Genomic DNA, 72,089 nt, shown 5'->3' on the forward strand with positions numbered 1-72,089 from the left:
GTCGATGGTGGCCGGGTCATTATAAATTACTTTTTTGAAAATGGGAACTATAATAGCTGAGGTCCAGGAAATCGGAATCGATTTTGAGTCCGCGCATCTTATGAAGACTTCTGTCATGAATTTAGACCATTCTTCGGGGTTGTCCTTCAGGTCTATTTTCGTAATGCCAATCTGAGCCTGGCGCTCTTGAGTTTTTCAGCTTTTTTAGAAGATTGACAATTTCAGTTTGGTTATCGAATTTGATCCATTTAGTTGGGTCTATTTGTGATCTTTGTTGGTTTTTACTTAAGGACTCTGTCAGATCTGGCACAGTAGGATTTGCACTCAACAATGTTCTTGGACAGGTCCATTTAGGATCTTCCGGGGCTTGGAAGCGGTTGGTAAAGTAGCTAATGCAAGTTGCTTCCCCAATTCCATTTAAAATCGCGCCTTTGGTTGATGAAGCTGTAGGTCCCAAAAGGGACCAAAATTCTTTGGAATTGTTGCTGCAGATTGCTTTAAGAATAGCTTCTGCATCTTGTTGATAAAGTTGCCAACGGTGTGCTTTTGCCCATGAGCGATGGGATTTTATGGCGTCTACGATGACTGATTTTTCCTGATGTGGATTCATTTTAGTCGCTGTTCTTTTGAGTCTCCTGAGCTCTCGTCGCTTAAGAACCACAGCCTTGTCATACGTGTGTTTTTACTGGGAGGTCGCCAAAAGTTTCCCTTTACCTGGCTTCTGGTACACCATCAGCAGAGGGACATAGTCTACTGGTTTAGTGCCCTCGGGGATGTCTTCCATCATGTATCTGCAGGTCATCTCGTAGATGCTTTTTTCAGTCTGTTTTAGCCTGTTTACTTGGCTATTTACTTCCAACGTATGTTTAGTTTGTTGATCAGCCCGGATGGTGTTCCTCCACGTTTTCAGCAAGATTGTGGTCACTGGCTTTGGTTTGAATAACTTCAAAAGACGTTGTCATCTGTAGAAGTTGGGTAGAAACAAAAATAAAGTCAATTGTGGAGTTCAGTTTGCCGTTATTCCATGTTGTGAGACGATCTTCGGTTTTATTAATGCTGTCTCTTGAATGCATCAGATTGAGCCATAATGTTCCTCTGTGCTCAGTTTGCGAAGGTTTAGATTTAGGATGTAGGGAAGTGCATGTGGCATTTAAGTCACTGCATACTAGGATGTGGTAAATTTGATGAACTGCTAGTATCGAGTCAATTGCATTCTCGATTGTGTCAAGGAACTGTGAGGACGTAGCTGCTGCTGGTTTCCAGTACACGTTAAGCACAGCAATTTTGGTGTACTGCTTGAGATTAGAGCCGGCTGGTTTATGTGTCCAAGTCAGTGGCACAGCAAGTAGAGAGTGATTTGACATTAGTGTTTCCTTTACCAAGAAGCCCTGACTGCTTTTACAGGCGGTTAACAATCCAGAGGATAGGTGGCCCGTGGATACTTTTTTGGCCGGGGCCAGCATCGTTTCCCATCCATCCAAGACTGGGGTCTTTGTTAACCAGTTTTCCTGGAAGCACAAGATGTCATAGTGAACTAGGTTGACGTCTCCTTGACCGTTAGATGGAGAAAGCCCCTTGTGTTACAGCAACCTAGCCATAGGTCAGCGGTGAGAGAATTGAGCCGTGAGTCCTCCTGCCCAGGTAGTTCCACGGACTTGGATTGCTATTTGGATCACTGGAGAGTTAACGCTTTCGGGAGCCTGGACCAGGAGCTATGTTTGTTCAGTCTGGATTTGTTTTCTGTGTGCATTTTAGGCATTTTATAGCAGGTGTGTTAATGGGGGAAGTGGTTGTATAAATGGCAGAAGGAATTAAGAGAATACCAGTTTGCACATTACAATGGGTGATATAATTAAGAGAACATGTTGAAAGCATACAGTATTTTAAGTGCCACTTGATGGCAGGAGATGAGACAAATGACAGTATGCTTATGGAGTAGGTAATGCAGGGTAAGTAGCAGGTAACCTGTTCACAGGCATTTATAAAAGAGTTGCAAATGTATTATGCAAAATATATGCATACCTGTAGTGTGTGTTAATGGATGCAGATGTGGATACATCTGGAAGCAGATATGTTGGAGGGTTTTACAGTACTTTTTTCTGGAGGTGCTTTGCAATCACAGCAGACCTGTAGCCAGAGTATTCAACAGTAGATCTAACATGCTGAGGTAGATGTAGAGGTCTTGGCTGTGATTGGTGGATGGTTGTGTTACTGCTTATGTGTAGCCAATAAGGGGTCCGCGGACATGCTTCTCAGCATGCCTGCCATGGAAATGGGACTGGGGGATTAGCCAATCAGGTGTTGAGGGTGTCCTTCATAGGAAGACAGGGTAGGTTTTTTCATGGCTGTGTGTAATGACGATGGCTGTGTTTGGAGATATGGAGAGAGTGAGTGTGTGGATGGTGGGAGATTGTTTTATGACTAATCTGCAGAGTTATGCAGAGATATGTGACATTTCTGCCAACCTTGGATTGGAGGGAGTGGAGGCTTTGTTGTATGGTGTGCCAGGGAGAAATCTGAAAGGTGTATTTACACTTTGTAAACATATGGCTGTTTTCAACAGTCCAGATGTCCTGGTGATTAATTTTGGAGGAATGTATTTGGGCTATGTGAGTGCAATAACTACAGGGTGTTCTGAAGCATTTCCTGACAGATCTAATGCACCTCTTTCCATTTGCAAAGGTGATCTTTTCCCAAATACCATCTAGGGTTGCATGGATGGGTTGTAGTGTCTTTAATCCTCATCAAGACATAGCAAGGTATCTTGTTAACCAAGGGATATCTTGTTTTATGTGTGCTGTTGGGATGTCATCATTCCCAAATGAGAACATTTTGGAGGATTGTGCAAGTATTTTTTTTTTTGTGATGGCATTACTTTGACAGATTGTGGAAATAAACTATTTCTTAGTAATATTCAAAATGCAATCAGAAAGTTGTTGTAAAGTCATATAGACTGCACTTAGTTGGCGTAGCAGAAAAAATCTGAAAGCCCCCTAAAAAAAAAGAAAAAAAGTCTCTTTTCAGAGCCACCACCAAAGAAGAAATGTGCTAGCCTGGTTGCAATTGTACTCCCGACCCTCACGAGTTGCACAATATGTCCATGGACACTGCGGTAGTCCAGTGAGCGCACGTGCCACATCAGGGGCTTTTGAGACTGGCAGGCATGGAAATGGGCCAGGAGATTTGGCAATATGCTTTCCTGGGGGTGGTGTGCAAGGAGAGACTGTGGCAGAAGGTTTGTTTGCTGAGAGGAGTGCTGATGGCTATAGATATGGCTATGTCTTTCAGGAGGCTATGTCTTTCAGGAGGCAGAGTGTCTGGATTTTGGGAGACTCTTGGATACATTGGTTGCAGGTGTATGCAAAGCATTGTGGAGTGGCTGCACATTTTGGATTCCATTATGTGGATGTGCACTGGTATGGAGTACGTGGAACAAAGTGGCTGGATTTGGTTCCTCTTTGCAGCACTTCGGTGAAACATCATCAGCCAGACGTTATCATAATTCATTGTGGACGGAATGGTTTAGGACATGTTACCGGCATCTCACTGCAGTTTGCGATGAAGGAGGAACTTGGGAAAGTCATGGACAAACTCCCGAGTATTTGTTTTTGCATTGCACAGAGACAGAGGTGGCTTTGCTCTCTTCTTCATTTGTTCCACAAATGGAGAAAGCGAGGCGCAATGTTAACAAGGCTGTTTGCTCATTTTTGAGAGATGTTGGCATGTCGTGTTTCCACAATGAAAATATTACATTTCGTAGCACAAACATTTTTTGCAGAGATGGAGTCCATCTTACTGATGCTGGTAATCAGCTTTTTCTAAGAAATATTCAAAATGCTTTGCAGCCCTTCTGCAGCCCTTTTTGCAAGTACAGGAAGCATTTTTCCAGTAGGTGTTGGCTTCATCCACCCTTCTAAAAACAAGTAAACGCCACAAAAAGGCTCTTTTCAGAGCCACCTCTTTGCCCCGGAAAAGTGTGCACTGTTTTTGAAAGTGCCACCCCCTGAAAAGAGCATCTTATTTTTGTTTTTTGTTGTTTTGTATTTTTCTTGTTTTTTTTATACATGACACATAAGGAAAGGAAGGGAAGGGAGAGTAGGGAAGGATCACCAACCACAGGGATATGAAAGGGAAAGTGGAGAGAGGAAGATGTTAGGTGGGCCTCACTTGGGTAGGGGGCACTCTTTCTCATGCTCCCAGACCAAAGCCTCAAAAACACTCTGAAATTGTTCCCCCCTGCAGAGTACTGCATCGCAGTACATGCACAATACAGTGACTACAGAGACTCTTGAAAGGTAAGGATCTGCTGCATTGTGTATGGCCTGTGAGGCTGGTTCAGTGATGCACTGCCCTACAGCAGTGTCTCTTGTGGGGGCAGGAGCAGATACAGAGGATGTTGCAGAGGAACTCAACCTACTACTTTGTTCAAAGGGGATGACCCTCCGAACTGCCGCCTTATGGTTAGACCTTAGGTGTCACCACATTGAGGTGGTCCGATAGCTGTACAGACCTGGCTTGTCTGCATGTGCGTTGGGTACCCTTCCAACAGTGGTAAAGTGCCTCCACACCCAAAACTCACGCTGGCTGGCAGTAATAAGGACTTCCACTGCCTCATCCTCGTCTTCCTCTTCACCCCTCTCTACATCTCCACAACTGTTCCCCTCTCCAGGCACTTGGGAAGGTGGTGGTGGTGCAGGGGTTGGGGATGGTGCTGAAGCAGAAGCAGCAGCAGGAATAGCCATAGTTGCCATCTGATCGGGAAAGTTTTCCAAAGGTGGTTCAGTCCAGCAGGAAAAGCAATGTAAGCCAACAGCAATGTTCATCCTGGTATCCAAGACAGAATGAGGAGCAACTCTGGGGTGTGGTTTTTTATAGGGGTGCTAGGGAGTGCTCCGCGGACAGCTGCACACTCCGGAGACACTTCAAACACCAAACAGAGTTCAAAAAGCTCCAAAAAGTGTCCAGATCGCCAGGGGCATGGTCTGGGACCTATGCAAGGGTGATGTTTCATATTAAAACATCTTTGATTGCTCTTCTACGGGCAGGGTTGGGCTCCCGGGACTAATTGAAAGTGCAACACATGTGCAGCGGGCAGTTCCAGACAGGCATGATGTTCGTAGTCCCAGAAGCTGCATGCACACAGGTGTCTGACGAAGAGGGCTAGGGTCCCCAAACCAATTAATGGTGTGTCACAACTTTGCAGACATGCAGACAGGCTCAGTGACTATGGACATCTCCATTTTGATTGAGGACAGCCCAGACAGGTTAAGTGTCCATACGACACTCCATTTTGATTAATTGCAGACGTTCCGGACAGTCGCACTGTCCACAGACTCCTAACAGGTCTTTTAAATTATAAAACACAGACACATACAGGAACAGTATACATATAACTTTATTTACACACATAAATACACAAATTACGAAAGACAGGGGGAAGCAGAAATGGAGACATATCCAGGGGATTTGGGGGTTTCTAGAGGTTGGGTATTAGGGAAGGAAGGGATTGAGGTCTCATCGTAACGTTTTTGGTGATGGGAAATTTGTGGGGATGATTGGCTGAGACAGGGAGAAGGGGTACGGGTGCAGGTGGGGCAGTGATATTTAATTTTCTCTATATGTCTTTCTACAAAGTCTTTCAAATCAGCAAAAGTGTTCATTAATTGATCAATTTTTTCTTTCAAATGCACTAGATGATTTTTTCTGTGTCATTTTGTTCTTCCATATGCTCTTGGAGTTGTACATGATGTATTGTTTCTGTTGCATATCCGTTATTTTCTGTATGTACTGTTAAAGAAAAAAAATTGTCAGATACATGTGAAACAATGGGCCTCATTAAGAGGCTAGCGCTCCCGTAATGAAGGGTGCCGGTACGGGACTAGCACCATTCATTCGGGGATGCACAATTACGAGGTTCCCTCGTGGGACCCGGAACAGACGTCTGGTAAACCAGATGGCCTTTCCGGGTCCTGCGAGGGGACCAAGCAGCTAATAAAGGGCCTCAAATGGGATTGGGGATCGGTTTCTTCAAGGAGGAATTACCGGGTCCTCCAATGTCGGAATGACCCGGTTATTCCTCATTGAAGGAACCCGGTATTGGAGCCCGGTATGGAGTCAGCCATACCCTTATTAAGGGCATGGCTGCCTCCATACTCATAATGAGGCCCAATGTGTATTAATTGGCTTACTTTGGAAACTGCAATGTGTACCAATAGTATCACTGTCTTCACTCATTTCATCCCAAAGAAACTTTCATTCAAGCCACTCCAGAGTGCTAGCCATTTCTGTGTAAAAAAAGAGAAATTATTGTTTAATGTACCATAGTGAACAAAGTACTTTGCTATTGGAATGAATGTAGTGCACTTACCAGTTTGTTGTTCAGTTGTGCTGTTAGTGCTTTGCAAAGTTTACTTTTGACAGTTGGTTTGCAGTTGCTGTATAAAGCAGCAGTGAGGAAATTATGTTGGAGGCATAGGTTATTTTAGTTTTTGGTGTATTTCTTTAGTTTGTATATCCTATGAAATTTTACTATTGGTTTCTGAAGTGTAGAGTTTGTAGACCTAGTATATTTTGGTTTGTAATTCAGTTAGCTTTTGGGCAGTGTGGATGGTACCCGAGGTCTGCAGACAATCCCGTAGCCCGTGGTCACTGAACCGATCAGCGTGGGGCCAGAGGGTTCAGTATGTTGTATGGTACATTTATACAAACTAAGGGTATCCTGGTAAAAACCCATGAAATTCAGTGAACAAACTTTGTTAAAGGGACGTTATGGTTCAGTTGCCGTAATAAAAGCTTATCAAATTGAGTGCAAAAACTTTTGTGAAGGGATGTTATAGTTACTTTGGACTAATACCAATCTATCTGTATTATGGTTACAAGTAAAACCGAAAACCCCCAGAAATGTGTCGGTTATGGGGGCTCGAATGGGAATGGGGAATGGTAATTGGCATGGGGACTTACCGGGTCCTCCAAGGTCTGAATGACCCGGTAAGTCCCCATACTGCCTACCCAGACCCTGAAGGCGGTAGGGGGTAGCCATGGCGCTGTGGGATGTGTTTACCCATGCATACAAGCCCTACCATAAAACTGTGCAGTACTGGCATGGAAAACATCATGAAGGCCAGAACTCCTCAGAGAGTGCACAGGGAAAACATGAAGAATAGGCTGCCACCCATTTTTGCCTATGTTGTGAGCACAGGAGGGCACTGCCTAAAACCACCATTGGGCTACACACACAGTAGCCTGAAACCATTGGGAATGGCAATGGTGATTGCAAAAAAAGCAACTCAGAACTGTGGGGAATTCATTTTCTTAATCCCAAAAATGGTTGCATTACCAGTACTCACCGCTATCAGAAAGCCGGCGTTTTAAAACCACCAGACTTTTGTATAAAACTGAACAAATTAAACAAAACCAGACCAAGGAAAGACTTGCTAAGAGGTGGATACAATGTAAAACTATATTCTGAAATGATTTGAAGGAAGTAATTATTTAATGTATATGTGAAAATTGTAAGTGATTTAAACTGGGAACAAAAAGTGACATTTACCTGAAACCTGGCTTAATGAAACTGGATTCTGCCTGAGAACTACCCCCAACAGGAGTTGAAACCTGCTCAGCCACTCTTCCCCTTGCCAAAAGGAGTTGTCACCTCTCTGATTAGATTAGGGGTGGAGCAGTTGGGGACTACAGGGAGTTGAACAAAGGCCTGTCCTGGACTCAGGCAAATGTTATATTGGGGGCGTCGTTAAATAGCTTCCTCTTGGGAGAAACTGGGGAGCAGCTGTGCCTCTGTGAACAAGCTGGCTTGGGGGGAAGTAGATAAACCAGTTATTCCACCCTGTGATGGGGGAAGCCACACCCCTTTTTGACCAGGGCATAATTTTAAAAAGATAGATAACTCATAGTGCGGACTTGTCAGAATTATATAAGTAATATCATTATTTTTGTGATTTTTCTGTGAACATTTTGAGAGGCGTTAGGACCCTGTGGTGTATTCTGGGGGGTTGCTAGCTAGCGGGTCTCACTCCAAATGTATGCATGTTAAATTCTGACACTTTATCATCTGTAGCCCATATCCCTGGTAGACATTTGTGTAAAATCTGGAAAGGTTTAGAGGTCGTTATCTGGATGAAAAGGGGAGAATTCTGTCATCAGTGGACACAACATCGTACAAAGACAGGGATCGGATGGTTTGGTGCTACAGGAAATATGTTAACTGGACCTATAATATTAGAAAAATATGTATTTGGGTCAGAAATAGATTTGTGTGCAATCTGACAAGGGGAGGGCCCTCTGGCCATAAAATCTACCTCATCACTCTGACTCACAACTCAGTTCCCCCAATCATGGGAGATGGGAGAATTGGGTCAATGACAAGTAGAGAGGGGCAGGCTTAGCTAGGCCCAGGCACACACCCATTTTCAAAACACATAAAAAGAGACTGCTGGGACAGGTAGAGACATTCAACCTGACCGACGACTCCACAACCAGAGATCCAGACTTCAAATCCATCAATCTCCAGTACCTGTAGCAGAAATTAACTCCAGAATTTGTAGCAGAGAGGCCTGAATCCACCAGCTGAATCCTCTTCAGCAGGCCTCAAAACCAACCAAACTATTCAACAGCCGGGCGAGCTGTTTGAATTTTGCCGAGTCTTTTTGCAAGAACCTGCAGCAGTGCCCAGAAAGCAGTGTTACATCCAGAATCCAGAGAGGCTAGACCAGCAGAGCAGAGCTGACCCAGATCGCTGTGAGCAGAACCGGTGCCTGATTGACCCGCCGAGCAGACAGAACCGCAGCCGGACATGTTGACCAGATCCGTGACGAGGCCTAGTTCAAATTTATATTGTGAGTACCTAGCAGAACTGTGCAGAACCAATCTCTTAGTTAAAATAATCTAATCCAAACTATTTTAACCTAAGTAGAACTGCCTCCTAGAAATCATGTCATCTGTCATTTTTAAAGCTGCACAACTGTCACCTGTCAATTCTGCAGCTGCAAGCTGTCACCTGTCATTTTGAGTTACTTTAAATCCGAAAAACTACCGTTATTTAATCGTCCGTATCTCTGGAACCGTTTGGGCTAGGAACGAGATTTAGAATCTAGGCTTTCCAAATAACCTAGAACCGACTTCCTACTCCCTATACTTTTCCCATAATCGCGAGACACGCACTCGCGAAATTTACCGTGATTTGCGATTTGGCCCGATTTCTTCATCTGTAGAAATCACCAGCTTTTTGCTTCTCTTTGCTAAAATTCGTTTGCAATCTGCTAATCATTCATAGAGAATTGTTAAAGTGAGCCTGAACTAATATAAAGTAGCCATCACCTACCCTGAACCTCTAGAGGGAATTAAAAGCAATTTTAGCACCTTTTCACTTCCTTGCAAACCACATTAAAGTAATTTGCCTGTGTTTAAAACTCATCCCTGTTTTCCCTAAGCTTGCTGGGAGAACTGGAACTGTGTATTGCATTATGAAGTGTGATTTGTTGGGATTCTTGAAGACTGTGTGCTCTCCTTCCATTTCTGGTATTGCATAGGGGGGGAGGGAATTGTCAAAAGAAAAAGTGATCATATTACCTTTTGCTAAAATCATAACAAGTTATTACTGTACTGCACTTTATTCCACCTTGCGTTTTCTTGAACCATATAAAGCATTCTTTCCCACCTTGTTCTTCTGTACCTATTCATAGTTACCTCTTGCTGATTACTGCTCATATTCACAAGTTTAATATCCATTATCAATTTATTTATAGAAGTGTGATATATATATATTGTTTAAATTTTCAAATAAACCTTTTAATTTGCAAAACAAACTGTCATGATGCCCGCTCCCGAGGAGCCGGTTCAAGCCCTGCGTCCCCGAAAGCGGACATCCAGTCCCCAAGGAAGGACCCAGCAACCCCATATAGGGGCCCTTTGGACAGTGTCCTGGCGCCTATGGTGCCAGGCTCATAAAAGACATCAGTCCTGGCGCCATAGGCGCCAGGCTCATTATGGAAGTGCTTGGGTGCACTTACCTGATGCAGACCATGCTGCAGGATCCCGGCCTCCTTGAGCCTGAAAGGAACTACTTTACCTGTGGAACTAATTTACCATCCGGGCGTGGTCGGGGAAGGATACATACCTGATTGGAGGAAGGATAGATACCTGGAACTTCTTCCAAGGCAATTTAAACCCCACCCGAACAGCCACACGTGCTTCGCGTTGTTCTGCATCTAGCAGCTGGACGCTCACCGTGTCTGCTCCTGCATCCTGACTTCTGCCACGCCTGCCAGCATCCTGGATCACCTGCAAAGGAAGAGAAGAAGAGAACAGAAGAAGGAAAAGTCCTTACCTGCTAAAACCCGCATCCCGGAGACATCTCGCCGACAATCCTGAAAAGGAAGACTTTTATTTAAAAGCTCATTGCGTCGATCGCTGCAGCGCCGCATTCCACTCACCTTTACAGGGCGCCTCCATGTTCAGCAGCGATCATCCGGATTCGCAGTCACGCCCCAGCGCCTAGGGAGAAAAAGACCAGAACAAAAGGTGAGAGAGAGAAGGGAATAAGGAAAGCTAAATCTCCATGTTAAGACTTACCTGTTGATTCATTCCCTCTTCATTTCGGGTCCGCGCCGCATCCTGGCATTTCCGGACCTGGCCCCTAAGGGGAAAAAGAGACATCAGCATTAATGAGCGAATGAAAAGACATTACCAAAAAGCGCTCATTAAAGACTTACCTGATTTCTACAAGGATTTCACCTCTCATCTCGGGTCGGTGCCTGTTCCCCGGCATTTCGTACCACAGCCCCTATGGGGAAAAAGACACTAGCATTAGTACATTAATGCATGGACACAAGGGGAACCTCTTATCAAAAAACGTACCTGGAAGCCAAGCAAGTTTGGTTCTCACCAATCCGAAAATCCATTGAAGTAACTGGATACCAACGCTCCCCTGCATCAGAAGCAGGATGGAGAGCTCGTCCTTCCAGACCCTAAGAAGGGTACTTCTGCGAGCCAGACAAGCCAGATTTGGGGGCCCGGTCCAGTCCGTCTTCCGAACCCTGCGCATCACCTTGGAAGAGGTCACAGCAGCGCGAACCAGTCCAGCGCCTCCGTGGGAGTCAGGTGAGCATTACAGAACGCGAAGCCTTCCTACAAATTCCCACCCAGGCGCTATGGAAAGTTCTGAGACTGATCAGTTGGCCCAATTACTGGGGGAATTACGGGCCGAAGTACATGCCGCTCGTCAAGAGACTAATGCCCTCAGGAGGGAATTAATAATATCAAAGGAAAGAACTGATGACCTGGCCAGACAGCTTTTGCAAGGTCAAGCTGGGCAAACTCCTCTACCCGGTTCCGGAGGGAACCCCGCTCCTGTGGTTTCCAGTAACCCTGTGCAGATTAATCTACCTGGAAACATGCCGCTGGCCCCACCCGAACGCTTTGCTGGGGACCCCAAACGATTCGCCGTATTCATGAATCAGTGTCGTTTGCACTTCCTATGCAGTCCTGGGGCCTTCCCTAATGATCAGACCAAGGTAGCCTTTGTATTGTCATATCTCAGTGGCTGCGCTGCCGATTGGTCAGTTCCACTGGTTACTCAAGATGACCCGATTCTCCGTGATTTTCAAAGGTTTCAAGCAAGCATGGAAAGGTTATTTGCTCGACACTCTCTGGGGCAGGCTCTGGATGACGAACTTCTATCCCTGCGACAGGGCAATCAGGACCTCCTATTCTATATTGCAAACTTTAATAGACTAATTGTGGAAACGGGATGGCCAGAGGATAAAAGAGTCACGTTGTTTTATCGAGGCCTACGCAGAGAACTTAAAGATGTCTTGGCCCAAGTTCTAAATCCGCCCCAAGAATGCACAGAATATATAGACTTAGTGGTCCAATTGGATCACAGACTTCAAAACAGAAAAGCAGATCGGTCCAGGTTTGAGACCCGGGTGTTGGTCAAGACCCATGCTAATCCCAAGGGAGTTGATGTCTCTGAGCCTATGCAAATTGGAGGGGTTAAAGGACCCTTAACTCAAAAGGAACGTGAAAGGAGGCAGCAGTTAAAATTATGACTTTATTGTGGGAATTCTGGACACTTTCTACAAGATTGCCCGGCGAAACCGCCCCGAAAGGCGGTATGAGCCGCTGATAAAAACCATGAAGACTCTGTTTCGGGAAACGACTCCGCCCAACAAGTGGAGGGGTCCGCTTGCCGAGCTTGAAAACTAACTCTCAGACCTCGCATTTCATTGTGCCAATGGTTCTCGTAGATCCAGAACAGCCTAAGCGGTTGCATGCAATAAAGGCATACATCGATAGTGGGGCTATTGGAAACTATGTGGATCGTGAATTGGTCTCTAGGATTAACCTCCCTCTCCGTCCTAAAACCAGCAAAGATGTCATCACCACAGTCGATGGAACTGAAATTGCCTCTGGACCGGTAACACATTCCACTACTGAGGTGACTCTTATTGGTCCCGACGGCCATCGGGAGGGTGTTGTGTTTGATGTAATCAAGGCTCCACAGTTTCAGGTTATTCTTGGAATCCCTTGGATAGAGACACATAATCCTCAAATTGATTGGTGAGCTAAGAGAATAACCTTCCCGGATTGTACACAAACCTGCTACCCAGAAAACCTGAAGATTAATCTAGCATCTGTAACCTCTGCCTCCAGGCAACTACCTCGGGAATACCAAGACTTTCAGGACGTCTTCCAAAAGGAACAGGCCAACACGTTACCTCCTCACAGATCGTACGATTGCCAAATCGATCTGGTGCCCGGTGCACAACCCCCTTGTAGCAGGATTTATGCCCTTACCGAACCTGAGAATCTGCATTTGAGACAATATTTGGATCAATACCTAGCTAATGGTTTTATTCGCCCGTCAAAGTCCCCGGCATCCTCGGCTTTGTTCTTCGTGCCCAAAAAAGAAGGCGACCTTAGAACTTGTATCGATTACCGCGCATTGAACCAGATAACGGTTAAAAACCGTTATCCTCTGCCTCTGATCCCTGAACTCCTTGACCAGGTGAAGGACGCTTGCATATACACCAAGTTAGATCTCCGGGGGGCTTATCATCTGGTACGAGTTAAAGAAGGCAATGAATGGAAAACTGCCTTCCGTACTAAATACGGATTATTCGAGTACCGGGTGAAGCCTTTCGGATTGTGTAACGCGCCGGCTGCCTTCCAATACTTCATGAATGATGTCCTTCGGGAACTCATTGATGTTTGTGTTGTCGTATATATTGATGACATTCTGGTGTACTCCTCTTCGGAATCTGATCACAGAAAACACGTCAGGGCAGTACTTGAAAAACTGCGCCAACACAAACTATTTGCTAAATTGGAGAAATTTGTTTTCCATACCACAGAAGTCGAGTTTCTAGGTTTCATCCTGACACCCAAAGGAGTCCGAATGGACTCAAGAAAAGTGGATGCCATCCTCAAATGGCCATCACCTAGCTCTGTAAAAGGGGTTCAAAGCATGCTCGGCTTTGCCAATTTCTATTGCAGGTTTATCCCGGAATTTTCACGCATGGTACAACCCATTACTGCACTCTTGAGGAAAAATAAACGTTTTGAATGGTCTGAAGAAGCCGAGCAGGCCTTTCAGGATTTAAAAGCTAAGTTTACCTCTGCACCTATATTGAAACACCCGCGTCCAGATCTCCCTTATGTCGTCGAGACTGATGCATCCAGCCTAGCCATGGGAGCTGTCCTGTCCCAAAGAGATCCCAAAACCAACCAACTGCATCCCTTAGCATTTTGGTCCAGAAAATTCTCGGCACCCGAGGTTAATTATGCAATCACGGACAAAGAACTGTTAGCCATTAAGTCCGCTTTTAAAGCCTGGCGGCATTATCTGCTTGGCGCTCGACATACCATCACAGTGATCACTGATCACCGGAATTTACAGTATTTGAAAACCGCCAAGGCTCAGTCATCACGGCAGCTCCGATGGGCTTTGTTTTTCGCTGAATTTGATTTCGTGATTACCTATCGACCTGGCTGCAAGAATGGCAAAGCAGACGCCTTACCCCGAATTGGAATGGGAGAATCTGATACAAACTCAGAACCAGTACCAATAATTCCCGAACAGAGGATTCTAGGCATGACTTTGTTACAGAAGCTTGAAGACATTCAAGCCAGAGTGAAACAACATCTGGACCATACAACCTTACAGGATTGGATACAAAAGGGATCAGACTTTACCACAGATAATGGTTTACCTTATTTCCAAGGAAGCTTATTCCTGCCACATAAGGAATTACACAAACTAGTTATTTCCGGTTATCATGATGCATTAATAGAGGGACACCCCGGTATTGCCAAGACAGAGGAAAAGGTGAAATGACAATTTTGGTGGCCCTCTTGGCGAAAAGATGTTAAATCTTTTGTGATGTCCTGTGGTGTTTGCGCCCAAAACAAAAGTCAAAAGAAAAGACCAGCCGGTCTCCTTCAACCTCTAGACATACCGCCAGCACCCTGGCACACCCTATCAATGGATTTTATTATGGAGCTGCCTCCTTGTTCGGGGTACAATACTATTCTGGTAATTGTGGATTTGTTTTCCAAAATGGCCCACTTTATTCCTTTGAAAGGTTTACCTTCAGCTTCTGTCCTAGCCAAAGAATTCCTCGAAAATATTGTTCGGCTACAAGGATTCCCATCTATACTAATCTCTGACCGGGGAAGCCAATTCATTTCCCACTTCTGGCGCAAATGTTGTCAAATGGCGCAGATCGACGTAAGATTATCGACCAGTCACCACCCTCAGAACGATGGTCAGACCGAGAGGACAAATCAGATCCTTGAGCAATACTTACGGTGTATGTTACAGCAATCTGAAAGCAACTGGAAAGACATTCTTTGGATAGCCGAATACGCATATAATATTTCGTTACACTCTGGGACTGGCCACAGTCCTTTTTATACTTTGTTCGGGCATCACCCTTGAACCTCAAACCTTGACTAACCTCAGAACCTCAGAATGCCTGCAGTAGAACATCTGCATTCTACAATTACCCAAGCCTTCAAAGAGGCAACTACGCATTTACAACAAGCCAAGAGAAAATACAAGGAGAATGCTGATCAACATCGGAGTGAAGCACCTCCGTATCAGATTGGGGATCAAGTGTGGTTAGCTACCAGACATTTACCACTCAAAGGGCCTCGAACTTTTAACCCAAAATATCTGGGACCTTATTCTATTACGGCAATAATTAACCCAGTGGCTGTTAAACTTGATTTACCAGCTAGTATGCGAATTCACCCTGTTTTTCATGTATCACTTCTGAAACCAGTGGTACCCGGAACCCGACTACTCAAACCTCCAGAACCTATTCTAATAGATGGGGAGGCCAAATTCGAAGTGAAGAACATTTTAGACTCAAAAATGTTTAGGTCAAAACTGTTCTACCTAATTGATTGGAAGGGGTACGGACCTCAGGAGAGGTCGTGGGAACCCAGTGACCATGTGCATGCACCTTGATTAGTCAGGAAATTCCACCGACTCTTCCCAGACAAACCAAAACCCCCGGAGGGAACAACCTTGGGAAGGGCCTTGGTGGGGAGTGCTGTCATGATGCCCGCTCCCGGGGAGCCGGTTCAAGCCCTGCATCCCCGAAAGCGGACATCCAGTCCCCAAGGAAGGACCCAGCAACCCCATATAGGGGCCCTTTGGACAGTGTCCTGGCGCCTATGGTGCCAGGCTCATAAAAGACATCAGTCCTGGCGCCATAGGCGCCAGGCACATTATGGAAGTGCTTGGGTGCACTTACCTGATGCAGACCATGCTGCAGGATCCCGGCCTCCTTGAGCCTGAAAGGAACTACTTTACCTGTGGAACTAATTTACCATCCGGGCGTGGTCAGGGAAGGATACATACCTGATTGGAGGAAGGATACATGCCTGGAACTTCTTCCAAGGCTATTTAAACCCCACCCGAACAGCCACACGTGCTTCGTGTTGTTCTGCATCTAGCAGCTGGACGCTCACCGTGTCTGCTCCTGCATCCTGACTTCTGCCGCGCCTGCCAGCATCCTGGATCACCTGCAAAGGAAGAGAAGAAGAGAACAGAAGAAGGAAAAGTCCTTACCTGCTAAATCCGCATCCCAGAGACATCTCGCTGACAATCCTGAAAAGGAAAGACTTTTATTTAAAAGCTCATCGCGTCGATCGCTGCAGCGCCGCATTCCACTCACCTTTACAGGGAGCCTCCATGTTCAGCAGTGATCATCCGGATTCGCAGTCACGCCCCAGCGCCTAGGGAGAAAAAGACCAGAACAAAAAGTGAGAGAGAGAAGGGAATAAGGAAAGCTAAATCTCCATGTTAAGACTTACCTGTTGATTCATTCCCTCTTCATTTCGGGTCCGTGCTGCATCCTGGCATTTCCAGACCCGGTCCCTAAGGGGAAAAAGAGACATCAGCGTTAATGAGCGAATGAAAATACATTACCAAAAAACGCTCATTAAAGACTTACCTGATTTCTACAAGGATTTCACCTCTCATCTCGGGTCGTTGCCTGTTCCCCGGCATTCCGTACCCGGGCCCCTATGGGGAAAAAGACACTAGCATTAGTACATTAATGCATGGACACAAGGGGAACCTCTTATCAAAAAACTTACCTGGAAGCCAAGCAAGTTTGGTTCTCACCAATCCGAAAATCTAGTGAACTGGATACCAACGCGCCCCTGCATCAGAAGCAGGATGGAGAGCTCGTCCTTCCAGACCCTAAGAAGGGTACTTCTGCGAGCCAGACAAGCCAGATTTGGGGGCCCGGTCCAGTCCGTCTTCCGAACCCTGCGCATCACCTTGGAAGAGGTCACAGCAGCGTGAACCAGTCCAGCGCCTCCGTGGGAGTCAGGTGAGCGTTACACAAACCTACTTCTTGGCTCAGTGGAGTCAGGGGGATTCTAAGAGGGGGGTGTTATACAAGGGTGGTCATCCAGAGTACTGAACTAGACATAAAAATACATTAATAAGGGTTTTCCTCAGCATCCCAGACTAGGCATTGACTTGGCTGTAGTGTTGATTGAATATCGCTTACAAAAGTGGGGGCTCGGAGCCGGGATATTCTGAGTTAGATTTACCACTTGTGCAGATTAATACAGTGTGCCAACTGACCAGATACACATATCCGGTTAGATCACCACGCTGTTTTACACTGTGAAAGCATCCCTCAAAGGAACGCTCTAAGGAAACGGTCTGTTTTGCGAAATAAAATACAAACTTCTGTAAGTCAGGAAGGAGCTCAAATTCCAGAATGACGACCTTGGTAGATATGAAAATAGCCAGAGAGCACTTCTTACATAAGCTATTTGTGAGAGGTGAGTGGACTCATCAGGACCAAACAGTCTGGTTGCAGGCATTCGCGCAACAGGTCACTGAAACAGGGTCAGAAATATGGAGAGATCAGGGTCCCCTACATGTGGCCCTGAGCTAACTATATATGGCCCCTAAAGCCAAAGATGAAAATAATAAGATTGCCAGGATAGCGGCATATTTGTACCTATATGTGGGAGCCATACAGGACAAATGTGCTGAAGGCCAAGGTCTGGCAAATAGGCAACAGATGGGGTTAGAGAAGGCCCAATCTGATCTGGACTCTTCTGAGCAGAGGTTGCTCAGGAGCCAGGAGTCAGAAAAGGACAGCAGACAGTACATCACTAAAATAAAGGAGGATATGGATGTGCTGCAACAGGAAAAGGCGGACCAGGATACCAGATTTCTGGCCTTGCAGAAGGAGTGCCAAGAAGGTTTGGACTCCCTACTGCAGAGCCAGAAAAAGCTGGAGCAACAATTAGATTTCAATAGGGCATGTGCCGAGCTGGTAGTCACCCTGCAAAGCCACCTAGATAGGGAGAAGGCAGAGAGAAATAAACTGATTTTGAAAGACCTGGATACCCTGGCAGAGTTTGACCAGGAGCACCAGAAAGCTGGTGCCTTCCAAAGGCAAAGGGGCGACCTGGCGGCACAGATGCAGGCTCTTAGTCAGGAAAGGGATATCTTAGGCCAGGAAGTCTGCCACTTAAAAAGGAAAATGGAAGAAAATCACCTGGCCCTCCAGGGACTGGGTGACCTCCAAAAAGAACACCAGAACTTGTTAGAGCACACCAGGAGGGTGGAGGATGCTCTGGCAAGAAAGGAGCAGGCCAGTAGGGATGGGACTGAGGAGGTAACCCTCCTGCAGCAGAGACTGGCCCAGTACTCCAGGACCAATCAGGAAGCACAGAGAGAAAATGAGGCTCTCTGTCAGCACAATGATAGGCGCCAGCAACAGGTAGCCATGCAGGAGAGACTGATAGAGTCTAGTAAGGCCTTAACTGAGGAACTCAAAGTGCAGGCTCTTGCATTGCAACAGGAAGCAGGGGCGGATAGAGATGAGGTTCGCTGGGAAAGAGAAACTCCTGAGCATAACCTCAGGAGCCCTAGTACCAGAGGCCTTCATCTCTCCCAGTCCCTGGACTCTGCCACCCCCATGTCCCCTTGCGCACATGAGCCCAGGGCCACGGGGATGGCAGATTACTATCCAGCTAGAAGTATGGGGCTCATAGGCCAGTACCTCCCAGGAATGGATGAGCGGGCATCCGGGTATGGGCACCCAAGCACAGTGCAATTTAGTGGGGAACCCCAGGAGAGTAGGCCCACTAAGGGCATCCTGAAAACCTCTGCCCAGTTAGGTCAGTGGGGGGGTACCCATCAAATCCTGGCAGCAAGGAGGGGTCTGAAGACTCCTCTGAGCATTACAGGACAGAGGAGACCAGGTCCCCACAGTCTGCCAGCCATTCCCAGGCTCGCAGAATCCCGGAAAACCTGAAAGATCAGACGGGCACCTCTGGGAGCAGCGCTTCTGAGTCGGAGGATGAATGGACCAGGGTTACCCGAACCAAAAAGGCCAATAAGGCAAAAAGGGCCCTGCTTAAGGACCCATTGAAACAAATAAAGGCAATAAGGAGTGTCATCACGCCTTATCATAAGAACGCCAAGTATTCTGTTTGGGAACACTTGGAGCTCTATGAGCAAATGATGGAGACTTTCCATTTGAAGGACAGCCAAAGCTGTATTCAATATGTAAAGTGGACCTTCTCACCAGAATACTCCAGTTTCTTTGCGGGGCTGGAGGATCAAAACCATTCAAGGTGGTCTACATACAGGGCGGCCATCTTGAAACATTTTTCTGTGCACAGAAATCCTCAAGAGGCTCGCAAGGCAGCTTACAATTTGCAATGTGGGGAGGATCAGGACCCACAAGAGTTTGTGCAAGAATTAAAGCATGCTTTTGCGCAGACCACCAGAAGGGTGTGCACGGATAGCAGAGAATTTATCAATACGTTTTCCATGCCTTACCCAAATACATAATGACCCAGCTCGTGAGAGATTTTCATGAGAAAAGATCTTTAGACTGGGTCATTGAACATGCTACCCGGATCTATGAGGTGCAGAAGCCCATCGAAAATAAAAATAATGCGCCGAAAAACCACAAAACCAACGGCAACCCTGCTAGCCCCACTATCTAGATTTGGAGATGGGGGGGGCCTAAAAACCTGCCTGCACCAAATAATTCACAGCCCAGAAGGCCCTCGGGCCAGTCACAGACAGGGAGTCGAGGAGGTAGTCCCACAAATGGGGTCCCCCGCTCCCCTGACTATGTAAGTCCCCGCTACAAGGGAAACCGACCAATCCTGGGTTATGTGTGGACTCCTCCAGCCCAAGTGGGGGGGATCCAGCCAAGCACCTGACCCGGGGAACTTCCCTCCTAACTTCCCCCAGGAGGGCAGAAATTCACCAAATCCTGGGCCGAACTTTTTCCCCAGGTATCCACCCAATTTCCAGCCCCAAAATCATCCATCCTTCTTTCCCCAATTCCCTGAGCCCAGACAACCTAATCCGGGAGAGGGGAGGCCAAGGGTGGAGGGGTACTAAAATCTTCCCAACCAGGGGTACTACCAGAGAAGGGATAGCTACCCTTCCCGGGATCAGCCCAGGGGAGAAAATAGAGCGCCGTATCAGCCTGAGCGGGTTTCACAACTTGAGCGCCAGGTCCAAAATCCCAAACTCTGGACCTGGTGCTCCAGAACAATGACGAGGGCAGCACCCCGATAACCCACCGGTTCCCAGGGAGGAGGCACAAGGGGAAGGGGGTGTAAAGCCTTGGAGGAAGCTTCCTTCCCAACTTGTAAACAGCCCCTGGAAAACCAGGAAGCGGAAACAAAATCTCCTGCCCCTGAAAGCCTGCCTCCCAAGGAGCAGAGGACGGGTAGGAGAAACAAAGGACCCAAACAGACCTACTTTGTGGAGGAGGTACAGGTCTTCCAATTTGAGGGAGATGGGATCCTCAGAAGAATCTTCAGAGATGGGGGAACTCCTCCCAAGGAAAAATGGGGACGCCAATTCAGACTGGGGAGATGTGGAGACTGAGCTACCGCCGCCCATCATCTCATCCCAGAACCCACAATACCGAAATCCCCTGGTTCAAACCCATCCTGGTGACTGCCTCCAAAAAGGGGGGGTGGCCCAGAACTGGAACCAGGGGAACCCACATTGGCTCTGATCTCCAGTTGCCAACTTTTTCTTTCAGATTCCCAAGGCTCTCCACAGAATTCTGCCCAAATCTCTTCGCTAGCAATGTCCAAAACCAGAAAGTTAGCCCACCAGTTGTCCAAAAATGTGCATTATCTGTGCCCCCTCGAGCAGAAGGAGGGAAGATACTATGCCCCGGTACAAGTACAGGGGCAGGGTACAATTTTGGCACTGGTGGACACTGGATCCCAAGCTACCCTTCTGTCCAAAAGGGCCTTTGAGGAACTAAATGCAGGAAGGGGGAGAATTACCGCATTCCTCTCACCTCCTGGACAACTGCAGAACTTTGACGGGAAGGAAATTCCCATTGAGGGGACTGCAGACTTGAACATTAAAATTGGGCGGCACAAGGTGAAACACCCGGTCATAGTAGTGACTCCAGAGGGCACCCCTTGTTTACTAGGGAATGACCTCCTGAGAAGGTTGTCACCCCTAATAGATTGCGTAAACAAGGTCCTCTGGATCCAGACTAGCCGACCAATAAAATTAAAACAGAGTGTCAACCATGTTAGTTTAAACAGCACATGCCACATGGTTGAACAAAAATCTGACAAAGTAGAATTTCACTTCCAGAACAACCAAACTCCAGACGTGACAGTAATAGCAGTAGGACAACAGACTGGTGGTGGGGGGTCCTCTCTATTTCTGAAAATCAATCTTCCTTCCAGTTTAAGGTGGTATTCCACACTGGAAGGAAACACCCTGAAATTCTTTACTAATCCACAATCAGAAACTCCCACTCTTATAGTCCAGAAAGATGTGAAATCAGCTCAGAGCCTGGCTGATATTCAGCAAATTGGAGAGCAGTTGTTCAGCCCTGTTCAGTTAAATGATGGGAAGGACTCTGTTCTCGCTCGAGTGTGTGTGAACAACGGTAAGAGCTTCATCAGCGAAGCCATGTTCCGCCAACTCCCAAAATATCCAGCCATTCCCACATTCAAACTGATAGACAAATGGGAAATGGACCTGGAAGCACCCAATTACAAACATATCCTGCCAAGCAGGTGTATGCTCAAAATCTCCATTGGCAACAAGAGCATAGTCCATAATTGTTGGGTCGTGCTAGACGTCACTGCCGCCTTTTACTTAGGCGGTGACATTCTCAATCGATTTGCCATTACTTTGGACCTAATAAACTTCAAAGCTTTGTCCCAATTAGCGGATAATCCCATGGGCTTTGATGATTCAGAAAAAGCATTTAGGTCAGCTCAATTGCTACCTTATGTGGTTGAAAAATTGAAAAACCCTGATGCTTATATTCATCTAAATGCTTCTCTCCAACAGCAAGGGTTGGGGGTAAACCCAACTCCATTAGTCAACATAGAACATGACACCATTCCAATAGAGGTGAATAACAGCGACTTAAAGAGTATTACTCTAGCCGCAGGCATCATTATTGGAATGGCGATTGATGACCGACATTTTTCCATTGATCTAGGAAATTAACTGTTAGGACCAATTCCCAAGGACTGTTTTGACAGTGACAGTGAGGACAATACAACACCAGACAGGATTTTCACCCTGCATGGGGGGAACTTCCTGGTGTACACGTCTTGCCCTTATGGTAAGGAAGATGTGACTTGTGACTTCAGGAGGGATGAGGTGATTTTCCAGGTCCATGAAGGCTGCCTTTCCCACCTGAAGCCTCCAGTCCAAATCAGCACTCTGACCAGGGACTTCTCCACCCAGCTGGAGGAGGTCGCTGAGATAGCCAAACCAGAAATCTTTCCCGGCTTCAGGCAGATGGTGGAAGAGAGAGTCAACCTAGCTGATGCCTGTGTGACTCTGGAACAGAAGCAAAAGTTGAAACAAGTTTTCTTGGATTTCCAAGATCTCTTTGCGGTAGACTCATATGACTGTGGTCGCACCGACATCCACACAACAATTCCCACAGACCCTGGAATGACTCCCGTGTTTGTGAAGCAATATCTTTTGCCTCTGGCATCAGTCCCGGGGAATAATCTGTCCAGTACACAGCACCTTCAATAATCCGGTGCTGGGAATATTGAAGCCAAACCGCCAGTGGAGACTCTGCGTTGACCTTAGGGAGGTCAACAAACGGGTCCATACTTCCCGATGGCCTCTGCCCTACATCGACCAAGGGCTGGCCCAGATTCAAGGGTCACAAGTATTCACCGCAATAGACCTGACCAATGGATACTGGACCATGCCTGTCAGTAGGGAGGACCAATACAAACTGGCTTTTACCTTTGCGGGCCAGCAGTACACATGGACCCGGACTCCCTTCGGATACCTCAACTCCGGCAATGAATTCAACATTTTCCTACATAAGGCCATGCCCGACCTGGGTGCGAGGGGTAACATGGCTTATGTAGATGATGTCCTCATCAAAAGTTCATCTGTGGAGGAACACATAGCGGAGATCCGTTATGTTCTGACACAGTTGAGGGCCGCCGTAGCAAAACTTTCCTTCCAGAAAGCACAGTGGTGTAGAACCCGTGTTAATTTCTTGGGGCATGAGATTACTCCTCAGGGTCTCTGTCCCCAGGAAAAGAAAGTGGAAGCACATCAGAAACTGAAAGACCCCACAACTCTGCAGGAACTAAGGAGCCTCCTTGGACTGACTAATTACAGCAGATTCATTGAAGGCTACGCAGAGATCACTAGACCCCTGATTCATCTCTTGAAGGGGTCAAGTGGGAATGGGGTCCAGAACAATCCAAGGCAGTAAGACAACTCAAAGGAAGCCTCTCACAAGCGCCTTGCCTAGCTTACCCTGTCAGAAACAAAGAGTTCCTGGAGACAGGGTTCTCTAATACGTGCTTGACGGCAGTATTATACAAAAAGCATGACAAGGTCAATAAAGTAATCTCCTATGCGAGCAAAACTTTATCCTCTGTGGAGGAAAAATTCAACGATTGTGAGAAGGCACTCCTGGCAACGGTGTGGGCATTGAAGAATTACCGCCCGTTTATCCAGGGGGAACACATCATAGTGGAGACTCCACACCAGCCTCTGCAATATCTCCAAAGTGACAGAATCCGGGCCGGAAATGTGAGTAATTCCCGAATTACTTCCTGGATTTTGTCAATGCAAGGCTTTCCTGTAGAGGTCAGATATGGCCAAAACAAGAAGAGTCCCCTCGCGCAAGGTCTGGCTGACTTGCATGATTGTGCCAGAGAAAACTGTCTCGAGGACGAAAGTCTAAAAATCAAGGACAACATGGAGGCATACCTTAATTCCCCACACAAAGTCTTTGAAGAAGACAAGTGTGAGGGAATGCCCACTGTCTATGTGGATGGAAGCTCTTACCATGTTGACAACGACGGGGAGAAAGAACTGGTGGCTGGCGTAGGGAATGCATGGGTGAAGGAGTTCCCAGAACCCTCCGCTGGATACAAAATTGGTCCCCGAAGTAGTCAGGTGGCAGAATTGATGGCTGTGCATCAGGCCATCCTCACTGCTGTCCAGCATCAACTCCACAAACTGGTCATAATCACAGATTCGGATTATGTACGGAACGGGTTCGTGGAGCACCTGGTCAACTGGAAAAGCAGAGGCATGTTATGCGCTAATAACAAACCCCTGAAACATGGGAAGTTAATCCAAAATATTTATGATCTAGTCACATCGAATGGGATGACCATCTACTGGAAAAAGATCAAGGGTCATTCCAAAGTAGAGGGACCAGACAAAACTGGAAATGACTTAGCTGATCAGCTGGCCAAAACCGGGGCCATCCAAGGGGATCTAATAGAAATAGAGTTCCTGTTGGGGGTAATCCAGGTCACTGCGATCACTAGGTCCCAGACAAATGCTCACAATGATCTTTCAACTGCCCAATGGAGCAAGGAGACCTCTGATGCTGATTTGATTACAGCTCAGAAGGGGGATCCAATCATTGGTAAGGTTTACCAACACCTTAAGGACCCTGAGAACTTTACCCTGACGGACACAGATTACATTGGGAAAGAGGACCTAAGAGTATTGATGAAATGTCCAAAAATGTTCTGAATCCAAGACGGTTTGTTGGTAAGGAAATCCCAAGCTGGCCATGATCAGTGGGAGGTTCCTACCTCATTCCAAAGCCTGATGTTAAGTCACGCCCATGATGCCACCGCCGGTCATAGGGGGTTTCACACAACAATGGAAATCTTAAGAGAGGTTGCATACTGGCCACACATGGGTCAGGACCTCGACCAATACTTGAAGGTGTGTCTTGTGTGTGCACAATTTCAGCCATCATCCCTCACACACCGTGCGCCTCTCCAAAAGAGGGGGATGACACTGCCATGGTCAGATTTGCAAATCGACTTTATAGGCCCTGTAATTCGCTCGTCTAGAGGAAAGAAGTACATGTTGACCGTTACATGCTTGTTTACCAAGTGGGTGGAATGTCTCCCAGCCACAAACTGCAAGGCAGAAACAGCAGCTGCCCTGATGATTAACCACATCTTTTCCCGTTTTGGTCTACCTCAAAGGATTGAGTCAGACAGAGGTAGCCACTTCACCAGTGAAGTAATGACAAAGATGTGGGAGATACTGGGGGTTAAAAGGAAGCTACACATTGCTTACAGGCCAGCTTCTTCTGGAGCAGTGGAGAGATATAACCGAACCATTGTGAGCATCTTAAAAAAGTTTGTGGCAGATTCTGGGCCAAGTTGGGATATCCGATTACCTCTGGTCCTAATGGCCATCAGATCTACCCCTTCATCTGCAACTAAAATGTTACCATTTCAGTTGATGACGGGACGCAAGATGGTGCTTCCCCAGCATTTGCTCTACAGGACTCAAGAGCAGAAATTGATAAATGCCTCCACAACTCATGAGTATGTGGAGAATTTAAGGAAACACCTTCAGCATGCTTTTGCCTATGCTCAGCGGAATCTAGAAAGATCAGCCGAGAGTATGAAAACCCACTATGATTTGAAAACTACCCGAAAGGAATATAAGGTGGGTGATCAGGTCTATCTATACAATTTCCAAAGGAACCAGGCCAAACAGCGAAAATTCTTGCCTACATGGAAGGGACCGTTTGAAATTATAGACAAGATCTCCCCTGTTGCCTATAAGATCTGCATCCCCAAAGGCAGTCTGGCGGAAGGGGAACACAAGTGGGTTCATATAAATCAGCTAAAGTGTTGCCATCCCAGGCACACTCTGCAACAACTGGAGGAATCCACTGGATTCCAGAGGGGGCCGCTCCAGAGTAATTCAGTTCCAACCCTAAAATATTCCACATATAGCAGATAAAATTCTGTGATCCTTCTATATATATATGTTCTTGTCTCCTAATTTAAAAAAGAAAATGTATATGTTCATATCTTCTGATTAATAAAATGTATATGTTCGCCACACCATTAATAGTGGTGAAGAAATGTCTACGAATAGGTATTGCCGCTTTGCTTTATCATCCTAGGAGAGATGAAACCATGGAGACTGACCAAGGAGGGCGACCGGGGACCGGGAGCAGAGACCCGAGGGGCCCGGGGTACAGCCCAATCCTCCCATAAGGACCAGCAAGGAGAACTGATTGATCGACTGGAGCGAGGAAAAGATGCTGAACTGTGCCATCCATGGAATTGGAAGAAGAGGAGGCGAACATCCCAGATCTTGTGAGTTCCATCAACGAAAGGACAGAATGGCCATCGCAAGAGGGGGGCTTGTGGGATGTTTTTACCCATGCATACAAGCCCTACCATAAAACTGTGCAGTACTGGCATGGAAAACATCATGAAGGCCAGAACTCCCCAGAGAGTGCACAGGGAAAACATGAAGAATAGGCTGCCACCCATTTTTGCCTATGTTTTGAGCACAGGAGGGCACTGCCTAAAACCACCATTGGGCTACACACACAGTAGCCTGAAACCATTGGGAATGGCAATGCTGATTGCAAAAAAAGCAACTCAGAACTGTGGGGAATTCATTTTCTTAATCCCAAAAATGGTTGCATTACCAGTACTCACCACTATCAGAAAGCCGGCGTTTTAAAACCACCAGACTTTTGTGTAAAACTGAACAAATGAAACAAAACCAGACCAAGGAAAGACTTGCTAAGAGGTGGATACAATGTAAAACTATATTCTGAAATGATTTGAAAGAAGTAATTATTCAATGTATATGTAATGTATATTTTATTTTATTAATGTATATTTTATTTAATGTATATGTAAAAATTGTAAGTAATTTAAACTGGGAACAAAAAGTGACATTTACCTGAAACCTGGCTTAATGAAACTGGATTCTGCCTGAGAACTACCCCCAACAGGAGTTGCTCAGCCACTCTTCCCCTTGCCAAAAGGAGTTGTCACCTCTCTGATTAGATTAGGGGTGGAGCAGCTGGGGACTACAGGGAGTTGAACAAAGGCCTGTCCTGGACTCAGGCAAATGTTATATTGGGGGTGTCGTAAAATAGCTTCCTCTTGGGAGAAACTGGGGGGCAGCTGTGCCTCTGTGAACAAGCTGGCTTGGGGGAAGTAGATAAACCAGTTATTCCACCCTGTGATGGGGGAAGCAACATCCCTTTTTGACCAGGGCATAATTTTAAAAAGATAGATAACTCATAGTGTGGACTTGTCAGAATTATATAAGTAATATCATTAGTTTTGTGATTTTTCTGTGAACATTTTGAGAGGTGTTAGGACCCTGTGGTGTATTCTGGGGGGTTGCTAGCGGAAAATAGGGTCTCACTCCAAATGTATGCATGTTAAAAATCTGACACTTTATCATCTGTAACCCATATCCCTGGTAGACATTTGTGTAAAATCTGGAAAGGTTTAGAGGTCGTTATCTGGATGAAAAGGGGAGAATTCTGTCATCAGTGGACACGACATCGTACAAAGACAGGGATCGGATGGTTTGGTGCTACAGAAAATATGTTAACTGGACCTATAATATTAGAAAAACATGTATTTGGGTCAGAAATAGATTTGTGTGCAATCTGACAAGGGGAGGGCCCTCTGGCCATAAAATCTACCTCATCACTCTGACTCACAACTCAGTTCCCCCAATCATGGGAGAGGGGAGAATTGGGCCAATGACAAGTAGAGAGGGGCAGGCTTAGCTAGGCCCAGGCACACACCCATTTTCAAAACACATAAAAAGAGACTGCTGGGACAGGTAGAGACATTCAAACAGACCGACGACTCCACATACAGAGATCCAGACTTCAAATCCATCAATCTCCAGTACCTGTAGCAGAAATTAACTCCAGAATTTGTAGCAGAGAGGCCTGAATCCACCAGCTGAATCCTCTTCAGCAGGCCTCAAAACCAACCAAACTATTCAACAGCCGGGCGATCTGTTTGAATTTTGCCGAGACTTTTTGCAAGAACCTGCAGCAGTACCCAGAAAGCAGTATTACATCCAGAATCCAGAGAGGCTAGACCAGCAGAGCAGAGCTGACCCAGATCTCTGTGAGCAGAACCGGTGCCTGATTGACCCGCCGAGCAGACAGAACCGCAGCCGGACGTGTTGACCAGATCCGTGACGAGGCCTCGTTCAAATATATATTGTGAGTACCTAGCAGAACTGTGCAGAACCAATCTCTTAGTTAAAATAATCTAATCCAAACTATTTTAACCTAAGTAGAACTGCCTCCTAGAAATCGTGTCATCTGTCATTTTTAAAGCTGCACTACTGTCACCTGTCAATTCTTCAGCTGTAAACTGTCACCTGTCATTTTGAGTTACTTTAAAGCCGAAAAAAATACTGTTATTTAATCGTCCGTATCTCTGGAACCGTTTGGGATAGAAACGAGACACGCACTCGCGAAATTTACCGCGATTTGCGATTTGGCCCGATTGCTAAAATTCGTTTGCAATCTGCTAATCATTCATAGAGAATTGTTAAAGTGAGCCTGAACTAATATAAAGTAGCCATCACCTGCCCTTAACCTCTAGAGGGAATTAAAAGCAATTTTACCACCTTTTCACTTCCTTGCAAACCACATTAAAGTTATTCGCCTGTGTTTAAAACTCATCCCTGTTTTCCCTAAGCTTGTTTGGGAGAACTGGAACTGTGTATTGCATTATGAAGTGTGATTTGTTGGGATTCTTGAAGACTGTGTGCTCTCCTTCCATTTCTGGTACTGCATAGGGGGGGAGTGAATTGTCAAAAGAAAAAGTGATCATATTACCTTTTGCTAAAATCATAACAAGTTATTTCTGTACTGCACTTTATTCCACCTTGCGTTTCCTTGAACCATATAAAGCATTCTTTCCCACCTTGTTCTTCTGTTCCTATTCATAGTTACCTCTTGCTGATTACTGCTCATATTCACAAGTTTAATATCCATTATCAATTTATTTATAGAAGTGTGATATATATATATATATATTGTTTAAATTTTCAAATAAACCTTTTAATTTGCAAAACAAACCTACTTCTTGGCTCAGTGGGGTCAGGGGGATTCTAAGGGGGGGTGTTATACAAGGTTGGTCATCCAGAGTACTGAACTAGACATAAAAATACATTAATAAGGGTTTTCCTCAGCATCCCAGACTAGGCATTGACTTGGCTGTAGTGTTGATTGAATATCGCTTACAATGCTAATTGCACCATGGTTACCTGCTACCATGTAATGAGGCCCATAGTGTTGTATGGTGCGTGGGTGCACCAGTTATGTATGTGTTCAGCTGATGCAATGGATGTTTGCAGTCTGGTGGGTGGACACCCAGACCAGGGATGGCTGTGTTAGGCCTGAAGGACGCTTATGTGAGTAACTAGGCCAGAATGCAATGGGATAGTTGTGTTTCATTACGGTGATGGGGTAGTGTTTGTATGTGGATAGCTAGGCCAAATTCATCAGGGGTATAGCTGTGTTCTAGTAGTTGTGTGATGGTGTATAGTAGAGAGTAGGCATAGTGATATGATATGATATGGTGGTTCTACTTTAAGCACCCGAGACCAGGCACCTGAATAGGAGGGCAGGGAACACAATGACACACAGACACACAGTGACAGGGGGCTGGGCTTATAGCGACAGGAGATGGGTATACAGATGTATAGCTATATGTTTTTTTAAGAAGAGGCTTGTCATGCGCAATTTTGAAGGCATCGGGTAGATTCCAGAGCTGAGGGAGTCATTTAGAATGGATCTTGCATGTTCTCCTGCGCAGGTGGATGTGAATATGTCTTTAATGACTGAGGTGTGCAGGGGTCAAGGGGGGAGCCAGTTGGTTTGCTGGCAGATAGAAGGTCAAGAAATGTGGCTCTGGAGATCGGTCTGAAGGAGTTAAAGGTAGGTAAGTAGGGGGGTGGTGCGGGGGGCGGGAGAGGATGATGGATTGGTCGGTAGATGGGGAGAGGAGGGACAGTTTGTTGTTAAGCGAAGTCATCCTGTCAAGAGCGGTGGTGTAGAAGTGGAGGGACAGAGAGTCGCAGAGCGATTGTGATAGGGCACATTGAGAAGCGGTGCAAGTGGGTTTGACAAATTCAGATACAATTCTGTGGAGTTCTTTGCTGTGGTTATCACAGTTGAGAATCCGATTGTTGTAGTAGGCATTTTTGGCTATCCGGATTAGAGGTTTGTAGTTGGGATGGTCCATTGCGTGAGGAAGAGGGGCATGAGAGGGTGAAGGGAATTAGTGATTCATTGAGCCATGAGTCGAAGGTGTTGATGGTTAAGGATCTGTCAAGTGGGTGTTGTACGGGGTCTAAGAAGTAGGGCTTCAGCCAGGTCTGGAACGATGTTTACTTTGTTCCAGCATTTGCGGGGATGGGGGGAGGTCGGGTGGGCGGTAGGAGCAGGGGCTGGGGAGAGGATGGAGAAAGGGATGACAAAATGGTCGTACCAGATTAGTGGTATGGGAGTAGGGCTAGATATGGTGACATTATAAATATTCCACCTCTATGGAGTATGCTGCACACAATGTGTATGTTTCTACATGAGTAGGTTCCTATACTGGAAATAATTCTGTAATACAATGGTGTTTATAGCAATGCATTGCTTAATGAACTACGTAGCTCATGATAGTTCTCTCAATATCCTCTGAAAGTTCTGTGCCAACATTATGATAAGAATCCTGTCTACAGACTTTTCATGAAAAGTAAATGCATATGGGATGTCATCAGTGATGTCATCAATGACATTTGTGATGTCATCTTTGATGTCATGGGTGTTAGTCTTAGCAGTGCACGGTGGTGGCGCAGGTTATGGTTGCTTAGCTTACCATAACTGGTAAATTTCTGGGGTTTTTCAGTTTTACTTGTAAACCATAATATGGATAGATTGTTATTAGTCCAAAGTAACTATAATTACACTATACATCCCCATAACAGAGTTTTTGCACTGAATATGATAGGTTTTTCTTATGGCAATTGAATCATAACGTCCCTTTACCAATGTTTTTTCACTGAATTGCATAGGATTTTACTAGCGCAACTTAACCCTAACGTCCCTTTAACAAATTCTTTTCACTGAATATATATTTACATACTCACAAGTGTTGGATAATGTACTTAATAAAATATAAGCATAACTGTACTATGTATTGTTAGATGCAGATATTGTTGAATCTGCAAATAGAAATCTTTGAGCATTTCACAGTAGGTTTTGATGCAGGTGAGAAATAGGGGAGATGTACTCTGAGAGTTGAACAGTAATCTAAAGTGTTGAACTGGGATGGCAGTGTTACATACAGAGTGTTTGGATGTGATTGGTGGATGGATGGGTGACTGTTTGGAAGCAGGCAATACGAGAGTGTTACAAACATAAAATTAAAAAGAATAGAAGGCCCGCCTTGTGCAACAGATGTCCGCGAATATCGGGTGATTAGTCAATCAGGTTTCTTGGTTGTGGTGTACAGGAAGACAGGGTAGCAAGAGTTATCTTTGCCTTTTGCAGTGAAGATGGCTATGGCTTTGATGAAGCAGAGTGACTGAATGCTGGGTGATTGTTGTATCAATTGGCTAAAGCTATACAGTGATCAGTGTGGATTACCTGTGAATCTTGGATTTGAAAAATGTGAAGTTTCCTTGTATGGAGTCCGAGGAATGAAATGGGTGCTGTTGCTCCCATTTTGCAAGAGTAAGGCTACTTTGAAGCATCCAGACATCATTGTAGTTCAGTGTGGAGGCAACATTTTGGGCTATGCCACTGGAATTTCGTTACAGTTTGCGTGAAGTATACAATTGCAGAGGTAATGGAATAGTTTTCTTGTTCGAAGATTGTTTTTTCTTGAATAGACAAAAGTGGAAATGTTCTAATTTATTTTGTCTACAAATCGAGAAAGCAGGGTGCAATGTACACAAAGATGAATGTGCTTTTTTGCAGGATGTTGGAATGACATAATTTCACAATGAAAACGTCAACTTGTTTTCCAAGGAGATGGAGTGTATTTGAATGCTGTGTAAATCAGATTTGTCTTTTGAATATCCAAAATGCATTGAAACAGTTAATTGATTTGAAACCCCCTACCCAGCCCCTGGAATTTTCTAGCTGTCCGCAGACTATTACAGTGTCTCTGCACTATGCAAAAGATGCTTCAATTGTTTTTATAGTTCTATTTTTTACCTTTGAAAGGTGGCTTAAAAAAAAGGAACCATTTTTTTGGTAGTTCTTGCTTTCATATTTTATTTTTGTATGTAGGAGAGGCAAGGAGGTAAGGTTGGGGAGTGAAAGGATGGAAGGTATGGAAGGGGCACCAGCCTCAGATACAGGGGGGGCGTGTCTTAAATCTAAGGTAGGGTGCATGTCCCATGCTCCTTGACCGCAGTCTCGAGGGCACTTTGAAACAGCTCCGCCTGCAGAGGAGTGTTTCTTAGTACATACGATCAGAACACGTCTCCACTGCCAGGAAACAATCTCCACTAGCTCCCAGTGGAAAAGAGAGTGATCTTTCAGACACTCCGTATTACACACCAATTTCTCCACAGAAAAGTTCCTAGCTATCTCGCTCAGGAACTGGTTTGGCTACCAGAGAGAGGGGTCCTGAAATCAAACAACTCAAATCTTCTGCTCATTCCCAAGGCAAGAATGGCCATGGTTGCACAGAACTCCTTTGCTCACTCAGCCCTCAGGCTATGAAATGATCTTCTGCATGATCTGAAGGCCTTTAGAAGCTTTCTGAAATTCAAACATGTACTTAAGATACTCCTTTTCTGCTAGTTACCTCTGCACATACTTGCCCTGCCTTCTTGTCCTAATCTGTTTTGTTCCTATATGTGTGTTCTTGCGCTGTAATGCCTATGGGCTGTGTCAATGTGCACTACAAATAAAATAAATAAATACAGAAGACGCTGACCCTCAAAAGGTAAGGTTCAATAGAGTCCTGTATGGCATGCGAGGTAGCCGGTGAGGATCCTCTGCCCCACAGGAGTACCCTGTGTGGTGGCAGGAGCTGTTCTGGAAGATGGGGTAGAGGATGTTACCGTTCTTCTCCCTGAGAAAGGAACAGCCTATCTCAGAGCAGCCGGGTGGTTGGATCAAGTCTGGCAGTGCATGGAGGTGGCCCCAAAAGAGTACTGCCTCATTGAACCGTCTTACACTGTTATTACAACATAAAAATATATGTTTATTCTTATTCATCACTGTTAAATACAAAATAGTTTAGAAAATATTACAATCTCAGCACAATCATTATTGTACATGTGTTGTGGAAGAAACAGCACTACTGTTCAACAAATGATAGCTACCAATTCTACGATCATTTCAGCTTTTCATTAAAACTCTTCACTCACACATTACTCTCGTTGTCCACAGGCATTCCATATCTACATTCACAACCCAACATGTTTCACTCCTTCTCTCTCACTATTTAAGAACAATTATCCTGGAATTTCTTCAGGGGTACACTATTATTTGTTTCCACTCTTAAGGCACAGTTCAAAAACATATGATTATAGCTTAATTATGAAATGCCTTTTTGTTTTATCCTGTCTTTAGGACATCAGTATGTTTTTTTTTAGTGAAGCTCTGTTACTGGCCTCCATGTCCCACTTCCATTTCTACCTTTGGGTCTACAATACAGAAGAAAGGAAAGGGCATATACATTTTCCATTTCTATAGTTTCCAATTAACCACCCTATTACAAATTTATTTACTTTAAGAGTTCAATTCTCAATCTTTAGGACACATCATTGCTCTCAGCTTCCCTGCCTACTCACACAAGTGGCAACCTCAGAGTGTGTGGTTCAATCCACTTCCACTTCATTAGGTTTTCCTTGTTTCCTTATATTTGTTGCTTGCGTCTCGATTAGGCAATATCTGTAGGGTTGGCTCTCGCCCCATATGCCATGGAAGAAAAAGCCATGGGGTCTCAATTACTTAAACCTCCATACCACACTCCCAATGCACATTGTAGCCATTCCTACTCCTTCATTGTGCAGTTTTCATTATGTTAGCCTGATGTCACACTTTCTGTCTAATCATACTACATTTCGCCTCCTGATGTACTCCTCACAGATTTTAAGGTAAGTGCCTTGTTTAATCTAATTTCCTACTCCATACAATATATAGACATTGCATTTCAGATGTCTGGCAGTTGCCGTCTGAGTGTTGTCATTCTTTCAGCTATTATTAGGTATATATATGAGATAACCCACTCGCTTACCTTATTCTTAGGTTGCTGTAACGGGTTCCTCGTATTATAGCCCTCTTGTATTCTCGGCAACGAACCAGTATAGTTCCATTTTTTCCACTATACCAGTTCCCTTGCTTGTAATATGCCATCCAGGAAAACATTGTATTTATGATGAGCGTTAGACAGTCACTGTCTGTGTATTGTCGCTCCTTCAGCTGATATTAAAAATCTAAAGGGGATATCCACTCCCTTACCTCATTCTTAGGTAGCTCTATCATCAGATTCCTTGTATTATAGCCGTCAATGATTGCACAGCAATAACGCAGTTTTGTTGTCTTTTCCCTGCTATGTCAGTCGTGCATTCTTACAAGACGCCACCCTGTAAAGGAACGGCATATGTATTAACTTGTAGCTGTCACCGTAAAAATAGGGTGACTTGAATATGTCCCGCTATTCACAATGGGTTCTTCTTACCCGTGATCCATGGTGTCTCAGTTTCACTGGTGTCTCTTTCCAACTCCCCATACATTGCACATGGCGTTCACTCAGTTGCCAAGGAAACTGGTATTTAACACCATCCCCTATTCCTAGGGTCCTTTTCTCTTAGGAACTGGTTGAGCCCATAGACTTATGGGAGTCCTAGTGCTGCTGCTTTCTGTCGGCAAAGCAGTTTTCACAAATCGTACTTCTAGCCAGGGTTCCACTATAATTAATTGTTAAGTAACCGTTCTCTCACAACTCTTTTCAGCTGCAGCCGACTTATGATTCACGCCTGCTTACATTCATGCACCTCTGGATACAGGGTAGTTATGCCTTGAGGATTCACAATCTGCTATTGTTATTGTTCATCTTTTTGGCAGTAAATGCTTCACATTTGACAGGGTTTCTTCTTAAATCTCTATCATGGTAAATACTTTGCACCCAGTTGCATTGTGTATGTACCCTGATGTACATCAGCTCTTTGATAAAGCTCATGATTTAAGTGCCGGCTACTTTGTGAGCTTTACTGATCTAGTAGCTCATGCCTACATATGTTTCCTTCCATGATGGCATTGTATTTGCACTGTCTCTCCCTCATGTATATTCTTCTGTGCGTTCATTCAACCCATTAGTTGCACTTTTTGTCACATATATAATTTCACATTATTTTGCCATGAGTATCCTTTTTTCACATTAAGTTCTCCACCTGGTTGTACTTGATAAAATACTGTCCACCGTAGATCTTGTGCTTTATGGATGAATTCAATAAAATGGTCTACTAGGGGTGCCCATTTTACTCAATTTTTTATACAACTTTTGTACTCTATTATTCTTATTTTAACTTTTCTCTGTTTTGCTGACATATAGTTTGCTGCATGGCCACCAAATCGAATAGATAACCATTGATGAATTGCAATTAGTTTGTGTTTGTTGAACCCACGGCTTCTGTAGACCTAGATCTATTTCAGTGCTTCTTTTCGTTTGTGAGCAGGTAGAGCATTGTCCACATGGGACATGCCCTGTTGCCCTTGGCATCCCCCAGCTTTCAATAAGGGTTGGTTGTCTTGCTGGTCTCTGTTATTTTGCATTATTTGGTCGCAGATGTTTTTACCTCTTTTGAATGCTCTGAGTGATCTAGCAAGTAGATGTTTGCCTTTCTCTAATATTCTCCAATTTCTGTGTATAATATTTTGGATACGGTTTGAGAGATGACTGCATGTATTAACAAACACAAGCTTGTCACTATTTTCTTTCTCTCCTATTCTCGCACTATTTAATAGTGCTTCACAATTTTTGTTCTTTGCCCTTTTCATGGTGGTTAATATCAGTTTTTCAGGATAGGCTCTTTGATGGAGTTTTTCTCTCAGTATATTAGCATCCAATTTGTAATCCTCCGGCTTACTGCTGCTCCTTTTCAGCCTCAGAAATTGTCCCAGAGGGAGGTTGTCTCTTGTATGTTTAGGGTGGAAGCTTGTGTAATGCAGTAATGCGTTCTTATCAGTCAGCTTGTGAAAAGGTTTGACATATAAGACTTTATTCACATCATCTACTTTAATCGTTAGAACCAAGTAATTTGTTTCATATTGATTCAAAGTATGTGTAAAATTTAAATGTTTGTCCTATTTGTTAATCCAGATTTTGATCAGTTCCGACCTCTCCTTCACTACCGTGAGTATGTCATCTATGTACAGTTGGAGCAGATGTTTCTTGAAAGGGTTGGAGCTGTTGTAGATATGTTTCTCTTCAAAATACTCTATATTGAGGTTTGCTATGCCAGGCGCTAACATAGCCGTCCCCTGAAACTGTTGGAACAACTTGCCATTAAAGTGGAAATAATTTTCTTTAAGGGCCATTTCGGCACACCACATTATAAATGATGTGGGTGTATTTGTCTCCTGTTCTACTTGTCTTAATCGATCCCCAACCACTTCCAATGATAGGTCGTGTGGGATACTGGTGTACAATGCCACCACATCTAGGCTTAGTAGGATTCCACTTTTTGAGTCAAATTCTAATCCTTCCATTTCTTTGATTATTTGCGTAGTGTCTTTAATATAGGAAGACATCTTCTTCACTAAGGGCTGAAGGATATGATCCACAAATCTTGACAGCGGCTTGAAGACGGAGTCGAGGCCAGAGACGATAGGTTGTCCTGGTGGCTTGACTAAAGCCTTATTAATCTTAAGCATGGTGTAAAATTGAGGAACTCTAGGATTGTCCGTCTGCAAGAAATCTGCTTCTTTACGAGTAATCCACCCCCTTTCTAGGGCCTTCTCCACTTTTATGCTTATCATTTGACTCAATCTATCTGAGTGGTTGTTTTCTAACACTAGGTAGCTACTAGTTTTTTTCAATTGTTTGTCACATTCCTCAATGTAGGCCTCTCTGTCTTGCATGACTATTGCCCCTCTTTTATTTGCTCTATGTATGATGATATGATCCTTATTGAGTAGTGAATTTAGAGTGGTTTTGTCAACTTTACTCATATTCTGATAGCACTTTCCTTTGCTTTCACTGTTTTCTAGTGCTTCGATCTAGCAAAGGACTCGATTATCTTAGACCTTCGCTTCTGAACTTCTACTTTGTACTGGCTGCATAAACGACGTGGATTTCTTCCTCAATCCATTGTCTTTTCAGAATTAACAGCCTATGTATCTGCAAAAAATTGTTTGAGATGTACCTTTCTCATAAGGTCATTAAAATCTTGCCTAATTGCAAATTTATTATGCTGATTTGTAGTCACGAAACCTAGACCTTTTTCCCACACTCTCTGTTCATCCGTATTTAATGAGTATGCGGACAGGTTCACCAGAGTGCCTGCATGCTCCCGGTTACTCTGGGAATTGAAATCCCAATTCTGAGCAACCATTTTGACCTACGTAGCCTCTTCTGTTGTTATGCGGTCTAGTTCTCCCTTGTCTCCCTTGTTGGGCACATCTACCTGATCCTCCACCTCTCATGGGTATTTCTAAACCAGTCTCTCTGTTTGTCATTTTGCTGTATCTGTTGGACCATGCCTGTCTGTTCATTAGGATTGTAGTTCCTGAGTATATCGAAAGGCTTTTTCATGGCTGAAGTTCTGCACATCTTTTTTCATATGTTTGATTCTTTCTTTTGAAAGATCTTCCTTAAATTCGTTCAATTCTTTTAATAATTATTCTGCTCTTTTCTTGTACAGCACAAAACAACAAACCCATGCTTGCATTCGTGTTCTGAAATTAGTACAGTACTAGACTACGATAAAAAATGATTGGACATTCATTCTCTGATTACATTCAAACGTGCAAATGCAGTGGTGAGATGTAGCACAACCAAACATAAAAATACCAACCCAATCCTGCATGCTTCCACTCAAATTAGTAGAACACTAGAATTGGTTAAAAAATACCCAGGCACTCATGCTCTGATAAAGTGCAAATGTATTGATTTAAACAAAAAATCACTTCACATGATCAAACCATGGATTTAAGTGAAGATCGTATTATCTACAAACATACTGCCACACATTCTGTCCATTTCCAATAATTTCTTCAGGCAAATGGGATACACTTCCTACCAGCTCTGCAATAATACAATCTCCTTTTGCTGAATCACAAAGACATGTACATGCCATCCGCTCTAATGCAGCAGCCAATTTACAGTGTACACACGAATAATACAAATAAAAAAAAATATTGTAATTACGAGCCATAATGCCAATACTGCAAATTAAGATAATAATCACTTCCCATGCTGAATTTCATGGTTTTTCTGGTGATAATTCAGATCATCTTACGTCTGTATTAACTAAAGGTTTTTTTTTTAATGAATGTCAAGGGTTTCATTATGCTGTATCTTCCCTATTGTGGCCACTGTTCATGTTACCCAATGATTTTAAAAGTTGGAGGTTCACTGGCCCTGGCATATGGCTGAAGCTCATTCCCCCTTCCTATTAACTAACCAACCACTGTCCATGTTGCCCCATTTATTAAAAGATACAGAGGCATGTGGCCAAGGCCAATCCCCTGCCTAGTAACTAACAAGCCAAGGCCACTGTCTATGTTTCCCCATTTATTTAAAAAAGACAGGGCCTCATTCCGAGATTGGTGGTAGTCATGGCGCTATTTGTGCCATGACTGCCACCAATAACGGGTCCGGCACCGGTGTAGTTCAATGGGGACTTACCGGTCTAGTCCGATCCTGGTGGGACCGGTAAGTCCCCATTGAACATGCCATTCCCCATTCCCATTTGAGCCCCCATAGGGCTCAATGGGGAGGGTGCTAATAACGGGCTTGCGACGTGCAAGCCCGTTATTAGCGCCCTGGTCCCTCAGAGGGACCCATAAGGGACGTGTCGTCTGACCACACGTTCCTTACAGTCCCCGCCAAGGGACCTCGGAATAGGGTGGTAGGGGATTACCGGCACCCGTCTCCTTACCGGTGCCCGGTATCCCTTACCACCCTACTCGTAATGAGCCCCAGAGACTCTTTGACCCTGGCATTTGACCTCAGCCAGTGGTTCCTGCCTGTTACCAAGTCTGATTACCCCATGCCTAGTAACTTAGCAGCAATAGCCAGTGGCCATGGTCTTTGAACCTGCCCTGGTCCATGTTGGTTATTAAGAAAGACATTTGGCTTTGGACACAGGCAGTTGCATCAATTATAAAAAAGACTAAGGCCTAACCCCCTCACTAACTGACCAGATTCCTTCAGCTGCGGTCTTAAGCAGTGGCCCTTGGCTCATGCCCCATTTTTTCCCTCAGTACTAATAATTTTTTTTTTTTTCTGGGAGACAATCTGAACGTCTTGCCAAGCCCCACTGAAATTCTCCATGTGCCCCTATCTTCCTTTTTAGATCTCTCATCCTCCCTGAGCCTCTCCTATTACCTCTTCCACTCACCGGTTCGCACAGCACATTTTATTTTTGGCAAGTCTTACATCAGTGTTGCAGGAATCCCCAATATCTCTTTGAGATTCCACTGGTAAGACGAAAATATAGTCTGGCACAGACAGGTCCTCCAGGGCATCCCCAGCTCTCCCAATTTATATGTGGTCATAATTCCCCCTCCTGAAGTAAATCCACCCCTTTTCCTCCTCCAAGTATAATTTTGAGCATTTTCTTTTTCATCTTCTTTCTGGATGGATGCTCATGGGAACCACTTGCATCAAACAAAAATGGTGCCTTTTCAGTTCTGAAAAGTCTCACTGTTGCAATGCACCATGGGAGATATAGAAATTGTTTTGAGACCGGGGCACCCCCTTCATCACATTATTTCAAAACTACATCATGGTTTTACCACTAAATGACAAAGGCACATGTACAATGCTTTGTGCCCAAGTTGTTTCTTATTTGGTGCTAATCCCTCTAGCAGTTTTTACAGTACACGTGTTCGAAGGCAGCACCTTTTTCAATAGGGGAAAATTAATGGCAGCAGGCTGAAAGCAGCACTCAAAATGTGCAGTTTTGAAAGGCCTGTGGCAAACATTTGTGGTAGAAAATATCATCCAAAGGTGTTCAGAGAGTCAAAAGTTACTAGCAATAGAATTTTGGGAAAAGCCACAGCAAATACACTAATGCGCGCACACACACACACACACACGTTCATGGTGATTGATCTATTCAAGACCACATGCCATAAGATATTTTTAATTTTACTATGTGCCAGTTGTATATGCCCTTTCTCTCATTTTTATACTCCATTACCAAAAATGCAATTGGGCTAGGAGCCTGGGTGTGCCTCTCAATAGGGATGAACTTTGAGGCAGGGATGGGATTTGGAGTGTGAATGGGCCTTGGATGGGCCTCAAAACAGGGAGGGACCTTGTGGCAACAATGGCCAGCAGATTAGGTTTGGGCCTTACAGCGTGGAGGACTTCTGACCAGTGATGGGATTCTGAGCACGGATGGGTCTCAGAGCTGGGATTGGCATCAGGAAAGAGATGGACTTCAGTGTGAGAATCGGCCTTGGGAAGGGCAAGGGCCACAAAACACACATTGGTACTGGCGTATGGATGCTCGTGGTTACAGGGATAGGCCCAGAGCAGGGATAGGCCACAGAGTAAGTATGGAAATCATGGTACAGATGGGCTCGGATATGGATGGTGCCCAGAGCAAGAGTGAGCCTAAGAGCAGGCATGGGCTTTGGAAAAAAGGATGGGAACAGATGAGACTCGAGGTGTGAATGCATGTCAATGGATGGGCTGAGGAGTGTAAATAGGACTCAGGAAATGATTTGGTCTGAGTGCACGTGTGGGCCTTATTGGGACACATTGCAGTGGAGATCATAATGATGGCTATAACAACATAGCCTATGATGCAGGAATGCACTGCAGTGTCAATGTGTGTTGCTGTTTAAACATAGCTCATATAAAAACATCGCTTTGGTACTGAATTGCTCTTGTTTCCTGTTCGAGCACTATGGAGGTTTCATGATCGAAATATTGACCCCAGTTTCAGTGTATGGTCTATGGACCACGTGGGAGTCATTGTGAGCCTGTAGTCCTTACCTGCGATCTGTATGTTCACAAGGACCTTGCACGGAACCTCCGGCAAATATTATACAGCTCAAATACAGACTATATTTCCAATATGCCTATGCTACGCTTGACGACTTTACTTGTAAAACAACCGAGTATGCATTTGTGCAGCTTCAGTATTTTCTCGACGACATTTTCCATCGGCAGCACTCGAAGAACCCGCCCAGAGCGTTTGTGTATTCAGAATACACCTACGCATTATTCTCTGCCTTTCTTACTCCGTACAAGAAACCTTCAAATTAATCCCAGTCGCCCATTAAAATTAAACAAGAGGAGAGGGTTCAGGTTTAGCATACAATGGCCGCACGGTTCATGTCGTCGAAGCGGAGGGAGGGGCCCGAAATCTGCTGGTTGCGCACGTCCTATTAGCCTTGAGTGGAAGTGATAGTTGGCTGGCGTCACCCCGCCTCCTTGACGTCCCCTTCTCCTTCGTTCCCAGCCCCCAGCTTCCTGGAACGAGCCGGTGTGATTTGTCAAGTCGGGCTGCCACAGCGAGTTTTTTCTCTTCGTCTGCTTGACGTGATTCTGTATTACTCTCCCCGCTCTGTAGGCTCCAAGCCTGCCCCTTATTATCCTACACACAAACAGAATTACTTTCCTCATCTTCCGGGTGCAGGTACCATCTCTCTGAAATTCCTCCGTCGCTCGCAATGAATGTCCAATCAGCGGCGACAGGAGGGGGCTTTGGCAGGGAATTTGTGGCACCGTGTATGCCCTAATCTAAGGCAATGGCGACGCGCAAGTGACACTGTTTAAGTGGCGGGCAGCAAAGCGTGCCGCGTACACGGGTTTAAATACGAAGACACGCACGGTCCGTCGATTCCGGCTTTAGTCTAATTGACGGTATGTGTAATTTCATATCATTGACGTTGGTACCAACTGAAGCAAACAATGCTGTGATATCTAATCTATGTAACTTGGTGAAAGAGGAAAAATAATATTTCTGGGTAGGCGGCGCAACAGAAGAATTCAACAAACTGCCCGATTCATGAGAAAATGCGCATTATTCCTGCAAAAGCTGTGCGCCAATTACAACACTGCATAAGCCTGCGCACTGAATATAAAATGCGTGCCCCATGTATTCATGGAATTTTCAATGCAAAGTAACCGTATATGCAAGTCGTGGCCCGAATGTCCCCGCCATGGCCCTGCGCAAAGGAAAAACAGACAGAACAGCTACCTTTGTGTGCACACCCGGGCGCAAATAAACACACCCTTCAAATAGAGTGCAGGGTCCCCGGCAAGTGGGCCTGCATCTCGGGGACCCTGTGCCAGGTCCCGTAACTGTTACATCCTTTTTGTCGTTCCCTCACCAGGTCTATGGACTGTTCATATGTCTCTGTGCTTTCTCCTTTCTCTTTTTCTCCCATTAATGGTGGCACACAGTGGGAGGCCCTCCTGCCCCCCTTCTACTCCTCTAAGGTCATCATTAATGTCTACCTGAATGGTACCATCTGGTTCAAAGGCCCTCAGGCCAACATTCTCCACTTTGACAGATGCTTCCCGCGCCTCATCAACTGCCTTTCCTCTCCTATTGTCTTCTCTCTTGCCCCATGGCTTCCTTGCTTCCCCCTGCTGTCTCCTCCTTGGCTACCTTGCCCTCTCCTCCTTCCTCTTCTGCCCCACATCAGGCTTCTTCTACACCCCTGCAGGGCGTATCTCTGATTTGTACCCCTCCCCGGAAGTCTTTCAAGGACGGCAACCTTCTCCATATTGCCACTCTCACTCTGCTTTCAAACACTCCACTGACATCTGCCGTCTCCTGGAAGAACTTGACCTTGATGTCCTTGGTATCACCAAGACCTGGTTCACGGCCAGCTCTGTCATGAGCTTTGACACTCTCCTCCCTGATGGCTACAAGATCCTTTCTGTGCTCAGATCCAACCATCCTGGAGGGGGTGTACCCCTGATCTTCCCTGAGTGGATCCCTGCCTATGTCAATCCTATGCAGGCCTACTCCTCTTTCAAATGCCTTGTCTGCAGGCACACTCTCTCTCCCAGCCATTCCCTTACTGTGGCAACCATCTATCAGCCACCTGGTCAGATCTCCTCCTTCCTCTCTGAGGTGAGCTGACCTCTCCTCTCCCCTGCTGGTATCGACCACTCAACCCCTCCTTCTTGGAGACTTTAAGATCCACCTGGATTCCACCTGTCCTTCCCCTGGTCTCTTTTGTGACCTCTGCGACGCTCTCTCACTCTCTAGTCTCCCCTCTGGCCCAACTCACTCGGCAGGGCACACTCTGGATGTTCTGATCTCTTCCGACCTTCCCCTTTCTATCCCTATCATCACTCATCTCTCCTGGAGGGATCACTTTCTCCTTTCCTCCCAGCTCACCCTCTCTACCCCTCAAGCCAAGCTACCTCCAGCACTGCCACCCACTTGCTCGGTTATCTGACACATGAAGCGTGTGTCAGTTAAGGCATTTGCCGCCACTTTCTCGCCCCCCACCCCCTTTGGCTGACTCACACCCTGACACAGCCCTTTCCATGCTCCACACTGCTATAACTGCTGAACCCATATGCATGCATTAGATATTGGCCGACGCCTTACCCTCACCCGGAATAATTTGTCTCCCTCTGGCCCGTGCCACATTCTCATGTCCCACGCCTTGTTGTGGGCACCGTTTAGTGACTTGTACCTCTTTGCTTTGTTGTTCTCCCTTATTTTGTAGGGTGGGAGGGTTCTGTGGTAAAGAAGCAAAGGTTCGAAGACTGAGTAAACAGTGAACCTTCTGTTTGTTTGGTTCCCCGTTCAGGGTCCACAAACAGATTGTGTTTTCTCATAGCATGCTGCTTTTATTTATAATACCCAGGGGAGCCCTGGGTCTTTGATGTGTATACTAATGGGGGCTTTGTGCCAGCCCCCAGCCGGATAGCCGACTGTCTGGCCCCCTGGGGGGGCAGGTCTTTGAACCTGGGCCCTGCCTGACTGTTGGTATCCTTAGGTGCTTAGCACCTTGCTGCTTGGAGGAAGGGTGAGGTGATTGTTCACACCTCACCCTTCCTCAGCTTTGTGTGGCAGAGACTGCGTGTCTGCAGCTACAGAGGGGAGAGGAGCAGGCAAGAGGGGGTTGGGCTGCTTCTCTCCTGGCCTGCTGATGGTAACAGCAGTTACCCTGCCTCGCCTTGGGCGGCCCTGCGGCATTGCCCATATTTGATACTCTTGATGTCCTTGCCCCTGCCATGAGGATCTCCTTGAAGCTCAAAGCCAAGTACAACTCCTGGTACGACTCTGACCTTGTCACCCTCAAACGCAAGTGCAGCGTGGCTGAGAAGAAATGGCGTGCTTCCAGTACATCATCTGACAAACTGGCCTGCCGCCTGCTCCAAAGGCAAGACCGGCTAACTGTCTACACCAAGAAGAGAGCTCACATCTAAGCCCGCGTCTCTGCGGCATCTAACAACTCATCCGAACTCTTTAAAATCTGCAAGGAGCTGGCCAATTCTGCTGCAGTCTCTTCCTCTCCTGTCCCCTCCCAAGCTCTCTGCATGGCTCTGGCTTCTCGTTTCATTAAAAAACTCAGGGCATCCTGTCCTCTCTCTCTCCTCCTCTCTCTTCCTCTCTCTACTCCCTGCTCTTCCTCTGACCCTTCCTCAGCAACCTCTCCTCCCTCCTTCTCTGCCTTTCCCCTGTTTTCCCCAGACAAGGTTTCTAGTCCGATCTATGAAAGTCTCATCAAAACAGGTTCACACTTGTTCCTCCAAACCCATAAAGGACCACATTGACACCCTGGCTCCTGCTCAGGCCAACTTCTACAACCCCTCCTTCGCTACCAGAGTCTTCCCTTCCCCCCGGAGTACTCCCTTGTGCACCCTCTTCTTAAGAAACCCTCTGCCGACCCGTCCTGCCTGGCTAACTACTGCCCAATCTCCACCACCCCTTTCCTAGGTAAACTCTTGGAAAAGCTGGCCATCTCCCAGCTTAATCTTCACACTGAATCTGTTTGTTGTCTCCATGACCATCAGTCTGGCTTCAGAGCTGCCAGAAGCATGGACACTGCTCTCCTGAACATCAGGGAAGACGTTCTCTCCTATCTTCATTCCAACACCCCCTGTGTCCTCATCTTACTTGATCTCTCTTCTGCCTTTGACACAGTCAACCATGTCATCCTGCTCAATTGTCTCTGTGATAATAACCTGGGTATCACCTATCAAGTCCTGGCTTGGCTGATTTCATTCCTCTCCGATCGACCCTCTCAAGTCATCTTGGGTCTTTCCTCTCCTCTATCTCTATCTCTACCTGTGGTGTTCCCCAGGGGTCTAACCTCTCTCCCTGGCTGTTCAACCAATACCTGCCACTTCTTGCCCACCGCATTGCCACTCTGCTCCAACTTTCAGTGCTATGCGAATGATGCCCAGCTCATTTTCAGGCTCCCTTCAGCCACCTCTTCTCATTCTCTCATCTCTGATTGTGTGTCTGCTATCCAGGAGTGGTGTGCTGCCAATGATCCCTGCCCTAATGCCATCAAGATTGAGATTCTCCTCATAGGCACACCCGCTCCCACCTTTCCTGTCACTCTCTGACCGCCCTCTCTTGGCCCTCTTCCTACTCCCACCTGGAAGGCTAAAGTCCTCAGGGTCATCTTCGACTGCACACTCTCCATCTCTCCTCACATCTCTGACTTCTCTAAGAAGTCACACTACCAGCTGCACCTCCTCAGAGGGATTCTTCATTTCCTCTCCTTGCCCCCACAGAAGCTCACTGTCACCAGAGCCCTGGTTCTTTCTAGGCTGGACTACTGCAACAGTCTCTTTCTAAATCTCCCTGCCTCTACTCTCCACCCTCTGCAACTCATCCAATACAGGACTACAAGATGTGTACTTGGCCTCAAGCCCAGGGATCATACCTCTCCAGGACTGAAATCTCTGCACTGGCTCCCAGCGGTTGCAAGGATTATTTTTTAAAAAATCCTGCATTGTCCACAAGGCCTTCTGGGGCCTGCAGCCTCAATACCTTCAACTTACTCTTGCTAAATATCTTCCTTCTTGAACTCTTCGCTCATCCGCCTCCAACTCCCTCAGGGACAGTCGCTTCTCCAAGAAAATAGTTGGTGGTAGATCTCTTTCTTCGGCTGGGTCCTCCCTCTGGAACCACCTCCCTGCCTCTCTGAAACTTGAGGAGAACCATCTCCGGTTCCTGAAGTACCTCAAGATCATCCTCTTTGCTTCTGCGTTCTCTCCTCCTTTCCCATGCCAAATTCCTGGCTTAAACTGGTCACCTGGCTACCCTCTGTTCTTGGACCCAGGTCCCCTCCCTGCCATGGCATACATGCACTGCCCCGCTGGCAACCCTTGCACTCTGGGGCTGTTTCTGTATCCCTACAGGCCCTACCAGCACTCGACACCTGATTACTGCACTTACCTTTGCACCAGCCACTAGCTGGCTACACTTCTTATTTATTGTTTTTATTTATTGTTTTTTAAAATGTATTTACTTTTCATCCTATGTACTGCACTTCCCCTCCCCATACCCCCTTGCACTTTTCCCCTTCCCTCCTCCCCTGCACTTGCGTGGTCTCAATGTCACCTGGCCTAGTAAGATCGTTGTCTCTGTCTTCCCTCGGTTCCCCTCCCTTGCCTCGTCGCGCCTTGAAACTCTTGTGTATGCCATATAGAAATTAGAAATGCCATATAATAACGTATCTCAGATAAAACTCTGAAAATCTGTGTGCGAACCCCTGCAAGCCATTCCTGCACCACACTACACTGCGTACGCACACTCCTAAATCGGATCGGATCCCGGCTGCGCACAAAGACCCCTAAATCCGACATGAAAACCCACCTCTGTGCAGCAATTCCTATGCGCATGTGTTTTTATGCCTGCCTTCAGATGGCGGAGAGATGGAGGGATTTGCGTGGACATTTCACAGGTGAGAGGTTATGCGGTCACTTCCATGAATATGCTTTGTTGTGCGCATTTGTGGATGTACTATGGACTGCCTGTGGTCTGTCCCTCGTAGTGCCCACTTATTCCCTAGTTCTTCCTAATTTTCAGAGTTCCGCCCTCTGCGCAGGCCTTACCCATGCTCTGCGTGGTGTCTCATGCAAGACACTCGACGCTCGCAGAGACGTGCGGAGCCTGGGTGAATTTCCCGCAAGTTAAAAAAAGTGCTGCACAGTTCATTCCATGAATCGACAAACAGGGTTTCGCTCCCAGAATGGCATGCAAATCTCTGATTTTCCACGCAAATAATTCCACAAATTGGGTCCCAAGTTGTTATATAACAAGAAATATCCTTAGTCCCATGGCAATTCAGACAGATATGTGGCGTTTAATCTAACAAATACCCTAAGATACATAACTATGACACTCAGCATAAGCAAGGGCTATATGGTGGGATTCATCAACAGTGGTGTAACACAACATTTGGGGGCCCAACTGCAAGCAATGATGAGGGCCCCCATATGCTCCTTAACAAAGCAGGAGACTGCGTGATGTCCATAATGATCGTGCTGCTGCAGGAGCACACACTCACTGCATTAGGTGAAAGATATATGTTTTTAAGCAACGCTTAAATCTTTCCTCTGGCATAGAAACAAGGGGCCGGTGTCTGGCTCCTGGTATGCAAATGTACCAAACATCAGTGGGAGGTTCTTGAGGGGGATTCTTCTCCCAAGAAAATGTTTTGAATAAGGGGTTAAAATGGCACATTATACTGTTGGATGTTTTAACCCACTAGTTCAGGCCCTGCAACATTCTGGTGCGCTGTGTGCATCAGGAACATCAGAATGGCCGCTGAAAAGCAGTATGCACGCTAAAATCACCCTTCTGGTGCGCAGGAAAAACCTGAAAAATAGGCCGCCAATCCACTTTTGCCTATGTCAGTGGTAACACAGGAGACCACTGCCCAAAACCCACCATTGGGCTACCCACACAGAGTAGCCTGAAACTATTTGAAAAAGCAATGCTGATTGCAAAAGGAACACAGAGCTGTTTGGAAATCCGTTTTCTTGGTTGTCAAATTTGCAAAAATCATGGTTCACGAACCACACAAAAGATCCAACCTCCTTGTTGGGTGTTAAACATCATTCTACTTCAAGAATCCACATACATATAATGTCAGCAGAAGTACATTTATCAGAAGAAAATCCACATTTAAATCCACATGCTGGCTTGGAAAAATATGTTGAAAATAGGCACAATATTACTACTCGCCTCTGTCAGAAGCTGGCGATCTCTAAACCTGTCATGTTAAACTTGTGTCTCAAAAGTGTGGGGGAAGAAGGGACTTCCATCAAAAGCAATATAGGGTGCCACTATTGATTTTCATGTTGAAAAAGACTGGAATTGAAGATATGTTTGCTTTTTTAAAATGTGTAACTGTAATTTTTCACAAGGAACAATGTCACAATTGACTATAAGGTAACCTGCTTCAGCTAAAACTAAAAAGAGGTTTTTCCCCACTGAGAACACACCACCCTTTTCCTTCCCACCAAAAGGAGAGGATATCACATTTGGATGCTAATGAGAAGAGGAGGAGACTTTCTCTGCTGCTCTGGGAAAGAGACAATGGGCTCCTTGAACTGAAAGAAAATGCTAATTCGGGTGTGAACAGAAACCAACTGCCCAGGAGGACAAGCCCATGTGACTCTCTGGCCTAGCCAAGACCTTGGGGGAGGAGACAAACCGTTTTGTGTATTCAGAAAGCACAGGAAATATCTTTTTGAAAAAGACTTATTGAAAATTGTACTGAACTGATAAAAATATGGAATTTATAGGTATTAAAATGAAAAGTTCGCTCACAGTTTAAAACTAATCTGGAATCTGGGTGATATTCAGAGACTGAACCATGAAAATGTTCATATTCTAGCTATTGCGATTATGTTAGGAATATGAAAATGTACAGGGATATGCCCAGATGGTATGTGCATGTATGTGTAAAAATTGGTACAGAACTGACACTGAGTAACTGCCCAAAAGCGTGAAAAACTGTCATTTGTGAACCAAAACTCGTAGGAAGAGAAGGTTTTGACAGAGACGCACCTTAGTTAATCTGTAATGTAAATATGTATTATTAACAAGTTGGGCATATTGGAAATATATTTTTTAGGAATAATAGATTTTCTTGGTAGAAACAAAGGGGAGAGATTTTCTCCAGACCATAAACACAGTGTCATTCTGACACATCATGACACACTGTTCCCTTCTCAAATCAGGGGAGAGGGAAGAATGATCTTGCCTATAAGATTGTTAGAGGGTTGGGCATAGTATAATCAGCCTCCCCACCCCTTTGGAAGATGGATAAATAGGGACTGTTGAGCATCTAAACTTCCACAGGGCCTAACCAATTCAACAGCCTGGCTGTGCTGTTCTGGCTGCTTCTGGCCAAGAATGCTTGCTAGAACCCATGATCCATTTCAGTCCAGCAGAGCTGTACCCAGTACCCAGATCCAGTGCAAGAGGCTGTGCAGACCAGAGTGCCTTGCTGAGAGCAGAACCAAGCACCTGAGACCTGTCCGGTGGTGAGCGAATTCCAGCCAAACCTTTGACCAGATCTTTGACAGGCCCATTCCAAACCATAGTTGTGAGAATGTAGGGTAGAACTGTCCATAGTCATCTCTTAGTTTTAAGTAATCCAATCCAACCCATTCCAACATATACATAACTGCATGGTAGAATCTCTTTTGTCTATCCTAAATCCTTCTCCCATCCACATAATCCTGTGATAATTGTAGTGATAATCATCTGTGCACTGATATTTTTCTGAAGAAAGTCAAGTGTTCCAGCAGACAAAAGTTGGAGCGGAGGCGCCGCTGCTCTGGTGGCTGGCTGTTGGGAATGTTGCATCTTCATAACCCCTTAGTATAAGTCCATCCTTGTTGGTAAATCTTCAAAAGCGCAATCTCATTTGTTAAATCTTGAATCTTTTTGAGAAAAATCGACCTTTACTAAAACCTCCGTAACTTTTTAACCATACCTACTAGGAACGAAATGTAAATGTCATTTTGAAGCTAACATCCTCAGCTTTCAAACTAACAACCACATTCCAACAGTTTTCCTGTAATCACGTTTTTCGCGCGGTGAAAAGTTTGCAGCAATTTCGCTTTTGGCTCAATTTCACCACATGTAAAAACAGCTATTTTCTTGCTTTCAACTTCTGAATTCAGTTTCCTATGTGCTAATCATTCAACAATCATTGCTAGTGTTTACCTGAACCTATCCAAAACGACTCTCACTAGTTCTGAACCAATTTAGCAAATTAAAATCATTTTTAGCATTTTTCCCATTGATTTCAAACCACATTTAAAAGAATTTGACTTGTTTTAAAATCATTCCTGTTCTCTCTAAGCTTTCTGGGTGGAATCGGTATTGAAACTGCAATTGTTGATTGATATTCCTGAAACCTGTGTGCCTTAATTCCATCTCTTCATATTGCATATTGGGGGGAGTAGTATCAGGGGGAAAGAGTGATTATATTGTCTTTGATTGAATTCATATCAAGTTTCATGTCTGTGTTGCATTAATTTCATATCATTGCATTTCATTGAACCCACACAAAGTTATTCTCTGCTACAATATTCTTCGTTTTCCCACTCCTAATTGATTAAAGAGATTGTTGATTATTGTAATATTACCCATTGCTGATCATTGTATAAATATTCATAAGTGTGATATTCAGATATTGTTCATATTCATAAAAGTGATGTGATATATATATATATATATATATATATATATATATATATATATATATATATATATATATATATTGTTAAATTCTACAAATACATATTTTAACTTTGCAAGACAAACCTATTTCTTGGTTCAGTGAGACCGGGGGGATTCAAAGAGAGTGGCGTTATATAAGAGTACATCATCCAGAAATAAAAGAACCTTTGACATAGAAATATATAAATAAGGCTTTCCATTGGGCATCCCATACTAGGCATTGACTTAGGTGGTGTGCTGGGTTGAAACCACTTACAATACAGTACACTTTCTGTGAAAAATTGGGAAAAAGCCAGCCAGTTTGCAATAGGTTTTGTAGGGTAACTCATGTTTTAAAAATGTGTTTTTATATTAAAGTTAATGTGTTCCAGTTTATTACAAACTTGTCATGCTTATTACAGTTAAAATAAATTTCACAACACATCATTGATAAGCTTCATCACAATCTTTGTTACACCTTCAAACAATGATCACTTAAAATCTGCTCAATGGTTTTCCTTAACCTTTTTAATGCTAACATTAAAGATGTATTTCTCCGAAAATACCTCCTTGTCAATATGTATTAAACCATTCTATCATCGGACACAAATGTACTTAAAAATAACCAGAGGCAGCATTAGGGCCCTTCAACTTTTTCAACTGAAAGGGGCCTCGAGACACAGTGGAGCCCCAAGTAACTGCCCCCATGTTGCCAGTCAGCAGTCTTCTAACGTATATTGATTTCTCTATTTTTGTTCTGGGGCTTAAACTGTGCACTTTGCTGTGTTTTCTCTTTAAACAGGATATACTGAAGTGTTATCACCTCATTGCTTACTAACACTGGTTCCTCCACAACAGCCACTTGCTGACAAAGAAGTGTTTATAGCTCTTCAGTGGACATTTAGTGTTTAAACTTCCTGTCTCTGCATTAAAGATTGACACTTGAGTATATCTACAATGGATTTATGCTGAACTCTGAACATTTTGCTAAAGTGTAACTTGAATATGTTGTAAATTGAAGCAAGAGTTTGCAAGGGGACACGCAGCACCAAAGTGCTTGAGACCCAAAGTAATCATACATCAATGTTGTTTTCATTTGTACTTTGCCTAAATCATATGTTGGTTGTTTTGCACCCCATTTTACCAAAACACATTATTTTCTGAAAAATTCACTTTCAGATTATTCAAGGTAGTGTAATTGTGTAGTGCTGCAATATTGCGTGCCATGTCTATCGCAAAAATGCAAATGACATCATCCGCATAAGCCATCCACTGTATGTGTTCCCGTCTCAATTTTGGAGGGTAGTTAATAATGCCAATTAGAGCACAGGGAAGGGCAGAGATGCATAATTTAAAAAGTAGGGGTGCTAAAACATATCGCTGCTTCAGTCCCACCATAGTGAGAATTTCCCTAAAATGGGTACCTTGACCATCCAATTATATTTGCATTGATGTATGATTATATAGTCTGTGACGAGTCCCAGGGTGTTGTCACTGCTCCCATATGGGGAACCCCTTCCATGGAGGCCAGGGATGTGAGGCCTCTGCCCGATAGTCCCCCTGGGGGAGTGATACTCAGAGGGTGGATCTCATGGGGAAGTAAACCCTCTATGGACCCAGTAACGACTATCTTGGGAGAACGTGGTATGCAGCGCCTCCATTTAAGTCCCCTCTTTCCTCTTACCCCACTCAGTACTCTGTGGTCCCCTACACACCTGTATATTTATGTAGGGTACAAGACCCCATCCACACAGACCATACTGGGATGAGGAAAATTGAGGGCTACCCAGATGGAGTTCAAATAACCACTGCAATGAAGGCAAGGAGGTAAAAGCCTACAGTGGAACCAACATATGTGGTACAGTCAATTAGAGACAGAGCTAAAGATAAAAAGGGAAGAAGGACTGTGTATTTTGTGAGATGTTCCATGGAGGAACTGCGAGCTGGCTGGAGGCTCGCCGCGGAGAACAGGAAAGGCTGGCGGAGCCCTGCCGAACACACGCAGTATTCCCTGTTGTCCAGGCTGGAGAATTGGAGACCTGGGAGGGACTGGGAGTCACACCATGTGGTCAGACAGAGAAGCACGCACCAAGATGGACCAGAACTGAGATGGCTGCAAGGACACACAGAGACCACTGGAAGGCATGCAGAAGCCCGTAGCAGAAAGAAGCAGCTCTGCAAAACCACCCAATCTAGCCAGTAACACCTCAAATGTACTTGGGTTACCGAAGTGGGTGGTAGAGACAAAGGAGAGTGAAGCAGTCTGTTGCAGAAGGCTGAAGAACCCCATCTCCCTTTTACCAGTACTTGGAAAGAGCCAAGAAAGGGACATATGAGAAAGAGTGCCTGGCAGGTTTTTGAACTAGGCCTTTGTACGACATGCCATAAACCTGAGAGAAGGGTCTGGAACTCATACAAAGTCAGGGAAGTCCTGCACGAGTAGCACACCAGGGTCTGGGACCCATACAAAGTCAGGGAAGCCCTGCAAGAGCCGCACACCAGGGTCTGAGACCCATTCCAAGAAAAGCACACAGGCGTCAAGGACCCACATGAGTCCCGAAGAAGCATGCAAACAAGGCACTGAGTCCCACAGCAAGTTGGGGGATCCTGAGACAACATTGGGGGGTCCTGGACCCACACAAAAGTGAGAGAAGGTCCACAACAAGTCAGAGAGATCCTGAGACAACATCGAGGGGTTTGGGACCCATCCGATAGAGAGAGGTGTGTGACATGCACATCATGGGTTGAGGACCCATTGCTAAAAGAAGGGACATTTTCTGGGAACACTATATCTACAGTCAAGCCTGGAAGGATAGTGAACCAGACTTGATGTTACATTTGTGAACAGGGGAAGAGACTCCTCCATCATACTTGGGAACTGTGTTTTTTGTGAAATTAGATATACTGTTAAAAAAAGATCACGGAAGACCATTACCCATCCATCATGTTGTTTTTGTATACATTTGGAGGAGCATCCACCTTCAATGCCTTTTAAGTTAAATGGGAGACCAACTCGCTGTGCTTCCGCATCAAAAACTGAGCATTGAATTGGTATCCAGAATGAGAGAAGCACCCTTCTGGATCAAGAAGATACACAGTTCTTCCTTAGTTAATGTAGAGTGTCAGGGATGGAAACAGGTATGGACACAGGATGGTTGACATTTTACTTTATCAAACATCTTGACATATTCCTTAGACCTTTTGTTGAGGTAGGGTAACCCCTCTTAGAAATAGTGCAAGGTATGTTTTTGTTTTCTTTTCTTTTATATATAAATAAAAGTATTCGCCAACAAGCATGCCACCACTGTGTCAGACACGTACTTCTGTACCCTTAGAATCCCATGATCATATATAACACACCAGCTGGGATCTTTCACTCAATCGACTTCTTCCATATTAATGTCTTATCGATAGAAGCGAAAGCCATGGAGAAATCCACATATCATGCATATAATGGTGGGCCACCTTTTTGTATGGTATTTCTTCTCAAAATATTTAACATGAAGATATTATGTAAGTGGCAGTCCCTTTCCTAAAACCGGTCTGAAAATCATTCATAACACCATCTCTATTGGCCCATTCCTGTAATTCTTTCAATATCAGGTTAGCCAAGATTTTGCTTGCCACAACTGTCAATGTCAGTAGTCTGTAGATACTAGGTTTAGACAGATCACCTTTTTTAAACACTGGAATTAGAATATATGTCTTCCAAGTTTTAGGGATCATACCAGTAAAACATATCTTGTTGAAAAAGCAGCAGAGCCTCTTGGTCCACAGCTCCTGATTTCATTTTAAAACAGCATTCACCAGTCTATTCGGACTGGATTCCTGCAAGTTCTTGAGATGAGATATTTAGAATTCCACAGTGTCTAAAGACTATTCTGGGGACTAGATATAAGGGGCTCTAACTAATGAAAAACTCCACGGTGTCTAAAGACTATTCTGGGGACTAGATATAAGGGGCTCTAACTAATGAAACATCTTTTCCACTGTTTCCATTTGAGGTATTGTTGATATGATAGACCCATCTTAGTTCACTCACCAGATTAGTTTTTTATATTTTTACAATATCTTTTATATTTATTGAAGACTATCCAGAATTTCTGAACCTTGTTGGTACCTAACATACTTATTAACGGGTGACACAGAACGTTTTTAGGGTATTTTTGTGATACTTTAACCAGTCATATCATTTCCATGTAACTGTGACTATCTTAAGGAACATTTACGGGCCACTATCTCTTTATCATATATTTTACTCGTAAACATGCTCCTGCAACCAAAATGATTACCAACATACCCATGTTTATCAGTAATTGACTGTATACTGTCAACTATCACATCCAGTGAATTTTACTCATATTAGCACCCTTGGCACAAATGTCAGCCAGTCAGGTTGCTCCAAACCCAGGCTGAATCGAGTGATTCAAACCCAGGTTTGGAGCAACCCGAGTGCTTTACGCCCCACCAAAGAAATTTCCCTACAGCCCCCCACCAAGCCTCCTTGTCTGTCTACACCCATTCTGACACGACCCCCACTTACATGCATCTGCCAGGGTCCTGGCACCTCTGTGGCCATACCCTCCTCACTTCCTGCTCCTGTATGGAGCCCCGCGTCCATTTCCATTGTGGCCATGTTGAGGTAAGGAAGTGTTTGTAAGAAACAATGGGTTGTGTCACTGTGACCATTGTTTCTCACATATACATTGCGCTTTGCACCCGAGGGGTTTGCCTTAGGGTGCTAATAGCTATAAGTATCCATTCAGAGGGGGCTTTGCTGGCTGGTAGAAGCGCCAGGGCTGGTGTTAAGTCTCTTGCTTTGCTCAGGCCTATAACCTGGTCTCCAGGCCATTACCAGCCAAAGAAGCCCTCGAAAAGGGTGCTTATTGTTTAACTCTGAAGACTCATTGATGATTTTCTCCATATGCTCACCTAATTTCAGAATATTTTTATCTGACCAGACATTTTAATCTGGAAGGGCTCATTCCAATCAAGTTTGAGAGTAAGAAAGCAATGATCACTAAGAGCATTGAACGTTATTTCTAATTGTCCAATCTTAAACATATAATCAGCAGTTATAAAAATTAATTTAGTGTAGCTTGTTTGGAACCCATTTTCCATGTGAAATTAACCAGGAATGTCACCTTTGAGTCAACCATTCATCATTATCAACCCACAGTCATGTGTTCATTCCCACCAGATTTTTTCTTCCATGTGTCTCATCAATTTTTTCATTAATCCACATTTTTCCAGGGATTTCATTTAACCGTACAATGAGCATTTGTCATTTCCCAATATTGGAAACTCATTCTTGTCAGTAGTCTACCACTCAAAGTTGCATCTATATAGTCCATAATAATGTCAGTCATAGGACCACCAAGGGATGTTATATGTTTATTATTATCAATTTAGTTTCAACATTGCCAATTTCAATAACACTTTCATCCATGAATAGATAATCATAGGAGTTACTAACTTCCATGTTTGTGAGTGGCAGATAATACTTTGTGCCGATAAAGAGATCCTGTTTGGGTCTGACACCGTTACTTTTTATAGCCAGGTTTTCAATGAAAGAATAACCATCAATATTTATGCGTTCCATCAGCCAGATTTCCAGAATCATAAACATTTCACATGCTAAAATATAATCTAATACCTCCTTACTCTTGGTATAGTGACTATTCCCCCTGCTACAGGAGCATTTTCCAACCCATGTTCTTGTCTTTTCCCACAATATGTGTCAGTGCAAAAAACATTTTCAAGTTGGCTTTTCCCATACATTTCCATCCTCTCTTAACCAATACATGTGTCATGAGCGCTACTCCCGAGGAGCCAAGACTGGCCCAGCGTCCCCGGAAGCAGGCTCATCATCCACACCCCGGTTCCAGCAGACCCCTACAGGGGCCCTTTGGACCATGTCCTGGTGCCTCTGGCGCCAGGCTCATAAGGAACCACAGTCCCAGCGCCATGGGCACCGGGCTCATATTCTTAAAGTGTGCAGTAGTGATTGGGTGGACTTACCTGTGGCAGACCATGCTGCATACTTACCTAGAACAATCCAAGCTAGGTGAAGTCCCAGCCACTGGCTGGGAGGGACCAATACTCTGTTACAGGAACTCTTTTCTTACCTGGGTGAGGCTGGCGGAAGAATACGCAACAAAGCACTTCTCCACTATTTAAACCACGCCCGATAGAATTCACATGCTTTGTGTTATTCTGCAACAGCAGCAGGACGCTCACCGAGTCGGCTCCTGCATTCCAGGTCCAGACACACCCTCAGCTTCTCGAGCAGCAAACTGTGGATGAAGAAAAGGCACAGGAACATCTACTCACCAGAATTCAGCCACAAGAGTCCAGTCTCCGACAACCTGCAAATAAAGACATAAGGTTAGAAAACGGGCAACACGCTCGCAGCTGCGTTCGCTTACCTTATCCATCCGTGATCACACCGGAGTTCACCGCAGCCTTCACTTCGGCAGCAGCCCAGCACCGGGAAGACAAAAGACATTGTTAGTGGTGTCCGAGCCGAAGGGTTCGCAACTCAGTTATACTTACGCGCTTCTTCACGCGCAGCAGCGGCAGCATCGCCCTCAGCATTTCGGCATCTGAAAGAAAGGAAAAGACATTATTAGAGGTGCCCATTTTGAAGTGGCCACAATTCAGTAACACTTACGCGCTTCTTCACGCGCAGCAGCGGCAGCATCGCCCTCAGCATTTCGGCACCTGAAAGGAAGGAAAAGACATTATCAGAGGCACCCATTTGGAAACGGCCACAATTCAGTTATACTTACGTGCCACCGTACGTGCAACAGCGGCCGCATCGCCCACAGCATCTCGGCACCTGAAAGACAGAAAAGGACATTATAAAAGGGTGCTCCTTCAGAAGCGGCCTCAGATCTTCTATACTGACGAGCCTCTTCTTGCACAGCAGTGGTGGTGTCGCCAACAGCTCCTCAGCACCTGAAGGACTATTACAAGCCACAAAAGGACACTGAGCCTAAACACTGAAATCATCCAGTGGCGTAACTGGATTCCACGCGCCCCTGCACCAGAAGCAGGATGAGAGCTTGGCTTTACTAAACCAAAGGTGAGAGTTCGTGGAGACCAGTCGAGAACCAAGAAGTGGGAAAAGCAGACGATTGGTGGGAGAACTTATCCAACCAGCTTGTAATTACCCCTTTTTCTTCCACCTGCAGAAAACTCACCTTACAAGCCAGACAGTCAATATTTGGAGGTCCTGCCCAGAGCGTCTTCCGAGTTCTACGCCTCATCATAGTCATAGAAGCAACTGTATCAGTCCAGTTTGGGTCAGCGCCTCCGTGAGAATCAGGTGAGCGTTACATCATGCCAGCATTCCCATGTAAGAACATACTCATGTTTGCTTTGCGCATAATGCCAATGATGATTCTATAAGAAAATATGTCCCAGCTGGCTCTACCAATATAGGCCAATACTCTCAAATGGGAACATATTCCTTTTGGATTTGCCATTAAACATGTCTAAACTTACTCCAATGTAGGCCATTCTAGCAATGTAACAAAACCTATCATGCTTGCTTTATCATCAATGCCCAGAAAAAAAAATGGCATGCCACAGTAAGAAATGGCTAGACTGGCTGCACCAAAATGCCATTCTAGCAACATAATAACACTCATCATGATTTCTTGATCATAGATTCCCAGTAAAGCATGGCATGCCACAGTAAGTAATAGCTGGGCTAGATGCACCAAAAATACAAGTCTAGCCATGTAATAAAACATATTATCATGCTGCAGCAAGAAATGGCTAAACTGGCTGCACCAAAATGTATATCTAGCCACATAATAATAATTATCATGTGTGTTTGCATTATCATAAATGCCCTGTAAAAAAATGCCATGAACAGTAAGAAACCACTAGAAGGGGTGAACCAAAATGCCAGTCTTGCCACATAATAATACATATCAAATAGTCTTGCTCGAAAATGACAGTAAAACATGTATTGTCACTTATGGGAATGTCAATGCTCCAGTGCTCAAGGGTCCCACCAGTTCCTCACATGCACATATAATTACATTCATACCCTTTCACCCACCAGTCACTCAGCCTATACATTGTCTCTCACATTCACTCACAGAAGCACCCAGAACATTCACTCTGCATGTTCTACATCTGCACCTACCCAGAATATTCATAACCAATCACATTCATACCCATTCACCCACCTACCCCTCACCCATACACATTTTCTCACATATACTCACTCAGCATTCTCCATATGGACACCCACTCAGAACATTCTGACAATCACATTCATATACCCATTCGCCCACCAGTCAACCACACACCTTCTTTCACATTCACTCACTCTGCATTCTGAACACAGGGGCCCACCTTCCCAGAACATTGACACACACACAGACAGACAGACAGACAGACACACACACGTACGTACGTACGTACGTACGTACGTACGTACGCACACACACACAAACACACACACAATCACACACACACACACACAATCACAATCGCACACTCAATCACAATCACATTCATGACCATTCACCCAACAGTATCTCATCCATACACCATATACATACATCTGACATGCATGCACACACAATACACAAATTACACATAATTAAACACTTTCTTACCTGGATCCCATTACAGCTTATATCCACCGGACCTTGTCACTCCAAACCTCCACCTTCCATGTCATGCAGACAGGAAGCAGGGTGAGCTTCCAATTCCTCTATGTTGTGTCACAGGGGAGCTGGAGGCAGAGCACCTCCTTCCTCCAACACCAACCACAGTCAGCCACGGAAGACCTAGGGTGGTAGGGCCCCCAATACCACAGGGCCGTGGGAGTCACTGACCTGACAGTGTTCATTAGCCTAAACAATGTGCAAACATGTCACAGAAAATATGTAACATCTTGAAAGGTCAATGCATGTCAAGTAAACAGGTCCAGTTTAGTGCAGTTTTGGTGAAAATCAGTGGAAGCAGCTTTTAGTAAGTGTGCTCGGTGTAGGGTGGTGGCACACTGTGTCTAAAGGAGTACCCGTGCTCATCTCCATTTTTAATAAACACCCTCTTTCCCCTTTCTAACATTCATTTTAAACACCCCTTATTCCCAAAATTAAGGAGTCAGTAAAACAATGTCACCATCCTTATGCTTGAAAATGTCTTACCTTGCATGAGACATCCAGACATCTCTTTGTTCTTCCTTGTTACCTTTACACCACATAATTCATGGATTCATCCATGCATTGTTTTAATAAAATATGCAAGCATGCATGAATTATGTCAGCAAGTTAGCCACATCACAGATCAATCAGCAATCTGAGTTAAAAATAAACAGGTTTAGGTGGTGCAGAAATTTACGATGGAGTATCATACTCCTGGATAAGGTTCTCCAGCATTTTTCTCCTGTAGGTCTGCGGTACTCAATTGATAAATTCCAAGCTGACATTAATAAGAATGATTTGATTATACACCCTAATAAATACAAAATTATACATTTTACAACTACCAAAAATAATGAACGATTTGTATGGAGAATTTAGAAATGTAAGCTTAAAAAGGTGCCACATGTAATGTACGAAGGCATTTTGATTTACAAAGGAGATGATTGATACCCAAGCAGTATAACATAAACTAAGGTAAAACATTATACTGTTCACAGCCCAGATGTAAAGTATTGATGTTAATTAATACCCGGCGAGGGTCAATGAGCTTGTAACAACCAAGCTCAACCGCCCTCGCCGGGGGCAAGACCGGGCTGACAAGGATTTACCTGACGACGGACGTGGCATGCATTCCTCGCAGATCCTTGTCATTCTCCAGTCAGGCCACCACTGAAAGGGAGAAGGGACTATTTGTAGTCCCTTTTCCCTTTCCATGGTGGCCATTATTTGTGTTTACTTTTTTCTTTTGTTTTAATGGCTGCCATGGAAAGGGAGAAAGGACTATGTGTGGTCCCTTCTGCCCTTCCATGGCAACCATTTTCTTTGTTTACTATGGCCGGCATCGAAATGGGAGAATGGACTACGTTGGTGGCAACCAAAAAAAAACACTATTATTATTCCGGTCTAATGGCCAGGCATACTAATGACAATAAGCTCCTCACCCAGGAGCCATTACTGCATCAGGTAATGCCCCGGGGGCTTTGGTTAAGGCCCTCTCTATGCTTGGGGCTGTAACTAATAAGTCCCAAAATGGGGGGGCATTACAGAGACAGGTAATGCCCCCCAGGTCAGGGCTTATTGCCTAAGTATGGTTGATTTACACTTTTGCTGGGAATTATTAAACAGCTTTGGTAACCATTTGAATAGTTTATGGGCTAGAAATCTTGCAACTCGAGGATTGACCGCTACAGAGCAGGCTCGAAGGTATCTTGTGGAGACTAGTTCTGGCTGGTCCTAAATTGTGTTACAGCTTCAGTAATCCAATATGAACTTGGCTTGGTATCCCCTCAAGCTTGATAAAATGAAGAATGTTATTGTCTTGGAAAAGTTGCAGAAACGCTCACTTATTCAAAAACCCGTTCTTAGGAAAAATGTTGCAACAGTACTCTTTTATTTTTATCCAGGAAACTTTGCTTACAGATGGTCATGTTGTAGATGGCTATGTTACATTGTTTCATTCAGATGAATTAGGCCCTATGGGGAGGCCATCGGGAGGCCTGGTTACCCTTAGTAGGAGAAATTCAGGACTTACCATTGGACATCAATTACATGGGGGTAAGGGATTTTTAGTTGTCCAAGCCAGTATTATGATTAATGGAGTTAAGAGGGGGATTCTGTTATTGAACAACTATTGACAGCATTTAATCTGTTCTCTTAATCTTATTCTCAAATTATTGATAACATTTCTATCTGGGTAGTCCACAGAAACTGAAGAAGGAATAATTATTCTGGTTTGTGACCTTTAATTCAACCTGTATTTCTGAGAGATGTACAGGGGATGGTTGGTGGAGTGGAAGAGTGGAACCTTCCCCTCCAAAGTAAAGAATGGATGAAGATGGCAAAAAGTCATGAGTCATGGACCTTAATTGGTTGAATGGATCAATCATGGGTGATATCCCTGCTCAGTTTAACTGTTCTCAAGACCAGAGGCATTCCACCTTGGATTACATGTTTGTAGATAACAGCTTGTTTTTAATGTGTACAATTTTCAAGGTGGTTGCCTGTGAATGGAGTGATCACGAGATGAAAACAACATAGTTTGATATCCCCCTTCTCAAAAAGTGGGATAATGTTCTGCTAGCTAATATTGCTGGCCAAGGCTGTAACCAAGTTATTTGGAATCATCCTAAAGTTTTGCTTTTTAATGTGAGGATGCTGGAAGCATTGGCTTTAACCTATATGGATTGGAAGTTGATTACATTCAACATAAATCGCTTTGACTACTTCCATGAGGACATCCTTAAACTGGTAGAATCAAAGTTGTTTAAATTCCAGCCTATCTAACATCGCTACAATTTTGATATTAAGCTGGAGGTCAAAAATGTGCATTATGAACAAAAATTAAGGCTATTAGTCTTCAGCATAGTCTAGCGAAGGAAATTAAAATAGTAAAGCAAGCCTATCGTAATTGGTCCAGATCTTCTAATGCCCAAGTCTTACAAAATGATGCAGAATTAATGTTGGATATGTTATGTAAAAGCAATTTGGCATCGTTTTGGCGCATTACTAATGATCTGGGGAGAAACCAAGCTGATCTACAATTAAATCAGATAGGGGAACAGCAATGAGTTAGTCATTTCAAATCTATATTTGGTCAGAATCTAGAGTAACAAAAACCTATAGTCTATAGGGGGGAACATTTTTTCGATAATATTCAATTTATCAACAGGTATAGAGTGCCAGGACCCAATAGGTTGGTTGACATTGGACCTCATTACACGGTAGGCGGTAGGGGATTACCGGCAGGACACCGGTGCCGGTAATCCCCTACCGCCCTACTACGAGGTTCCCTCAGCGGGTCCCGTCCTTAACGTGTGGTCAGACCACACGTTAAGGAAGGGACCCGCTGAGGGACTTCAGAGCTAATAACGGTACCACATTATTAGCTTGTTCCCCATTCCCATTGATCCCTATGGGGGCTCGAATGGGAATGGGGAATGGTAAATGGCATGGGGACTTACCGGGTCCTCCAGGGTCAGAATGACCCAGTAACTCCCCATACCACCTACCCGGACCCGTAAGGGGGTAAGGGGTAGGTGCTAAGAGCACCATGGTTACCTCCTACCATGTAATGAGGCCCATAGTCTTTAAATATGATTCAGTGACCGGGGTAACTATTTTGACTATATATTTCCATCAAATTGTTGACCTCATGATTCTGCCTGTCACTTGACATATCGCCTAATTAATACCAATTTTTTAAAAAAGGTGCCTGCAATGATCTGAAAAATTACAGCCCAATTTCGATCATTGATGCAGACAGCAAGGTATTTGCAGCCCTTTTGTCAAAACATCTGGTGGCGTGGGTGGGTGTGAAGGGACGAATCCAGAAGTGGCAAATCGGTTTTCGCTAAAACAATAGTACCAACCTGAATGGTTTCCTATTGGGTTGTGTCCAAAAGTTAGTTCTTTGTGGAAAGGTGTGTGCTGTATATGTGGTGAGTATAGATCTAACAGATCTAACAGCAGCATTCAATAAGGTCAATAGAAACCTTTTTATGGTTAAAATTGGTTGGATAGAATATACCAGAGGGTCTGTTAAGGCTGTTTGTGGCTTTGCATGAGAACCTGAATACTAAGTTAGATGGAATCATAACAGTGACTCATCGAGAAAAATCCAAAGTTTACGTGGGTGTCAGACAGATATGCATTTGAGCTTCCTGTCTTTTTAACTTATATGTCCCAGATGTAGGAAAGTCATGGGTGAAAGCTTCTTTTGCTTCTCCTAAGATGAACACCCAACAATTAGCATGGCTCACCTATGCAGAATTCTTTTACTTGTTTGATATGACTCTCTTGGGACTTCAAAAGTTGATAGATGCTTTGGGCTTATATTCACAAAATAATAGTCTATCCATCAATTCCAATAAAACAAATTTGATTCAGTTTAGGAGAAAAAAGAAAGGTACATCATTCTCCTATTGGAACAAGAATTGAAAGTTGGAGATTGTTGATCACCTCATCTACTTAGGCTTTCCTATTTTTTCAAGGCCTATTAAAGCCGATATAAGAGATTGTCTTTTAATTAAAAACTCTAGGTTTGCTATCGAGATTAGTAAACTTGATGGAAAATATGGAACATTTTCAATCTTAGCCACTCTAAAATGTTATCAAGGCACGATAGTGCCAAAATTACTCTACTGCATTGAGTTGTTGAATCCTTCAATACGGAATCTGTTGGCAGTATTGAGGCGTTAATCTGTGAAAATATTGAATTTGCCAAACTCCTTCCCAGGAATGGCTATAAAATTCAAACTTGGTAATCAATCCCTTAGAGCCAGGGTAATCTGGAACCATCTTAGCTATTTCGAAAATTTCTGAATGCTCAATCAACACTCTCTATAGTGACATATTTGAGGTTATCAACAATCACCGGGAGGTGGTCTTCTCTAGTGGTGTGTTTTATTTTTTTTACAAGAGATCAGGTCCATCCGTGGGGAGCTTCTGTTTAGGCCAGAGAGTACCAAGAATTGTTGGGAATAAGGGATTGGAATAAAACTATGTAAAAATGCACTCATTTAGAGACAGCACCCAAGAAACGTGGAACCTCAGTCCCATTTATATCAATCTAGCCTAGTCAGTCGATAAGGAATTATTCTTGAGGTTCACAGGGAATTAAAATTCGACCAGAGATCAAATTGGAAAAGGAGAGACTAATTGTAGATTCTGTGAGTCCAAATTTGTGGTGGGTAATTTGTGAGTTGGGTAAGCACTAAAACATTCTTCTTTTAGAAAATATATGGTGTACTGCAACAGTTTTATAGGAATAGTTGAGCGTGGCTGAGTTTTACTGGAATATGGTGTAATGATATTTTCAATTTCATAATTCAAACATTTTAAATATTTCATGAACTGTGTTTTATTTGTAAACTTTTAAAGGTTGATTATTCAATCATACAACAATAACAAAAGAAGAATGTTATTGATTTGCGAAGAGCTCCATGATCCCCCACCTGTTTATTGTATGTTGATTTGTAACAGGTGGTGATAGATAAGTCAGAATCAACAGTAAATGCCTTTACTGCTAAACGTGAAGATCCGTTTGGGGTTATTAGGTGTTACATCTGTAACCTTCATTGGGAATATGTCTAAAGTGAAGAGGAAGCCAAGGGCTTTTTATGGGACCTAAAGAGAGTATCAGTCCAATGTTATAAGTCATACTGGGATTTGGCCCTAGAGGGAAACAAAGTTAGGGGTCATGCCAAACTATGTGGAAAAATTCCAAATGAAAAATAGAGTACTTTTATAAGGTTCTGATTCAATTTGTTTCGCAATCATGAGGTGCTAGGATAAAGGCATGATTGAGTGAGAACTGATTGCCTTTGCTGGTTTTTCCATCATTCAGTGCAAATGTCATCTTTTTTTTACTCATTATACCCTTTAACAATGTGTATGATTAAAGATCAAACTATTTTTCCAACGTTATATATAATCAGCCTACGTTGTTCAACTAGGCTTTCTGGAAGCGTGTTTTATCAGGTACTCAAGTGTCTTTGGTACTGGTGATTAATAGATTTATTTATAGTATATTCCCACCAGTAATAGAATGTGTAAATATAGAATTTTGAACTGTGATCTTATTGAGAATGCATATTTGACACACATTTAAATATGGCCAAATGTTGTGAGAAATTGCAACAGGAAGACTAAGTACATTAAAATGTATACTCATGGCTGGACTACTTCTTTTGATAATAGCTAAATATAACTGTGGAAAAAAAAGTAACAAATAAGGGGTACAGTATCAAGGGCTATTTTAGAAAACCTCTAAATGGGGAATAGGACCACTTATATCATATATATAATAAAAAATAGTTAAGCACAATGGTTACATATATCGAATAAGTGACTTATGGACATGTTCATAGCAATCAAAAATGGGAAAGCACCGAAGACAGGGTCATCAGTGCTCTCTTATGACTTTCATTAATAATTTGAATACTCATTATTTGGTAATTAAAGGAGGAAAAAGGAAGCAAAAAAGGGATTGTTATCCCAAAAATAAGATCTGTGGAGAAAACTCTGACTTGAACCTTGAGTGAATAGAAAGGTGAGCAAATATGTTGCCAATGTAATCGTAGAAACAATAAAATGTTTAAAACCATTAGATAAATGGAAAATGATAACGCTGAGTATGGAAAATGACTATCTATAAATATACAGGTGAAGGGATAACAAGAGATGGGCATTAATGCAAGTGTAATGGTTATCAATTGGGTGATAGTAACCAAGTGCACATTAATTAAAATCTAAGACTGGGAAAAATAGATAATAAGAACATAGAACTAAGAGTATCACTTTGGTAACCTATATTGGCACAAGGTGAAGGTTTCAATAGTGCATGTGGGATGTTTTAAACCACTAGTCCATGCCCTGCAACATCACCATGCACTGCTTGCATCAGAAACCTCAGAATGGCCGCTGGAAAGCATTATGCACGCTAAAATCACCCAGAAGTGTGCAAGGAAAACCTGAAAAATAGGCCGCAAATCCACTTTTGCTTATGTCAGTGGTATCACAGGAGACCAGTGCCAAAACCCATCATTTGGCTGCCCACAGAGGAAAATGAAACTATTTGAAAAAGCAGTCCTGCATTGCAAGAGAAACACAGAGCTGTTTAAAAATCTGTTTTTCCTTGACTGTGGAAAGTGCAAAAAAAAATCGTGCTTCCCAAACATCACAAGAGATCCAACCTCCTTTTTGGGTGTGAAAAATCACTGTATATAAAGAATTAACCTTAGCACAATGTCAGCAGAAACATATTTGATCAGAAGAAAATCCACATTTAAAGATGCTTGCTTGGAAGAATATGTCAAAAATGGGCACAGTACGGCTACTCGCCTGTATCAGAAGCTGGCGATTACTTAACCTGTCAATTTAAACTAGTACATTGAAATCAATATATGAAAAGGAAAGACTTGCTATCAGAAGCAATAGAGGTGGATACAATTCAAAACTATATTTTAAAAAGGCTGGAATGAAGAGATTGGTGGATATATTTGTATTTTAAACATTGTATTAAAAGTTAAAGCCAGCTACACAGAGCTTCAAAGACATTCCACACCTTCTCCCAAACAATGGAATCTTTTCCCCTGCTCTCTGCTAAGGAACTGGCAGGGAGGTGTGAAAGGAAAAGGGAGGAGCACTTTGGCCTGTTGCTCTGCTAGGAGACAAAAGACTCACTTTGACTCAAAGGAAATGCTAATTCGGGTGTAGGCTGAAACCAGATGCCAAAATCAGAGAGGCCTGGGACTGCTCTCTAACCCAGCCAAGACCTTGGGGGCAGAGACAAGAAGTTTTGTTTATTCAGAAAGCACAGACAATGGGCCTCATTACACGATAGGCGGTAAGGGTTTACCGGTACCGGTAAGGGCACCGGTACCAGTAAACCCTTACCGTCTTACTACAAGTTCCCTTTGCGGGACATGACCTTAACAGCTGGTTCTACCAGCCGTTAAAGTAGGGTGCCGCAAAGGGACCTTGGAGCAAATTACGGTACCGCAATTTGCGGTACCGTAATTAGCTCCTTCCCCATTCCCATTATGCCCTATGGGGGCAAAAATGGGAATGGGGAAGTGCCTTGGTGAATGGGGAATTACCGCCCCCGCTCACCTTGGAGTAGGGTGGTAATTCCACCATCCACCAAGGCGGACACGGTAAAATACCAGCGGCAACCATGGCGCGAATAGCGCCATGGTTACCGCACAACGTGTAATGAGGCCCAATATCTTTTTGAAAAAGACTTATAGAAAATTGTGCCGAACTGGTAAAAATATGGAAATTAGAGATTATTAAAATGAAAATGTTGCTCACAAGTAGAAACTACTCTGGAACTTGTGCGATATTCAGAGACAGAATTATCAAAATGTGGACTTTGTAGCAGTTGCGATAATGTTAAAAATATGAAACTTTACAGGAATATGCCCAGATGGTATGTGCATGTATGTGAAAAAAATGGTACAGAAATGACACTGAGTAACCGACCAAAAGCGCAAAAAACTGTCATTTTTGAACCACAGCTCTCCAGAAGATGGGGCTTTGACAGATGCGTGCCTTATTTAATTTGGGATGTCAATGTGTAATATTAGCAAGTTGGGGATCTTGTGAATATGTTTTTTGTGAAAAATAAGATATACTGTACAGAAACAAAGGGGAGGGTTTATTCCTGGACCATAAACATGACACACTGTTTCCTTCTCGAATCCGGAAAGAGGGAATAATGGGACCAATCAGTTTCCTAGAGTGTGGGCTTAGTATAATCAACCTCCACACCCATTTGGGAAATACATAAATAGGGACTGTTGAGGGCACAGACACATTCACCCATCACTGATCTACTGGAGAAGCGCTTTGAAGGAGAATCCAGATCCAGAACTATCCAGACTCCAGAACTATCTAGACTCCAGAACCCTGAAGCAGAAGGCCCAATCCAAAAAGCTGAACCCTTCTCAGCTGGCCGTTAGAATCTTGCAACTTGATATAACCGCAAACTTCCAAGGGGCACCACAAATCCAACAGCCTGGCTGTGCTGTTTTGGCTGCTTCTGGCCAAAAACCCTTGCTAGAACCCAGAGATCCCAACGAGTAGAGCAGAGCTGTAACCCAGAACCAACCCGTCAGATCCAGTCCAAAGAAGCGTGCAGAGACCAGAGTGCCTTGCTGAGAGCAGAACCAAGCGCCTGCATCCTGTCCGGTGGCAAGCAAATTCCAGTCCAAACCTTTGACCAGATCTTGACGGGCCCATTCCAAAGCCATAGTTGTGATTATTTAGCATATAACTGTCCATAACCATCTCTTAGTTTTCAGTAATCCTATCCAACCCATTCCAACATATCCAGAACTGCATTGTAGAATCTCTTTTGTCTATCCTGAATTCTTCTGTAATCCATATAATCCTGTAATAATTGTAGTGATAATCATCTTTGCGCTAATATATATTTGCTGGAGAAAGGCAAACGTCTCGGCAGATAGAAACCATCCGGGGGCGCCTCTGGATCGGTGGCTGTGCTGTTGTGTAGCTTGTGGCTCCATAGACTCCCTAGTGTTAAGAAATCTTTGTTCCTAATCTTCAAAAGTGCATCTTTCATTTTGAAATCTTGACACTTTTGAGAAAAATCGACCTTTACTAAACCTCTGTAACCTTTGAACCATACATGCTAGGAACAAAATTCTAATGTCAAATTGAAGCTAACATCAACAGCTTTCAAACAAACTCCTTATAGTTTTTCTGTAATCACATTTCTCGCACACTGAAAAGTTTGCCGCGATTCTGCATTTGACCCAATTTCATTCCTTATAAAATTGCTATTTCTTGCATCCAACCTCTGAATTCAGTTTCCTATCTGCCAGTCATTCAAACAGCATTGCTAGTGTCTACCTGAATATATCAAAAGCAGCTCCCACTAGTTGTGAATCCCATTTAGCAAATTAAAGTCATCTTTAGCATTTTTTTCATTCATTTCAAATCACATTCAAAAGCATTTGACCTGTTTAAAATCATTCCTGTTCTCTAAGCTTGCTGGGGAATTGGGATTGAACTGCATTGTTGATTATATATCCCTGAAACCTGGGTTCCCTCATTCCATCTCTTAATCTTGCATTATAGGGGGGATTGAGTAGTAACAGGGGGAAAGAGTGATTACATTGTCTTTGATTGAATTCATATCAAGTTTTATTTCGGTGCTGCATTAATTTCATATCATTGCATTTCATTGAACCCACATAAAGTTATTCTCTGCTACATTATTCTTCTCACCCATACTCCTATTGATTAAAGAGATTGTTGATTGTTGTGCTATCACCCATTGCTGATCAGTGTATAAATATTAATAAGTGTGATATGTAGATATTGTTCATATTCATAAAAGTGTGATATATATTGTTCACTTCATCAAATAAATCTTTTAACTTTGCAAAACAACCTACTTCTTGGTTCAGTGAGAGCGGGGGGATTCAAAGAGAGGGGCGTTATATAAGGGTACGTCGTTCAGAAATAAAATAACTTTTGACATAAGAATATAAGGGTTCCAGCTGGGCATCTCACACTAGGCATGGACTTAGTTGGAGTGCTGGGTTGAAAGCACTTACAGATTGGGGGCTCGTCGCAGGATTTCTGGATTAGATGTACAATTTGTGACAGATTAACACAGTGTGCTAACTAATAGGATACATAAATCCTGTTGGGCTACCACGCTGCGTTACACTGTAAAAGCACCCCTCAAAAGGGAACACTCTAAGGAAACAGTCTGTTTTGCAAAAATAAAATAAACTTCTGTAAGTCAGGAAGGAAATTAATATTTCCAGAATGGCGACATTGGTAGACATCAATATGTCTAGAGAACACCTTTTGCATAAGTTATTTGTGAGAGGTGAATGGACAGAGCAGGGTCAGAATGTGTGGTTGCAGGCAATCACACAACAGATCGCTGCAACAGGGTTAGATATATGGAAAGACCAGGGTCCCTTACATGTGGCCCTGAGTGAACTATATATGGCCCCCAAGGGTAAGGGTGAGCAGAATAAGATTGCCAAAATTGCGGCATATCTATATTTATCTATTGGAGCCATACGGGATAAATATGCTGAAGGCCAAGATGTGGCAAGTAGGCAACTGATGGCATTAGAAAAGGCCCAAACTGATCTGGACTCTTCTGAACATAGGCTACAGAGGAGCCAGGAGTCTGAAAATGAAAGCAGGCAGTATATAGTCAAAATAAATTTCGACATGGGTATCTTGCAACAGGAAAAGTCAGAACAGGATACCAGAATTCTGGCCTTGCAGAAGGAGTACCAAGAAAGTTTGGACTCCCTACTGCACAGCCAGAAAAAGCTGGAGCAACAGATCAATTTCAACAGGGCATGCACAGAGAAGATAGCCACCCTGCAAATCCAACTAGACTGAGAGAAAGAGGAAAGCAATAAATTAATCTTGAAAGACCTGGACACCCAGGCAGAATTTGATGAAGAGTGCCAGAAAGCTGGTGCGCTTCAAAGACATAGGGACGACCTGGCAGCACAGAGGCAGGCTCTTGCTCAGGAAAGGGACACCTTAGGCCAGGAAGTCTGTTATTTAAAAGAGAAACTGGAAGAAAATCACCTGGCCCTCCAGGGTCTGGGTGACCTCCAAAAAGACCATCATAAATTGTTAGAGCACACCAGGAGGGTGGAAAAGGCTCTAGCAAGAAAGGACCAGGCCAGTCTGGACAGGACTCAGGATGTAACCCTCCTGCAGCAAAGACTGGCCCAGTACTCAGAGTCAACCCAGGAAGCACAGAGAGAAAATGAGGCTCTCTTTGAGAACAATGACAGGCTCCACAGGCAGGTAGCCATGCAAGAGAGACTGATAAAGACTAGTAAGGCCTTGATTGAGGAACAGAAAGCTCAGGTCCTTGCATGGCAACAGGGAGCAGGGGCTGATAGAGATGAGGTTCTCTCGGAAAGGGAAACACCTGAGCATAACCTCAGGAACCCTAGTACCAGAGGCCTTCATCTCTCCCAGTCTCTGGACTGTGCCACCCCCATGTCCACTGGCGCACATGAGCCCAGGGCCACGGGGATGGCAGATTTCAATCCAATCAAAAGTATGGTGTTCATAGACCAGTACCTACCAGGAATGGATGACCAGGCATCTGGGTATGGGTACAAAGTACTGTGAAGTTTAGTGGGGAACTCCAAGAGGGTAGGCCCACTAAGGGCATCCTAAAAACCTCTGCCCCGCTAGGACAGTGGGGAGGGGTACCCATCAAATCCTGGGAGCAAGGAGGAATCAGAAGACTCCTCTGAGCGTCCCAGGACACAGGAGACTAGGTCCCCACATTCTGCCAGCCATTCCCAGGCTCGCAGAATCTGGGAGAACCTAGATAACCAGATGGGCACCTCTGTGAGCAGTGCCTCTGAGACAGAGGAGGATTGGACCAGGGTTACCAAAACCAAGAAGGCCAATAAGACAAAAAGGGCCCTGCTTAAGGACCCCTTAAAACAAATCAAGGCATTAAGGAGCGTCATCATGCCTTATCATAAGAACGCCAAATATTCTGTTTGGGAGCACTTAGAGATCTTTGAGCAGATGATGGAAACTTTCTATTTGAAAGACAGCAGTAGCTGCATTCAGTATTTGAAATGGACCTCTCACCAGAATACTCCAGCTTCTTTGCGGGGCTGGAGAACCAAAATCATTCCAGATGGTCCAAATATAGGGCGGCCATCTTGAAG

Source organism: Ambystoma mexicanum, chromosome 2p, assembly GCF_040938575.1.
Source record: "Ambystoma mexicanum isolate Mex_15411 chromosome 2p, UKY_AmexF1_1, whole genome shotgun sequence".
Lineage (NCBI taxonomy): Eukaryota > Metazoa > Chordata > Amphibia > Caudata > Ambystomatidae > Ambystoma > Ambystoma mexicanum.